This window comes from Alosa pseudoharengus, unplaced genomic scaffold (assembly GCF_046254945.1).
Source record: "Alosa pseudoharengus isolate Yale_2024_CS ecotype anadromous, Long Island Sound unplaced genomic scaffold, YU_APseudo_1.1 YU_APseudo_1.1_scf_16, whole genome shotgun sequence".
Taxonomy (NCBI): Eukaryota; Metazoa; Chordata; class Actinopteri; order Clupeiformes; family Clupeidae; genus Alosa; species Alosa pseudoharengus.
In genome coordinates this window covers 22,235,747-22,306,119 of record NW_027468630.1, presented here as the reverse complement: position 1 = coordinate 22,306,119, position 70,373 = coordinate 22,235,747, and the positions used below count along the sequence as shown (strand labels likewise).

The 70,373-nt window shown below is 44.2% G+C and overlaps 6 protein-coding genes across 8 annotated transcripts in view; 4 read left to right on the top strand and 2 right to left on the bottom strand.

The window, feature by feature from the left end:
- Positions 1–11,871: 11,871 nt before the first annotated feature.
- Positions 11,872–15,791, top strand: cplx3b (complexin 3b). The gene is made up of 3 exons (XM_076288158.1): positions 11,872–12,029; positions 15,133–15,220; positions 15,567–15,791. Exons 1-3 carry the CDS (start codon positions 11,872–11,874, stop codon positions 15,789–15,791), a joined length of 471 nt encoding a protein of 156 aa, XP_076144273.1.
- A 2,718-nt stretch (positions 15,792–18,509) lies between these two features.
- Positions 18,510–21,612, top strand: LOC143125745 (growth arrest-specific protein 1). The gene has a single exon (XM_076287474.1). It carries the CDS (start codon positions 18,999–19,001, stop codon positions 19,803–19,805), a length of 807 nt encoding a protein of 268 aa, XP_076143589.1. The 5' UTR covers positions 18,510–18,998; the 3' UTR covers positions 19,806–21,612.
- A 6,589-nt stretch (positions 21,613–28,201) lies between these two features.
- Positions 28,202–45,542, bottom strand: ulk3 (unc-51 like kinase 3). The gene is made up of 17 exons (XM_076287473.1): positions 45,483–45,542; positions 45,017–45,177; positions 44,774–44,914; positions 44,473–44,593; positions 44,257–44,352; positions 43,866–44,009; positions 43,481–43,563; positions 42,504–42,659; positions 40,811–40,916; positions 40,423–40,463; positions 39,302–39,404; positions 38,852–38,916; positions 38,604–38,682; positions 36,429–36,469; positions 34,117–34,164; positions 32,112–32,175; positions 28,202–29,584 (listed from the first exon to the last, which is right to left on the bottom strand). Exons 2-17 carry the CDS (start codon positions 45,113–45,115, stop codon positions 29,568–29,570), a joined length of 1,404 nt encoding a protein of 467 aa, XP_076143588.1. The 5' UTR covers positions 45,116–45,177; positions 45,483–45,542; the 3' UTR covers positions 28,202–29,567.
- A 431-nt stretch (positions 45,543–45,973) lies between these two features.
- Positions 45,974–56,943, top strand: tars3 (threonyl-tRNA synthetase 3). Of its 2 annotated transcripts, none has more exons than XM_076287472.1 (19): positions 45,974–46,251; positions 46,568–46,642; positions 46,775–46,962; positions 48,462–48,585; positions 49,969–50,093; positions 50,258–50,378; positions 51,307–51,371; positions 51,487–51,565; positions 51,765–51,911; positions 52,549–52,647; positions 52,985–53,151; positions 53,550–53,712; positions 54,029–54,166; positions 54,744–54,821; positions 54,970–55,070; positions 55,273–55,377; positions 55,677–55,749; positions 55,942–56,056; positions 56,254–56,943. In XM_076287472.1, exons 1-19 carry the CDS (start codon positions 45,976–45,978, stop codon positions 56,400–56,402), a joined length of 2,388 nt encoding a protein of 795 aa, XP_076143587.1. In that variant the 5' UTR covers positions 45,974–45,975; the 3' UTR covers positions 56,403–56,943. The 2 variants fall into 2 exon arrangements, with proteins under 2 accessions (XP_076143587.1, XP_076143586.1); XM_076287471.1 differs by having other exon boundaries at positions 45,974–46,302.
- Positions 56,944–60,783: 3,840 nt separating this feature from the next.
- tm2d3 (TM2 domain containing 3) lies at positions 60,784–65,827 on the top strand. Of its 2 annotated transcripts, none has more exons than XM_076287470.1 (6): positions 60,784–60,902; positions 61,819–61,917; positions 62,013–62,185; positions 62,328–62,502; positions 64,047–64,122; positions 64,518–65,827. In XM_076287470.1, the coding sequence occupies exons 1-6, from the start codon at positions 60,794–60,796 to the stop codon at positions 64,681–64,683; spliced, it is 798 nt and encodes a 265-aa protein (XP_076143585.1). In that variant the 5' UTR covers positions 60,784–60,793; the 3' UTR covers positions 64,684–65,827. The 2 variants fall into 2 exon arrangements, with proteins under 2 accessions (XP_076143585.1, XP_076143584.1); XM_076287469.1 differs by having other exon boundaries at positions 60,787–60,908.
- A 1,720-nt stretch (positions 65,828–67,547) lies between these two features.
- larp6a (La ribonucleoprotein 6, translational regulator a) overlaps positions 67,548–70,373 on the bottom strand; it is a 5,023-nt gene continuing 2,197 nt past the window's right edge. Inside the window, exons 2-3 of the mRNA XM_076287468.1 lie at positions 70,231–70,373; positions 67,548–69,686 (exon numbers count right to left, since the gene is read on the bottom strand). The exon at positions 70,231–70,373 is cut by the window's right edge and continues 56 nt beyond it. Of these exons, the coding sequence (XP_076143583.1) occupies positions 68,574–69,686; positions 70,231–70,373 (1,256 nt within the window). The 3' untranslated portion in view covers positions 67,548–68,573. The remainder of the gene's footprint in view (positions 69,687–70,230) is intronic.

The following is a 70,373-nucleotide window of genomic DNA, read 5'->3' as shown; positions in this document are numbered from 1 at the left end:
CAAACACACACACATGCATGTGCACAGGTGTCCACTCTCTCTCTCTCTCACACACACACATGCATGTGCACAGGTGTCCACTCTCTCTCTCTCTCACACACACACACACACACATGCTCACAGATAATAGATTTGTGTTTGTGCCTGCATCAGTGTATTTGTGTACAATGCAACACATTTTTTGTGTGTGTGTGTGTGTGTGTGTGTGTGTGTGTGTGTGTGTGTGTGTGTGTGTGTGTGTGTGTGTGTGTGTGTGTGTGTGTGTGTGTGTGTGTGTGTGTGTGTGTGTGTGTGTGTGTGTGTGTGTGTGTGTGTGTGTGTGTGTGTGTGTGTGTGAATGTACGTGTGTGTGCACTCATCCAAGCACATGTTTATATTTTGGTTAGACTCTCTCAGTGTATATGCGTGCATGCATTACGGGTTTTCATGAGTGAGTGAGTGAGTGAGTGAATGAGTGAGTGAGTGTGTGTATGTGTGGGGGTGGGTGTGTGAATGTCTGTGTCTGTCTGTCTGTCTGTCTGCACACACTGTGTCCACTGTCATTGGGCAGAGAGACACAGAGGGGAGAGGGGGGAGGGCCAGTGATGTAACCGCCTGCCTGCCTGCCTGCCTGCCGTACAGTGCGCTGGGATGACCCGGGGGCTCTGGGAGTGCATTCACATTCATTAGGGTGATGCGGCGTGGCAACTCACATGCAAAGACACATACATGAGCGCACAGCCCTGGAAAAGCAAGCTGTTCTGCAGAGCCAACATGAGGGAGAGCGCTTTCTGCTCTCCCATTTTTAACATCATGAGTGGCTGATTAGAGAGAGAGCGAGTGTGTGTGTGTGTGTGTGTGAGTGTGAGTGTGTGTGTGAGAGAGAGAGAGAGGAGCGATGGAAATTGTTGAGCATGAGTGTGTGTAACATGTTTGAGAGAAATATTATATATAAGCTGTGTGTGTGAAAGAGAGAAATAATTTCTGTAAAAGTCATCTAAAGGGTGTCTTTTTTTGTTCGCTATATGAATCAGTGAACAAGTCTGTGTGTGTGTATAACATCACATGTGATATTCCTCCCACTCCAGCTCTGTCTTTGTCGCTCTATCTCTCTTTCTCTTTCTCTGTATCTCTCTCTCTTTCTCTCTCCTCCTCCTCATCATCATACAACCCCATCTCTGATCCTTGCTCCCTCTCTCCTCGTCCCCCTGAGCTAAGCTGAAGATTGAAGCGGGTCAGTCTACGGTTTCCCCCTGGGCTAGAAGCCTCCATCAAGCACTGTGAGCTTCATCAGTGTCCCCATCAGTGCAGCTGAATCAAAAAGCACGGCCAGCCATCGCTTATCTCCCAGCACTGTCCGGCTGGGCTGCTGCAGATATATCATGAGGTGGTCAGCCTGTGGTCTGAACGATGGAACTGGAGCTGGACATACAAAGATGCACCTGCTATGAGACAAAGAGCAGATTAATTAAATTAAATACAAGATGTAGCTATATCACACTGATTTGAAGATTGTGTGTGTGTGTGCGTGTGCGTCGGTGTGTGTGTGCGTGTGTGTGCATGGTTCACACTTTAAACCTCTAAATAACAAGGCAATAGGATGTTTGTAATACCTGTGTGATGGAATTGGGGTGCGTGCGTGCGTGCGTGCGTGCGTGCGTGCGTGCGTGCGTGCGTGCATGCGTGCGTGTGTCTGAACTACATGGATCACGTGACAAAGATGACCTCACATAGACTGGGTCTGCAGAGGAGATTACTCACTATTGAACAATACTCCAGGGAGTCTTCTCAACCTCTCCCCTTCTCTGATTCTTGTTATTTCTCTATCTCTCTCTTTTATCTGCCTGCATTCCCTTTCTCTATTTGTCTCTTCCCACACACACACACACACACACACACACACACACACACACACACACACACACACACACACACACACACACAGACACATCCTCTAGCCTCTCTGTCTGTTTCATTCCATCTTTCTAATCCATCTCTTGCCCATTCCCCCTTCCACTCCTGCATTTTCTATCTGGTGTTTATCTGTAGGCTGCTTCTCACATGCATGTGTTCATGTACACATCTCCTGCCACACCCCCCACACCCCGCCACCCCCCTCCCCTCATTAACACCTACTGTTTTATGCATATTCTTTCTCTTCTCTGACTATTCCCCTCTCCTCCTCCATCTGGTCTTTCCACAAGCCTCACGTTTTTCTTTTCTTTATCATGCACAGTTCCACGCTCTCTCTATCATTCGTTTCATGTGTCTCTTTCTTTCTGTTCATCTCGGGCATCCGGTCTCCTCTCTGTGGGGAGAGACATTTTTCCAAGCACCAGACGTTTCCAAGCAGAAGTTCCTGACGTCGGTTTCATCCATTCTCATGCTGATACACAGCGCCTTCACTGACCGTCCTCTCAGTCCAGTTCTGGTTCATTCTGGTTCGTTCATTCCATCAGCCGGTTCTGCTATCACATAGGTGTTCCTCTCCAGGTTCCGCTTCAGGTGCGGCCCACTTATGTGGAAGTGAACGAGTGGTGGGGGCGACGAGGTGGCGTGCCAATCTACCAGCGGAAGAATGAGATTGGTTGTGATAGCTGTCAATCACCTGTGCCCTCGGCTACTCAACTGCCATTGTGGTGTCAGAGCAGTGCTCCAGGAGAGGCGTGGGCAGAAAGGGATTGTGGGAGATTGACACATTTCAACATCATTGCTCCCCCGGGGAAGGGGAGCACAGGGCAGACGTGTGTTACACACACACACATACACACACACACACTCACACGCACACACACACACACGCACACACACACACACACACACGCACACACACACACACACACACACACACACACACACACACACACACACACACACACACACACACACACACACACACACACGTCTTACATTCAGATCTTCACTGATGCGTATACTAAATAGACTCACACTAACACACACACTTTACACTGAAATCCCTACTGATGTGTCACAGTACTATGCTCATGCAAGCACATACGCACAGAATCCCTGACTTATACAGCACACACACACACACACACACACACACACATACTGTCACCTCAGGTCAGGCATGACATGTTCTCACTATGGTTCCTGTGCTGCCTCTCCACTCCAGTCAGGTGACATTGAGAAGCTGCCAGGAACCTCTGTGAGAAGTGTGTGGTGTGTGACAGGACACGTGTGTATGCAGGACAATGAAAATGATGTGGAGTGTGTGTTTGTGTGTGTGTGTATTTGTTTGTGGTTGTGAGTATATATACTGAATGTATATATATACGGGGGCAGCCGTGGCCTACTGGTTAGCACTTCGGACCTGTAACTGGAGGGTTGCCGGATCAAACCTCGACCAGTAGGCACGGCTGAAGTGCCCTTGAGCAAGGCACCTAACCCCTCATTGCTCCCCGAGCGCCGCTGTTGATGCAGGCAGCTCACTGCGCCGGGATTAGTGTGTGCTTCACCTCACTGTGTGTACACTGTGTGCTGTGTGTGTTTCACTAATTCACGGATTGGGATAAATGCAGAGACCAAATTTCTCTCACGGGATCAAAAGAGTATATATACTTGTATACTGTATGTATGTCTGTGTATATGGTTACACATTTGCTTCACTATAGCAGTAGTTGTTTTATGTAAGCGTGTGTGTGTGTGTGTGTGTGTGTGTGTGTGTGTAGGTGTGTGTGAAGGGATGTTATGGTTTTCCCCAGTGATCCGGACGTGTGAGTGACGCAGTGCTGACGAGCAGCCGTCCTCAGTGCACACAACCACAGACATGCGCACAAGCCCTCCTCCTCTTCCTCCTCTTCGTCCTGCTCCTCTTCAGCGCTGTCTCTGTGCAGGGCAACACTAACAATTCTCGGCAGCCTGTCATCTTAGTCCAAGGCCTCATACTGCTGTGGCAAAACCAGCCCAACGCTGACCTCTCTCTCTCACTCTCTCTCTCTCTTTCTCTTGTTCATTCTCTCGTTCACTCTCTCTCTCTTTCAATTGCATTTCAATTCAATTCAATTAAAGAAGCTTTATTGGCATGACCATTCATTAAGAAAGTGATGCCAAATCATACAATATATATCTAGAAAACATCAGAACATAAAATAACATAGAATTATGAAACAATATGTGTGATTATAACACACACACACACACACACACACACTTTCTCTTTCTCTCTCTCTCTCTCTCTCTGTGTTTATGTTTATGCACAAGCTCTCCTGTCAAAACATTATATCCATGCATCAGAGTTGGGGTGTACTGCATGTATACAGGTATGTATACAGTATATCGTTTTGTCTGCTCTCATGATGCCATGAGGAATACAAGCATGTCACTGGCCTGTGTGTGCTTGTGTGTGTGTGTGTGTGTGTGTGTGTGTGTGTGTGTGTGTGTGTGTGCCTGAGTGATTGTGTGTAAGTGATTGTGTGTGATTGTGAGTGATTGTGATTGTGACACCGCACCTGTCAGAGACCTGTTCCCCATCTCACCTTTGCCTCCCAGGTGATGTTAAATTACAACACCCAATAGCACAGTGACTTTGAGAGGCCATCGAATCAATTTTCTTTCACTCATTACTGCCAACATGCCAACGTGGTGATGAGGCAGGAGGTTTGACCAGGTCCCAGTGGTCAGTGGAGACTTCGGATGATGGGGCAAAATCCCTCTGCACTCTTTAAGCCTCCCTAGTGTGTGTGTGTGTGTGTGTGTGTGTGTGTGTGTGTGTGTGTGTGTGTGTGTGTGTGTGTGTGTGAGAGAGAGAGAGAGAGAGAATTAGAGAAGAGAGAACTAGGAGAACTAGGAAATGAGCGGGGGCTGTTCTCTGACACATTCAGCGGTTAAAGATTCTTGCTTTGCCTCGTGTCTTGTCAAATCTACAGATCTCATAAAAAGTAGAAATATTCACGCATATAAAAATGTGTCCCAGAATCACAAACAGTGCCATCTAACTGTGATGTTAAGACTTGAGAGCCCTCTTTTCTGAATGACCTACAACGAGAGCATCACTCCTACTGTGTACTCAAGTATGAAGCACAAATCATTATACCACTTCACTGACTTAAAGCAGGGCACTGGACTCTAGTAGTTAAGGCAAAGTGAGAAACACAGACACACACACACACACACAGACTCCCCCAGTGGGCAGGCTCTGATAGTCTGTGTCTGGCCTAAGCCAGTAGCTTTTGGGTCAGTATGGTGATGCCTCATTAGGGCAAGGGAGCAGCTTTGCGCTGCTTTTAAAATCAGACATCCCCCTTCTCCTCCACCCGTATCACCCTTATCCTCTTTTTTCTCTTTTCTCCTCTTTACTATCCACCTCTCTGGTCCTCCCCTCTCAACTCACCCAGCCATCCTCCATCTCTTGCCCTGTTCATCTTCTCTATCCTTCTCTCTGACCCCCCCATCAACTCTCTCCTCACATCCACCATCCTTTCTTCTTTTCCCCTCTCTTCCCTCCTTCCTATCCTCCCTTCTCCTCCCCTCTCAACCACCCTCTTTCTTTCACTCTTTTCCTCTCTTCCCTTTTCCTCTCTTCTCTCTCTTTCTCAACCCCTTAAGAGCAGTCCAGACCTCTTGGCTCTGGTCTAAAGCTCCGGCCCTCAATCCCCTCCTCCGGTAGTCTGTCTCTTTGAACCTCTGGAAAGCCGTCACACTGAGTGCTGGGCATCTGACGAGGACACTGTCCAGTCTTCAAGCCCAGGAAGGAGGGGGGTGGGGCAGCAGGGAGGGAGATGAGTCCAGCCTCTTGCTTCTCAGAGGAGCTGTCCGATGTCCTGAAGACGCACACACAGACGCACACGCAGGCATCGGCTCATCAGGAAACGCCCGAGGGCAGACCGTTGACGTAAAGGAGAAAGAGGAAGATGAGGAGGAATAAAGAATAGGAGAAGGAGGAGGAGAAGGAGGAGGAGGATGCAAGGACATGGTGCGTAGTGGCTCTAGCTCATGACTCAGGCCCACGTCACCGAGATTATTCCAGATGACTGCTCTGCGCCATGCAGCATCACGCCTGCTCAAGGATGTGTGTGTGTCCATGTATGTGTGTGTGTGTGTGTGTGTGTGTGTGTGTGTGCGTGTGTGTGTGTGTGCGTGTGTGTGTGCGTGTGTGTGTGCTTCTGCGTGTGCTTGTGCGCGTGTGTGTGTGCATGTGTGTTTGTGCGTGTGTGTGTGTGTGTGTGTGTGTGTGTATGTGTGTAGTTGTGTGTATGTGTGTGTGGTGTGATGTGCACGTTCCCACACAGAGCTTAATTCCCCAGACTCGGTTGTTGTGTGTCTGTGATGACTGAGGAGGTTTATGTAAGCCAGAGAGGGAGTGCGGGTGGGGGAGTGTGTGTGTGCGTGTGTGTGTGTCTGTTGGGGGGTGGGTTAGTTGGGAGGTGCAGAGGACAAAAATGCAACCTTAAGCCTAGGGCAAGGCCAGATGCCTGGCTCTTCAAGCAGTGTGTGTGTGTGTGTGTGTGTGTGTGTGTGTGTGTGTGTGTGTGCGTGTGAGCGTGTGTTTGATGTAGTGATGTCAGCCAAAGGGTGTTCATATTACTGTAAGTAATCTCATAATCGGTTAGCTACATTTTGTGTTCTTATAGTCATGTTACTAACATGTAATGACGTAATGAATAATGGTTTAATATATGTATTGAGGTATGAATAATGGTTTAATATATGTATTGAGGTACCATATATTAGAAGACCTGTAAAGTAAAGCTCTATGGCTTACAGTGCTGTAGAGACTCCCCTCCTGTTTCCCTGTCACATCAGCATCAGCATCTTTCACCAATCAACACATTCACCCTCTCCACCCAGCTGACCCCCACTCTCTATCCTCGTTTCACCCCCCTGTATTCTATGGTTCCCTCCCTCTTGCCCCCTCTGCCCCCCCCCCCCTCTCTCTTTCTCCGCTTCTCTCGCTCCTTTATGGCTGATTGTTTGCAAGAAGTGACTTGAAAGGAAATTTTCTGGCTATCGTATCCCATTTAGCTGCAGCCAGCACTAACCTATTGTGCTGTGCTGTTTCTCCCGGGCCTCTCCTCCCCTGTATCAGGCCACGACTGGGCAGGAGGAAGGGAGAATGAGAGAGAGGGGGGGGGGGAGAGACAGAAAAGAAAAAATGAAAATGAAAAGAGAGAGAAAGACAGGGAGAGAGATGGAGAGAGAACAGAAACAGACGAAATGACATAGATACACAGAGAGTAACTAAGAGAGAAGTCAGGGAGAGTGATAGAAGAGCAACATGAACAAAGCAAATGTGGACAGTGTGCAACAGTGAGAGAGAGGCGCTGGAGGAGAGAGAGTGAGCAATGCTGAGAAACTGTGGAGGTGCGGAGTAACAGTCAGCCAGACCAAGAGAGAGAGAGAGAGAGAGAGAGAGAGAGAGAGAATGTGAGAGTGAATGGAAAGAGAAGAGAGCAGGAGAGGGTGTAAACCATAAAAAAGAGGTAGGGAGGAGAGAGAGAGAAGAGAGAGATGGAGAGAGAGAGAAGACAAACAGAGAAGACAAACAGAGAAAGGAAGTGCGGTTCAGATCATCAGAGGCTGGTATGGACCAGTCCTGTGCTGAGTTATATAACACACCTTATGCTCAGATACTACATGATGAACACTCACACACACACATGCACATGCACATACATACACAGGTAATTAATATGAATCTCCACAGAGATGGCACTCTCATCTTTCCCCAGGCTGTCAAGAAGCCAATGATGTTTCTTGCATCCTCCTATATAGGTATTTATATATTTATTTCCATGCGTTGGAAGCTCACACGGAGTGCAAACACAATGAGGGAGGCAGATGGTGATTGTATTGGCCCGTGCAATATGCTGCCTGGCATCACTGGAGGAGCCATTCATCCCTGTCCAGCAGTCAGCTGCTAATAAGGCTGGATTAGCGCGCTCATCTCAAGCTGGCACAAGACAAAACAATCGCCACTGGTGTCATCCTCTCAATTAGCAGGAGCAACACAATGAGGAGGATGACAAGAACGACGTGTTCATTGCTGTCAGTTTGCCTACTTGCGTGCTACCTCAACATGGCAAACATCCTACGTATTAGCAATATCGCTGGCCTGCTAGTGTGAGACATGATGCTTTGCTGCATATGCCACAACTATAGTGTATCTCTTCCTTGAGTTGACGCTAATCGTAGTCAATATGACGCATCTTTTGCCATGATACCTCACAGCACACACAATAGTGGCATGGTGTATGTATGTTGTAGCTGGGCTTTGAGTTAATGAAGCGTCTGTTTAGATCGGCTCTGCCTTCTACTCCCGCTTGCCTTGGATGTGGCAGTGAGGAGGAGACTCAAGGTGAAGACGCCCCCGCTCCTACTCCTGTCCCTCAAGCTGTGCTGGATGTTTGGAAAGAAAGGTGTGTGTGTGTGTGTGTGTGTGTGTGTGTGTGTGTGTGTGTGTGTGTGTGTGTGTGTGTGTGTGTCTGAGTGCATGCTTGTGTGTGTCTGTCCCTGAGCAGTTGTCCCTTTCCCTCTCTCTCTCTCTCTCTCTCTCTCTCACACACACACACACAAACACACACATACACACACACACTCGGAGTGGCATGAAAACACACTATTGGGGCCTGGCTATGGCAAGGCCAGCTGTGGCAGCAGTCAGGAGCACTCTGTTGGGGTTTGTGTGTGAAGTAGGCAAGCGTGCACATTACATAAGAGGGTTTGTGTCAGGGATTTGCATGCATCCGTGAATCATGTACGTGTGTATGTGTGTGTGTGTGTGTGTGTGTGTATGTGTGTGTGTGTGTGTGTGTGTGTGTGTGTGTGGGTGGGTGGGTGGGTGGGTGGCTGAATGCTCATATCCTCTTCATGTTGTTCATTCATGTTTAATGTGTCATATTATGGAATTAGTGCCAGAGACTAATAAACCATAGCATATAGGACATCAGTAGAATGTGGCTGGCTGAGGTGGGTAATAAACGCAGTGAATATTGGCTAACTGTGTGAATTACTGTCAGGCATACTGGAGCCTGGATCTTGAGCCGGTCACCAATACATGCCCTATACTCACCTACGTCTGATATTGATCTTTCCATTTGATGGATCACTTCAGAGTTAGGTGTTCCACACACACACAAACACATGTGCACCTGTGTGTGTGTGTGTGTGTGTGTGTGTGTGTGTGTGTGTGTGTGTGTGTGTGTGTGTGTGTGTGTGTGTGGGTGGGTGGGTGAATGCTCATATCCTCTTCATGTTGTTCATTCATGTTTGTGTCACATTATGGAATTAGTGCCAGAGACTAATAAACCATAGCATATAGGACATCAGTGGAATGTGGCTGGTTGAGGTGGCTCATAAATGCAGTGAATATTGGCTAACTGTGTGAATTACTGTCAGGCATACTGGAGCCTGGATCTTGAGCCGGTCACCAATACATGCCCTATACTCACCTACGTCTGATATTGATCGATCACTTCAGAGTTAGGTGTTCCACACACACACAAACACATGTGCACCTGTGTGTGTGTGTGTGTGTGTGTGTGTGTGTGTGTGTGTGTGTGTGTGTGTGTGTGTGTGTGTGTGTGGGTGGGTGGGTGAATGCTCATATCCTCTTCATGTTGTTCATTCATGTTTGTGTCACATTATGGAATTAGTGCCAGAGACTAATAAACCATAGCATATAGGACATCAGTGGAATGTGGCTGGTTGAGGTGGCTCATAAATGCAGTGAATATTGGCTAACTGTGTGAATTACTGTCAGGCATACTGGAGCCTGGATCTTGAGCCGGTCACCAATACATGCCCTATACTCACCTACGTCTGATATTGATCTTTCCATTTGATAGATCATTTCAGAGTTAGGTGTTCCACACACACACAAACACCTGTGTGTGTGTGTGTGTGTGTGTGTGTGTGTGCATGTGTGTGTGTGTGTGTGTGTGTGTGTGTGTGTGTGTGTGTGTGTGTGTGTGTGTGTGTGTGTGTGTGTGTGTGCGTGTGTGTTATAGATGGAGAGAGCCAATTGGGAATGATTCAGTCCAGCAGGAGAGAGAAAAGGCAAGAGAGATGGGAGAAGGACGTGGCATAGAGAACTCTGATCCATGCCTCCACTGTCAGAGTCTCTTAGCCTAGCCACTGCCGTGCCTTAATTGCCTCCACCGTGCAAGTGTCAGCTCTAGATGTTAGACTAGTGAAGGAACAGGCCAGGCAGGAATATGTGATTTGCCTGATTAAGGTGGCGTCCCTTTATCACTTCACAAAAGAGGACCCATAGGGACAGGTCCTGGAATAGGCGCGTGAATAGATAGCCCACGTGCTGCCGACTAAAGTGGGGAGTGAGTACATCAGTTACGAGGCAAGGCCTTGATTAAATGAGTAACACCGCCTAAGGATACAATTCTGTTTTCAATTTTTCAGAGATTGCATTTCCTTTGCCCTTATTCTTAATATTGTAAATCAATTTGCTGGATGAAGCGAGACTTTGATGTTCTGAGGGGATTTTAAACTCCCTAGGTACCGAAGTCTGACCCACCTACCGCGCGCACTGGGATGTGGCCCGTCTGATCTAATCCCACTGAAGCAGTGAGCACCCAGAGTTTGACGTGGGGGTGTGTTCATTTGGATTTTTTAATTGCTATAATTTGGCACGCTTATTAACAGTTTATTGTATCCCCTGTTTTCCGGGGAAAGGCGGCAGACTGTGAAGGGGCAGACTGTGAAGTTGGATGGATTAGCCTTTGGTGCATGGGGACAGTCACTGGATAAGGTGTGTGTGTGTGTGTGTGTGTGTGTGTGTGTGTGTGTGTGTGTGATTTTTAAACAGAGCCAAGAAACTAGTCTTATAGCCATCCCATTAAATGGTCTTACACAATAGCAGTGGGTGCTTTTTGGAAAGTAACCCTAAATATCCATGGCAAATGTTGACATTGCATAGAGCACATAGGGAGGGGGCAGTACATAAATGGAGGGGTAGCTTGTTCCATAGACTAGAGGCTACAGCACATACATAGAGTAGCCTTGGTGTGTTTTTCAGCCACCTCTACCACACGGTTATCATTCAATCACTTGTGTCACTGAGTGTGTGTGTGTGTGTGTGTGTGTGTGTGTGCGCGCGCTGCTCTTATAACCATCCTATCAATGGTCACAGAGCGAGAGTGAGTCCTGTTTGGAGAGCAATCCTGAATATGGGCTGCCTAATTTGTAAAGCAATTTCATGATATTCTTCCTTAATCCCTTCATTGCCATTGTCAGGGTTCAAATATATGTCCATTTCTTGCCGTAATTTACTAAAATACGTGACATGACGAGATGTGTAGCCGAAGCTGTGGACATACACTAACAACTGTCCATAGCAATTAAGAGAAAAGTGGATACATGGAAGAAAATACAACTGCTACACACATTCCAACATGTCACGTGTGTTTCTCGCTTCTTGAGACAGACAGGCAACTATGTGAGGCAGAGGCGAGTTGCTCTCAGACGGCGAATCACAGTTAACCATGTGTGCCAAGCGCATCATACAAAAGAGCGCGTAATCCAGACACAGATTGGATTGGGCAATACGAGAGGGGGGATTGGGGTTAGGAAAACCAGGATTGGTTCGAATAGGCAGTCAAACTTGTTGACTCAGTCCTCGGCTGCTCTTCATAGACTAACCTTGCCGCGGCGGAGGAGCTGTCCGCTGACGTTAGTGCTGAAACGTTAATCGCTGCGATCCCACGGGGAGGACACATCTCAGGAAACTGTTTGGGGGTGACTTTGTTTATCTCCATCGTACGAATGAGTGTGATCGTCCACTGACCAGATCTGAAGTGCCTTTTGTTGGATTTACTCCGCGTTCCGCTGGACATCTCCAAGGCGACCTTTGCCACAACTCCTGTGTGAGGGGAAGGGTTTCACTGGCGCATAAAGGACTCCGTGAAACGCACGATGGCTTTTCTAGTGAAACAAATGGTGGGGGGTAAACTGAAAGACCTCAAAGGAGACCTGGGAGTGGACAAACCCGAAGGAGAGAAGTCAGAGGCGGCCGCCAAAGGAATGACCGAAGAGGAGTTCGAACAGTATCAGCAGCAGTTGCAGGAGGAAAAGTAAGCATAAGGTTTGATAATACGGGTTGGACATGAGTTTCATTCACTTGCCTGATTTCGATAGTGATCATGATAGGCTGCCGTAAAAAATGAGAGTTGATAGGAGAGGAATGAGATGTTGGAGCGTAGTGCTCGAGTAGTCCCCCCGTGCGCCACGCGCCGATTTGCGCGACAGCGCGATCCACTACTCTCTTGCACGCACAGCTGCTTCCCCTGCTCGAGGAGATTGCGCTCGCGATTGAGGCATGGTATTGCGCTCCATTTCCCCCGTTTCTTGGATTTCTCCTTCTAATTAAGGAACAGGAAATCATTTAATTCATTAGCAAAGCGCAGGTGCAGCAAGGTGTAACCAGAGATGATAATGAATGCCGTTAGACGGCCATATTTTACACGAAGGAGTGTGAGAAATCAGGCCGGATTGTCTCATGTATCCAGCAATCATGTTTTTGTGTTGTAAATGAGTTCAGGATTATTTAAATACATGCCAATTGATGTAGCCAAAATGATTTATCCCGCTTTCGTGAGCACTATGCAATATGATTTTTCTATTATAGTTTCTTACTCAATTTTATGTAAATGTTTTTAAATTAGTTAATCCATATATTTGTATATAGAGAAGAAATTGAAAAAGAAATTAAGTGATTTTTGTTATGTGATGTTTAGTTTATGGTTAGGCTTTGAAGGTGTCAGGGTATAAGTAACAGCTGTGCTTTCTGGGCAGAGAGCACCCCAAACAGAAAAGTGCAGATGCCTGGCTGGCCTCCCATTCCTTTGCACTGCATGTCTTTAGTTTGATGTGCCCTTGTGAACTGTCTGCTTCTCTCAGAGAGATTATAGATTATCATGTGAATGTAACTTTGATGTAAATCAAGTTTATAATTTGATGTGGCATAAGTAACCCACCGTATGATGTAACCTACATGAAGTCACGGGTTGTGGCGCTGTAATTATAAACATTTCAGTGTGGTTTGTGTACTTTGTCCAGTCTGCATTCTAATCAAATTAATTGTCATCGTGGATACAGGAGTAGAGGTATTGTCATACATCTGGCATCGTCGTTCAAAGAAAGCAAGCGCAGATAGGCTGATGAGATTGTTCACTGAGCTCTCCATATTGGTGGCATCGGCGCATCATCGTGGTGTATGGTATGACATGCCCACACGTGTGACATTTTCAAGCACAGTTGGCACTTCAGCTAGTGTAGTTATAACCCGAGGTGTAGCTCTCACACACAACCCCTCAGTACACGCAACCTTTGTGCGCAATGCCAACAGCTCTTAGCGCCAAATCAGCACCTTTCGTCTTATTAGCGAGTCCAGAGGTCACAAGTTAGCATGACATCACTGCACCAAGGTGATGCGACATGACTGGCTAACAACAGGTCCTTCCCCGCGTGCAACATCACCCCTGGCCTTGCTTATGCAACACGAAGAGGTCAAATTCCGCACACAAGCAATGATTTCTTTAAACAATTCTATTATCTAAATCTATGTCTCTGGTGTCATTGACCTCTCCCAAATGTCCAAAGTTTAAATACATTTAAAGGCTTTGTGCGTACGTGTCTTTAGAAAATCTACAACATTTTGGGTTCAAACCAACATTTTGGCGTTCCCTCTGAAAAGAACAGGCCCCGGCTCTCTCAACTGTCGCCCATCCCAAGTCTGCCCCCTACCGGAGATTCCAAGAGACACTTCGGGCACGACGTCTAATTACAATTCTGTCATCTTCCTCAGATATTTACTGAGTATTTATAGAATCCTGACAGAAGGCCACAACCACACATGCCTAGACTGTAAATGCGGTCTGATTAAGACATCATGTTGCCCCTTTTGAAAACATTTGACCCTGCAATCCACACGGACGTCAGAACCAAATAATATTACATAAAATATGTAAATTCTGCTCGGAATGACGTTCATCACTACAAAAGTGCAGTGGTGTGTGTGTAGTATCTAAAGTATATGTGAAGACAGCACAGTGGAGAGGGAGTGAGTTGGGGTTGGGATTGCCCTCTGCCCTTTGCTGCAGTAATCCATGAGCATCAGCGGGTCAGTCACTCTGAGTCAGTCAGTCTGTGTGAGTGAGTGTTGCTATGCGCCTCCCACCCCCACCCCCCAAAGGAGAGACATCTCTTTACAGGGAGCAGTGGACCGACAGCTAACCACATCTGAGGCTCAGCAGACAGAAAAGCCCCCCCCCCTTCTCTCTCTTTTCCTGTAACTCTTCTCTCTTTCTCTTTCTGTCTTTTCCTCTCAGCCTCCCAGTCACACACTCACACATGCACAAACAAACAAATAAACACATAGGCTTCCTGCTGGCTTGGCCTGCAGAGTTCCCCCTCCTCTCTGCGCCTGTTGTTACAAGATGATGTGTGTTATTGTGTGTGTGTGTGTGTGTGTGTGTGTGTGTGTGTGTGTGTGTGTGTGTGTGTATGAGGCTTGTTGTTGATAGGCTCTCGGGTGTGTTTGGGAAGCCATTGGGTATCTGGGCTTACACAGGGGCACTGCTCTTATCCTATTTAGGTCAGGCCATCCCACAGTTTTTTTTTTTATAGCTGAAGAAATGTACAAACTGTTATCTGCTGTTGGGGTACTGCATATGGGTTCATTTAGAGGGCATTATGCGGGATTGTTTTACTACATTTCACTGATTAGGCACATAATCTAGAGACGTGTCACATATTTGCTTTCTGTTTATTTTGAAATTCAAATTCAAAGTAAAGTTTTGTCGTGCATAAGCACAAATAACAGTGTAACAGTAGTAAAGCTTTATAAGTGGATAAGATAGGATGCTTGTTCTGAAACATGCCATTTCTGACACAAAATTGAATTGAGTGACTTGTATACATATAAACGCAGCTGACTGGAGAGGCATTCTGTGTAAGTAGGCCGAAGTGACAAGCAATTTCTTAAATACCATATAATTCTGAAGCATGACATGCCAAATTCCATTGATATGTGGGTGTTAAATCCATCAGTTTAGATATGGAGGAGGAAGGATGGTTTAGGGATGTCTTTACAGCTTATTAGGTAATTATGACACATTTTCAATACTGCGTGTGTGTGTTGTCACTGAAGTCTCTTTGGATTTATTTGTTTCCCAGGGAGGAGCGAGAGGCCGATGTTGCACAGAAGAAGGCCGAGCGAGCAACAGTGCGGACTCACTTTCGTGATAAGTACAGACTCCCAAAGGTGCCCCTACCATTATTGATCATTTATGACTTTGCCATTTCAGTCATTACCTTGAAACCACTGAGAATAAGGAATGTTGACAGTAGTCATTGAGAAACACTGACAAATTGATACAAGACATTTTTATCTCATGAATAACAACTTGTATTATTTGTTTTCCATTCCGCTACTCCCCTACATTTTTGTGCTGTTTCAACTCTCTCTCTCTCTCTCTCTCTCTCTCTCTCTCTCTCTCTCTTTCTCTCTTTCTTTCTCCAACCCCTGCCCTGTCTCTCCCACTCTACCTTTCCATCCCTTCATCTCTCTCTTTCCTCTCCCTCCCTCCATCTCTTTTTCTGTCCATCAGAACGAGCTGGACGCAGAGCAGATCCAGGCGGCACGAGATGACGTGGAACTCCCCGAGGAGCTGGCCAAGATGATTGCCGAGGACAACCAGGAGGAAGCGCAGAAGTCCTCTGTCCTCGGGCAGCTGTCCAGCATTCAGAACGTGGACATGGATCACCTGAAGAACAAGGCCCAGGCCACATTAGAGGACCTCAAGAACAACGCTGAGAAGTGTGCTCTCATGTAATCACTATTTTGCTCTCTCCCTCTGTCTCTCTCACTCTCTCTGACTCTCTCCCTCTGACTTTCATTCTCTTGCAATAACTAGATTATCTCTATCTATCTATCTATCTATCTATCTATCTATCTATCTATCTATCCATCCATCTATCTATTTGTCTACCAGAGGTACACTTTGCATAAATAGCTCTTATAGCAAAGTAAAATGCTACTGAGTTCTCCCTACACACACACACACACAGATTACACACACACATTTACACACACAGTCACAAACTTCCAGTCTCTAGCTGTGTATGTGCTGAGCACGAGACCATGTACTTTCCAATGATACACATTCCTGGTGACAAAGGCTGTTACATTTGTGTAACTGACACAGCCACTCTTCCAATTACTGCCAGTAGTTTAGGCACACCTCAGCTAACTCTGTCCAGGGTGGTGTTTGCAAACAAAATGCCGCCTACATGTATTAAAAGTTGCTGTTGTACTAAAGGGTATTCATGTAAATCACTGTTTGCCTGCATTTTTGACCTCCCGTGTCTGTGTCCTTGGCTCCAGCTACCCCCCCCCCCCCCCCAATAACCTCTGAACTTTCAACTTTGCCCTTTCAGCTGTTCCCCACCTATCTCCATGCAGTGAATTTCAGACATCCGGATAGCCCTGTAGAGCTCTCTGTCTCAGTGGTACAGTGTTGTGCTGGTGGTCTGGTGACTTTTAGCTGCTATTTTTGTTTTTTTGTTTGTTTGTTTTTCAAAATGTCACCCCTACTGGTTGAGAGTAATATTGTACTGTGACTCTGATACACACATGAATTCTGATCCATCCCTTGGAAACATGTCAGTATCTGCCTTCTTTCATCACTTTGTTCTAACTGTCTGCAAACTTCCCTCCATGAAGAAGCAGTCTGTGCTTTTGACACTAAGGGATAATCACTGGCCAAATGCATAATCTGCCAACAGGCCAACTGTAGCTGGTAGTTTCAGCCTCTTCATTGTAATTTGTGATACATTCCTAGGGCTTTTCCATAGCTTTACATGCTCCCAGTGTGGAAAATATATGTCTACTGCCCACTTATGCAGCAAAAATATTTTAATAAGACAGAGCAATAAGTTTGCAATATCAGTATCTTTCTATGGTTGCAGTTGTGTATAGACCACATACATTGATTCCTTTCTGCGCTGTAAGGACTTCATTTTGAAATGTAATATTCAGACCTCGTCCTTTTATGACTGTTCAAACTGTAATAAACTTGTTTTTGATGTATACATTAAGAGACGGGATGTTTCTCCTTTCCTGTATCTTGTAAAATCGTGGCCTTTGTTTGATGGAGATGTACACTTGCAGTAGCGGTTTCATTGATAACTCATATCCGTGGTTCCATTGTTGGACACCAGGTGGAGCCCACGCCTGTACGTCGCACAGGACCGCCAGGTGAGAGCGTTTTTAAGCAGGTAAATGTATTCCTGCGGTGCAGGTACTTCACATTATTAAACTATATTAAGTGTGCTGTTACATTGTTACACTGAAATGCATTGTCTCCCTTTACTTATAGTTTGTTATTGTATTCAGGTTGAGGTTGGTAGATCCACTTACCACTGGGCCTGTCGGTGTGTCTCATCAATGGACACTGCGCAGAAGAGTCAATAAGGGGTTGGGATTCCTTATAAGCTGCCCACTAACTATATGCTAAAACTTCCATGAGTTATTCAGTTTTGCTGTTATTTAGAACTATGACGAGGCAAACGTGTAGGTGCTAAAATTACTATGTTTTACTGTCATTTGAACATCGCCCCTGCCCGTTTCAACGACAGTTCTGCTGAAGGCACTTTTGTAAATGCTTTAAATGCTTTTAGACACACAAAAGTCGTTTACCGACGTTTTGACTAAGCGGCACTGTGAAGTCGACCATCTGGCGCAGTGCAAACGTGGACAGGTTCTCCACGAGGCGGTCTGAAACTTTGTTTTGTAAAAGAGCCAAACGGCCTGGGAGTCGCTGTATGCTCCCTCTTTTCGCATCAGGTTCGTTTCCATTTCAATGGCAGGAAAGACGTGGCTATTGGTAGTTTTCGAGTGCGTTGTGAATGGACTAAGCTGTAAAATATATTGATGCTGAAACCTTTCTCTATTGACTGCCCACAGGGCGTGAACAATCTTCAGCACAGAAAGACACAAGGCCACTGCATGGCCAATCTAACACAAAAGAGGTGAAACGGGCTAGAAAATACCATTCTCTTCCATTCTCTCCTATCAACCAGAGATTTAAAACCTTCGCCTGAAGCGGGAAAGGGTGGTCATTATTTGGGACTTTGAGCGTACACTTAGCAGGGAAACGGATTTCAAACATAGGTTTTTCTCCTTGGGTTATCGTTAAAGAGAAGTGATTTGTTTTCCTGGGCTCCAAATTAGAGAGGTGGGTTGCAGATGTGAGCTTCTGTCAGTGGAATGTATGAATCTGCCGTCTGCCTCTCTCGAGCGCCTCCAAACTTATTTCATAATCAAATGTATGGAACTACTTGAGGGGGACCACACGTCTCGCGAGTTTCATAAACGTTGTGCACATTTTATTTATCCTGAATTTTACGTGCGGATTGCCAAAAACCCAGTGTTGTCATGGAAATGAGTCCCACGGCGCACTCCTCAATAACGACCAATCCCAGGCGAGGGTTGTAAATTGAGAAAGGGGGGAAGGCAAACTTTCTTTTCTGCGGGTGGAGGAGGAGGGGTGTTGTGGAGAAATGCCTAACGAAGCGTGAAGCGTAACTGCAAGAGGGACAAAGACGCATAGCGGGAGAGTATGGCAGTAAGGACCAGGGACTTATCAAAATACTACGAAAAGGAAAAGACGGAGGAAGAAATGTTCAAACTCTGTGGAAACATTTCGACGAGTTGGAAGATTAGATGAAGGATACAGAGGGGAAAGTAATTATCTTGCTGTTTTCTGTTCTGAGCAACGACATACTTTGGAAGTTTACTTTTCCTAGGAAGCCTGCAGTGATTAGCCACCAAAACTAACCACGCGGTTTGTACGCTCCCGATTTGCTATACACTTTATCTGGAATACAACATATGGGTGAAATTTTGTGCCGAGATATTAGGCTACTTCTTGGTCGTTTGGAAGAGTAGTTTGAGTTTGCAGCCTGCGCTCCTACATGCATGAACTGGCTTTTTGGTTCATTCTAACTCTATGTTTTTATTTACAAGAAGGCCTACATGAATGTCCAGACACAATCGCAGGAAAAGTGCGCATTGGTTAACCAGACGTGTACCAAGAATGAAATTTTGTTATAGCGCTCTGGCGCTTTTCTTTTCGTTCGTGGTGTTGGATGCGCAGTTAGTTTGCTGGCAAGCGCTACTCCGGTGTCACGACGAGCCAGAGTGTGATCTCGCCTACAGCCAGTACCTGTCCGCTTGCGAGGGGAACATCCGCGGGAACAGGCGACAGTGTCCGAGCCACTGCATCAGCGCCTTGGTGAGGCTGAACCAGACCGTCAGCGGCCCTGGCCTGGAGACGTGCGACTGTGGACAGGACGCACTGTGCCGGAAGTTGAAACAGGCCATCGAGCCATGCCTTCCCCGGACACAGCCGGGAGGCATCGGATGCACTGCGGCGCGTCAACGTTGCGAGGAGGATGCCAGCTGCCAGTCCTCCCTGACGGCCTATTTGACTTACTGTGGTCAGCTGTTTAACGGTCGGAAATGCTCGTCAAGATGCAAAAGCACAATTCAGCAAATGCTCTTTATCCCTAACGGCATGCTGCTCAACCAGTGCGTGTGCGACGGCGTGGAGAGACCGTTTTGCGAGGTGGTCAAGGAGAACATGAGCAAACTCTGCAACATCGGGGACGGCGGTGTGCCGTCAGACCACGCCGAGGTGGATTACGTGTATGAGGACGAGGACTACGAGTTTAAAACGGAGCGCGAGATGCTGGACCCTGACACAGTGGTTTCGTATTCAGGCTCGCCTGGGCTGCCCTGCCACATGGTGGTGTTGTTGTTGATGGTTCTCACACTAACCCTGTAGGGAATCGACTTAGCCCCCTGGCTAAGCGCCATGGGTCACCTCTGAAATGTTACTGATTGGATACAGCCTGCCATAGCAAAGACAGAGTTGGGGGTGGTTGAAAATGAAATACAGTCCACAGGCATTGACTTGTATTTCCTAGTAAGAATGGATGCAAACTCAAGGGTTGAGTAGGCCTCGCCTCAGCCTGGACACTGAATGGACTTTAAACGAGGAGATTATCATCTCACACTCGTGTCTGGGTAGGATGCTGTTACACAAATGATTATTTGAGGAGGAAGTGAACCTAGTCTGATCCCCCTCTCCGAATGACAAGAGTATCAACACTGAGGCTGCTGGCCTGCTCCCTCTCCTGGTGTCCCCCTTGAACTTTTTTTCTTCCTGTTTGTTTTGTTTCCTCTCAATAGCCCTTGAAGTATGCCTTTATTAAGACTGAAGGTAAACAGTGGGCCGTGTTTGCTCAGCACTGCACTTCGCGCCAGGCCCTTTTGTTGCAGCCATCACCCTTCAAATATTTGTGGTGTGTCGCAGGGAAACAGACAAGGCTTTTTGGATCAAGACGCTAAATTAAGTGGAGAGGCTCTTCAGCAGTCACCCCACCCCCACCCCTCCCCTCCCCTTGCTACCCCATTCCCCCCATTTTGCCCTTTTTTTTAAAAAAACTCATGTTCTTCCACCCCCCCCCCCCCTTCCACTCAGCTCTGCAGACCCCTTTTCTCTCCTCCTGGCAGTCAGAGGACACCCCAAAACACAATAATTGTGCTGTTATTCGGCCTGATTTTTCAAACACGGGATTGCAAGCCATGTTGTGTAACTTTTGTACATGGTGAAAGAATGAAAGTTGATCTGTTCACTAGAATTCCACACAGTGTGGGTTTTTTTTTTGTTGTTGTTCCCTCGTACTGACCACAATTTTGAAGGATTTTTTTGTTTTGTTTTTGTTTAATGTACTGTATGTGTGTTTCTTGGAGATGAAGAAAACTTTTTAGAGTGGAAAGTTTTTGCCAGTTTTCTCCTTCCTTCTGCTGTTTTGTTTTCTGTTCTCCTCTGTCTGTTTTTTTGTCTTCTAATGACTCTGACCTAAAGCTCTCTTTTTGACCCCAACTGGACGACTTCTCCATAGGGAATATGAATTTAGTGCGAGGAGAGGAGGGGGCAAGCTAAATTACGAAGCTCCAGTTCTGGCTAATGTGTTTTCTTTCTGGAAAACAAAATATATTGCCTGAACCTCAGCTATATGGACGGTTGGGCTCTACTATTACATTTGCTGCCTGAGGAAGTGTGTAACTAGTGTGGAATGTGGGCTGATATTAGACTCTGGAGCTGAGAAACAGTCCTTTAAGTGGGCCTGCAATGAAGAAAAGCCCTCCTGGGTTTTGGCAGATGAATTGGGACTGACTGGGTTGCTGTGGAGGGGGAGGTTGTGTGGGGTGGATGAAGCACACTTTCCTGGTCTCTTCACCTTCAGTGACCTAGTTCTGTCAAGTGTCTCCTTTTAGTTCATTTTTTCTCTTCACATATCTGCACTCATGTACATACACAAAACTAAGGTTGGGTAAATAACAGTATTTTTTCTTTATAGTGTAAAATGTGTGTTTATTTTTGTTCAATATATAGGACTGGCTTCCTGGATGAGGACTTAAGAGTTGTCCCAGAATAAAACACACTTTTGTTAACGCTAAATCCTAATCTGAGAGAAGTGAGCTCTGATATTTCATCGCTGTTTACACAAAGTGTTTTTTTCTGTACAGAGAGTGAACAAATATTTATATGTTGAAAATTTAAGGTAATAAAATATGAATGACAAAGCAAACTATGTCGCAAGTATATTTTACTCAACACATGTTATTTTGTGCTTGTTTGTGTGGATCAGTACCTAACAACCTATAACCATATGCGGAGGCTAATGAGAACCAGAGGAAGCTTCCTCATTGTGATTCAAACCCACATCTCAGTTCAGTGTGTGTGTGTGTGTTGGGGGGGGGGGGGGGCAGTTTTAAACAGAAGGCTGATCTTTGACAATGCTTTAGACTCTGTAACCCTATAGCATAAATCCAGGCCCAGTGCTGGGATGCAAACGTGGAGAGGAGGAAGGCTGTGAGTACTTTTGTTGGCCCAATGCAGGGCCACTCATAAAGCCTCCATTGTTTTCGTGAGCTGAGCTGGCGAGGCCACTGTCACTGGAGCCCCTGAGAGAGAGAAAGAGGAGAGAGAGAGAGGGCTGCAAATGTCTGGTCCTGCAAAGTAACCCTTCAGTCACTGAGACAAAGCAGGAGCCCGATGTCACCATCACTGCGCCACAAGGGTCCGATTGGTGCTTTCGGTTGGTCAGTGTGAGTGATAGCCGGGCTGCATGAGAGAGAGGAAGCACTTGAGAACGGTTTACCAACAACCTTCCCTCAGCCAGGAATGTTTGTGTGTGTGAGTGCTATTTGCTTGGCAGAACGATAGGCAGACATGACAAGGTAGCCTGTGTGTTGGTGGGTGGGGGCAGTAGGAATGGGTTTGTGTTTGGGGAGTTTTGACTTTTTGGGGTTCTAGAGAGCAGTCCTCCCCCTTTTTCTCCACCTCCTCCTTGTAGAAGGCTTGGCTCACGTTAAGCACGCATCTCGTAAGTGTTCCAAGCAGCCCGACATCCTCCCTTCAACCCCCCCTCCCCACTCAGCTTCTGGGAACAAAATCAAAACAAATAGGAGGCTGGAGGGCCTACTGGCTGGGGGTGAGAGGTGGAAACGCTCACAGAGGCCGCAGTGTTGCTGGAACCATTTTCAAATTTGGCTTTATTCAGGCCTTCTTGGAGACAAACCCTTACCCCGCCCACCTAAAAACGCTACCCCCTTTCTCTCTACCCCACAACAGAGGGGTGACAGAAGGATTTAGGGGGCAGCCCAAGCAGTCTCCCATCTGTACAATGTACCATTCATGGCAGCCAGGCCCACTGGGCGTGGGTGTGTGCGTGCGTGCGTGCGTGCGTGCGTGCATGCTTGTGTGTGTGCATGTGTGTGTGTGTGTGTGTTTAGGATGTCTTTGAGCGTTTCCCTGTCTCCTTGTCTCCCAGAACTCTCTCTCTCTCTCTCATTCTCTCCCCCTCTCTCTTACACACACACACACACACACACACACACACACACACACACACACACACACACAAATACACTAAATATACAGTCATTTTCTGACTTGGCTGATGACAGTGCTTACCATTGTAGTCCCATTAACAGTATCAGCAGCAAGCTGAGAGTGAGCTAGCCGTAGGGGATAGCTTACAAGAGGCCCCGATCTGGCAGCTCCAAAATGGAGGCCAATTAATCCCAGAATGCAATGGGGTGAAGGGTAAAGTATGTTGTCTCTTTACACCATGTCAAAGTCGTGAGAAAGTACAATCACACTCTATACTAACCCCCTCCTGCCAGTAATACTGTCACATGATCTGATTATGGGCCCTTATCATGGGATTTGGGGGAGAACATAAGAACACATCACCACCGAACCCCCCTAAAAAATGGGGAGGAATGCAATTCCCCACCACTACAATTACTACAATCACAACAGTGTGGTCTGACTGAGACTAAATCTTCACATTTACTTCCAGAGTTGCGAGTTAAAGTGGGAGTCAGGGGGCCCTCTAGACGGAGCCCCCATTCTGTCTTAAAAGAGAGATCGGGGGAATGAGAGATGACGTTTGGGGCGGCAGGACGCAGAGAGAGGCCATCTCAGATCAGCGGAAGCAAGGGAGCCTGGGGTCTCCATCTGCGAAAGCTCACGTGTCCTCCACAAAGAGACCTCCGAGGAGCCTTATTCATGTTCGACCATCAGCACATTGCACTGTTTACTTAAGCTGCAGGAGATGGGCTGATATGTTTGAAGCTAACAACATGAGACACTGCACATACATGCATCCGAAGCCCCAAAAGCAAACACTACCAAAAGGAAAACCAGATTTTAAAATATTATCAGAAGATTCTCTGGAGTGATGTCTTATTTCTTAGTGAATGGTTATTTTATTTTGTGTATAAAAGTATAAATTGCACCAGAGAGAGATGGAAACAGAGAAACGAATAAAAATAGAGACTATTTTTTCCCCATAAGCTACATTATGTGCTGGAAAGTTCCATAGAGTCTTGTTTGCCTCATTAGTATGTTCAAAGTTAATTAGACTAGAATGCCATTGATGGAACAGCACGTTATGCACCAGTGCATGACAAAAACGAGTCCGCAGCAGCACTGCTGAATGCTATTCCTGCTTCCTGCTTTGGCAGCGGACACCAACAGGCTGGATCACGTTTCTTCCAACTGGCCGACTCTGACATGTAACTGGAACAAGAAGAGCAAGTAACGGAAAACTGAGATTAGCTCAAGAAAGATTTGTGTCATGCAAAGAAAACATTTAGCTGTTACAGGCCACTGAAATGGCAGTGCTGTTTTGCATCCCAAACAGACGTTTTGATGAGTACGACTGCACAACACACAAGCTCCCAACTCAATCATCCCAATTTGTGAAGCCTCTGGGATCTGAGGATGTTTATCACTATGGTGGGCTGTTTGTTCCTGTGACATTTTTGCACGATGTGTCGCAATGGTGGTCTCTAGTTATGTCTGCATTGTATTTTGCGTGTCTCAACAGAGGAATGTGCAGCATACTGGGAGATCCTCTGGTAAAGAATGTGTTGAAGAAACCAACAGGAACACTCAAGGCCATCACTGGCTGGAGTTTTTTAGAGTTTAGAACCTTTTGTACGGTGGCATACAGGAGCAATTTGGTCGCAAAATAATCATATCTATTAGGACACATTCATTATGGCCTAAATTTGGGCCATACCCCTTTACATTCTATGAAATTGGGCACAAACCACTCAACAGAAACAGCTAACTGTTTCCTCTTTGAAAGCGTAAAGTCCAAATTAGATGAAAGTGGCGGAGTAGGTGCAGTGTTTTTGAACCTTAAGAAGGCTTTTGATACCAGACACTACTGTGAATCACCAGGCACTTTTGTGAATCACCAGACACTTTTAGCAAAATGATCTTATTTTACTAACAGGAAACAAAGTGTACACATTGGTAATTCTTACTCTTCATACCTCAGCTTGGTGTACCCCAGGGGTCAGTATTGGGCCCATTCTTGTTAAGCCTGTACATTAACGGCTTGCCATCAGTCTGTCCATCTGTCAATGTATGCCGACGATACAGTTCTCTACGTGCATGCAAAAAAAAAAAAATCATGTCTACACTTAACAAAACAGTCTGTATGTTCTTCCAGAGACTTTCTAATGAGGAGATACAGCACTCAAAAAATCCTCCATAGAAATACATGGGGTTAGTTTGTAACGCCAATATGACAGTTGTCTACACATATCCCGCCCCTTCTGTGGCAAAAAAGTTGACATGTGAATACATTGTGCCAATCATGTGGTGTGTTGTGAATACATCGTGCCAATCATGTGTTGTGATCTCGCCGCTGGAGCAAGGTTGGTGTTGTGAAGCAAGCCTTGCGCACACACTTTTCTGCCGAAATAGATGCCTGATAAGTGCCCAAAATGCGGACTTTGGTTCTTCTCTCTGAAATCCACAAGTGCACAGCAACCTTGTTTTTATTGAAGGAGAAAAGCTCATGGTTGTTGATTTGAAATACCTAGATTCTAATTTAACTTTTCAAAAAACATGTTAAAAAGGTGGCTAATACCATTACATTTAATCTGGCTAACTTTAAACACATATGGCCATATTTAACAGAGGCAGCCAAACTTTTAAAAAGAGGCAGCCAAACTTGTTATGCATGCCACACAGCTGTTTCACAAGCTGGTCTCAAGCAAACATGACAACTCTGAAACCAATAGAAACCCTTTATAAACAGACCTTAAAAACACTAGACCAAAAACCTATAAACGATCACCACTGCCATATCATAACTAAGTAAAACTTATTTAATTCTGAGTTATTTGCACTTTCTAGATGTCTGTCTCATTTCAAAAATGTTACTTACATTGGGCTTATGGGCTTACACCTCCCCCACTGGGTGAGTTCATAAAGCAGAACAGCAGTGGCAGAGCAACTAGGGTAACCACCAGGGGAGACTGTGGCATACAGTATAGACACATAAGTTTGGACAAACAGTTTTCTCAGTGCGGGCCTCAAATTATTGGAACAGCCTTCCTAATGATCTAAGACAGTGGTTCTCAACCTTTTTTCAGTGATGTACCCCCTGTGAAATATTTTTTCAGCCAAGTACCCCCTAACCAGCGCAAAGCATTTTTAGTTGAGAAAAAGCCACTTGTCCCTCCGTGTTTTCATAAGAATTACTGCTACGCTTCAACCACGACCAGGGATGGGCACAAATACATCAAAATGTATTTCCAAATAAAATACCAAATACCCACCTTAAAAATGTATCAAAATAAACTACAAAATACAGCAGCCAAAAAATTTATTAAAATAAAATACTGTATTTTTGTATTTTCAAAATACGACAAAATACTTTTTTCTAAAAGCCTTTTTCGTCCATCCCTTCCATAAGTCAACAGATTAGATATGCTGACCCCTCATGTTAATATCCCAATATAAACCTCTGCCAGGGTCGGTGTCACCGGGTGGGGGTGGGGCATGAGCACTGACCGGGGTGGTGCACCTCACCTCACTTTTATTAGTTATTTTTCCAAAATTGCCATATAAGAGCATCCTTCGAGCCTTTTGGATAACTGAAACAATATGATCATGGGGCTCACACAGCGTTAAATAGAATAGTTGCATAGGCTACAATACAAGCAAATAGGCTATAACAGACTCACCACTATCAGGCCTAGGCTACAGCTGAGTGCAAAATCTCCATCATCACTGTGTCTTTCCATTCATTTTGAAATGTTCTTATAAGATCCTGCTCAAAAGCCAATTGTACATAGGGCCTTCTGATAATGCAACATTGAACGTAGGCTATGTGATCACTCAAAATGTTCTTTAAAGTATATAACTCTAACACATTTATGATTGGATTCCATGGACCCGATTTTCACCTCAACAAAGGAACCAATCACAGAACTGAGGGGGGACAGCAAGACAATGATGACACACTGAAGCGGTTATGAGCTATGTACAGACGCATTTGATAGACATTCGTAGCACCCAATAAATGGCTCTGAGCATTCGTAAACCACGTCTCAAATACGAGAAAATGAATGTGTAGTTCCCAGACCCAAACTCAATGAGATGAGGTCTGGCGTTAGCCAGGCTATGTGGCTAGGCAGAGGCACCAAATGTGATGGAAAGTTTAGCGAACAGGACACTCGGCATGGCTTTTAGTATCTGCTCTGACAGTCCACTTTTATTGACTGTTAGTCTACTGTTTGAGTTTAGAGATGTACTGTTTTACAGCAACAGGAATGCCGACTCAACAACTGTTGCACTTCCCAGCCAGTTGGCGTAATAGATTGCCCACTATGAATCAGTGACAATAATTCAAAGACAAACAATCCAAATGGATGACTTATTTAGAAATTTAAGCTAGGTAGCATTTCATCACAGATGAATAATTTTGTATACACCTGAAACTGATGTGTGCACAACCTCTATCAATGTAAAAAAAAAAAGTTAAAAAAACAGGTTGTCACATTAATACCATCCAATCAGTTAAGCCAATTAGAAGCCAATTATTATGACATTATCAATAATTTCTTATTTAAAATGTGCAAAATTGGAAATGTCCTCGTTTGAGGTATCTTGTCAAGTTACCATAGCACTGAAATATTTCACAGGTCAGAGAACATAGACAAATTTAGTCTAGAAAAATCAGTCCAGCAAAGGAAAATAAACTCTCTACTGAAGCAGAGGGGCTTGACCATGCAAGGGACCACAGACAGACAGAGACAGAGATTTTGTGCTTTATAGATAGTTAGATACAGTAGATGTCATCACAGTGTTTCACAGAAAGTATTTTACAGTATTTTGAAAATACAAAAATACACAACACTTAAGTATTTTGATACAAAATACAAAGGCATTTTCATTATCTCAATAAAATACAAATTACAAAATAGTATTTTGTATTTGAAATACATGTATTAGAAATACTGCCCATACCATAAGAGATGGATTACAAACCAAAGCTGTAATCATGAATATCTAGTCTATCTAATCCTTGGTACTGCCCTTAGATTATAATTCTATAATCATTTTTTCACCTCTTTGCAATGTTCTTATTTTTTATTTCTTCTCTATTAGCATAATGTGGTGATGTACTGATCTGCCAAGGGACTGCAGATGCAAATTAGCTTATTTGTTAACTCTGGCATTTTGAGTGTAATTGAAATGACAATTAATCTGCATTGTCCCTTTTAAATAAATAATCAAATACATAAATTAATAACACCTTTCATTCAAAATAATTGCAAGGGACAGGAGGATATTTTCCATGAATTTAATAGCAGACAAGCAATTCAATAAATAAATTACAAATCCATATAAAATGATCAAGTACAGCAATTAAGGATAACTACCTTGGAAAGTGCTCTTGTTAAAACTCAAAGCACTAAAATATGAGGCATTTGCAACTTCTCACAACCTGCTCACTCATCCTCATTATATCTCCCATCAATCACTGTTGTTTTATCACATCATAAACGCTGAAAATTCCCTTCCGGTTCAACACTATAGGAGACTGAAAAGAAAAAGTGACAGTCATTCCAAGTAATTAAAACACTTATTTCTCTCTCTTGCACACATACACACCTTTTTACCCTCTTTTTATTTCAAAGAAATTTTTTCTCTCCCACTCTTACTTCTATACGAATACTCTCTCCGACACACACACACACACAACTCTGACCAGTGACTAAGGACCACCGCTTGTAAACTCTCCACAAAATGTCTGGGCTTTGTGTGTGTGAGCAAGGCCGTAAACAAGCTGAGTGAACTCACACACTTCCCTGTGGGTCCGCTGGCGTGCTTGATGTGTGCCAGCCCAAAGCAAACCCCAGCGCGGTGGGAACGCGGGCCAAAGCCGCAGCCCTGCGCTTTTCCATCCGCAGCGGGGGAGCACCAGCATTCTGTGGAGAGTGTGTGGCCACGGCCTGCGGTGAGGGCCGCAGCTGAGTGTGTGTGTGTGTGTGAGAGAGAGTTGTTTGTTTCTGTGTATGTGTGTGTGTGTGTGAGTGAGAGAGAGAGCAAGAGAGAGGGAGAGAGAGGTAGGGAGAGAGGGAGTATGCAACTGAAGGGGGAGAGAAGTTTATGTGTGCATGTATGTGTACAGTATACAGTATAATGATTGAGAGACCTAATGGATGGGTGTGTGTGTGTGTGTACACGTGTGTGTGTGTGTGTGTGTGTGTGTGTGTGTGTGTGTGTGTGTGTGTATGTGTGTAAGATCCAACCATCTCTAAACATTCATTAAATCTACTGAAGTAGTTTCCCTTTCTGTTTAGATGCGTTGCACCCTTAAGCAGGACTCCCACCCTGTTGCTTAACTTACAGTAAAAAAGCCTCGTTAAACAGCAGACAGCATGTTTACAAGACAGTTTGAGTTTGCGCTCATCAAGATACCGGAGCGTAATACTAAACCATGGACATCAATCCAGCCTAAGTCCTAAACTAAACCAAATCTGGTCCACAGTTATTCATAGTAAGTGCTTCCCGAACAAGAGAGAACCCCAGTGGGTCGGAGAGGCAGGCCTGGTGGTGTCCAAAAACCAGACTGAGATCCAGGATAGGTTGAGGAGTGAGGTGATGTCACTTCCGTCCGTCCCGAGTGTTCCCGTCACCATGGCGAAGAGGCTTTGTTCACTGGAGACAGCAGGCTGCGGGGGAGAGCGGATGGGTTAGAGCCCCAGGAAGGTGTGAAGGCAGCAGCCAGAGTGCTGACAGGTCACAGACGGATGCAGGAGAAACAAGCTCAGAGAAGGCTCAGACACATTTTCTGTGCACCACAGGGTGCTTTTTAAAGAGGGGCCGTATTAGGGAGCTTTCCCGGTCTCACACTCCCGCCTGACTAACACCGTATCATGCCATGTTGTCACAGTAACAGGAAAGGATTGATGGGATGTTGATAACACAATCCATCATTTTTATTTTTCACTCCCCTACCAGCGAACAATCCCACACATATTTTTCTGCATATTATATGATAGCTATTACTGCTCTGTGTCAATGCAGTGGTCATGGAACAACATATTATTATATTCACATAATACACCTTGTGAACAATCTGCTCTTAAAGTCCTTGTACACCGATGTTACTACAGAGATGATACTAATGGGAGTCTTCAGGGCTGTCTCAGCAGGAGGTGTATCAGCCACCCATACAAGCATTTCTAACATCTATATAGTCTATTGGAGATGCACTCAAATCACCCAGAGGTGAGATATTAGGGTTCCTTTCAGACCTTCTCTGAGCACCCAAACCCAAACACCTTTGTTTGTGCATATCTTGTGTCAGTCTGAGTTTTCTGGATTTGTAGAAATGTACTGGACATAAAGCTTAAACATATCAAACCAAACATACAAAACAAAAAGCCTGAATTGTCCTTTAATAGAGTTTTTGGAAATGCTGCTGTTTGTGACAGACTTTGTGAATGACTGGTGGACTGACTGTCGCGGTGGGGGGGGGGGGATCTCTGCCATAAGCCTTTTGGTCCACCAACGGCTGCTCACACCACTTGTGTCTGAGGAAACGACCCCAACACACTATTTATGAGTCCACTGACAATGCTGACACGTCTACAATGCTCAGAGCGACACAAACACACACAGTTTAAGTGGCCAGTAGTGGACAACTGACTAGTGTTTGTTTGTGTGTGTGTGAGATGGCAAAGGGTGTGTATTACTACGCAGGTTAAAAAGTGCCTGTAGAATGTTGCAGGATCTGTGTGTCTCCAGGATGAATTGAAACAAGCACTTGATATGTATGTGAACTAAGAGAAGACATTTATTTTAAAGTTTAAAATTATTTATCTATTTCAAACTCATTTATGAGTCTTTGTTAGATATGTTTTCTTTCTCCTAAGAGTGAAGCCTTAAATCAACTTAACTCGCTCTCTCTCTTTCTAACTCTCCCTCCCCCTTTCTCTCTTACACACACACACACACACACACACACACACACACAGATTTCTGCTCCTGATGGCCGAGTGTGGATGTTTTTTGCAGGAAGTGGCATGAGTCCAGATCTGAGCTAAAGGTTAGAGGCCTTCTCTACTCTCAGGCTGACTGCCAGAAGCATGTGTGTGTGTTTGTTTTATAGCATAAGTATGAGTGTAACGGGGTATCTCTCCCTCTCTGTGTGTCTGTTAGTTTTATAGCATATGTATAAGAGTGTAACAGGGGTATTACACTCTTTCTTTCTCTCTGTGTTTGTGTGTGTGTGTGTGCATGTGTGTGTGTGTGTCTGTGTCAGAGTGTTTGTTTCATAGCATAAGTATGAGTGTAACAGGGGTATCTCTCTGTGTGTGTGTGTGTGTGTGTGTGTGTGTGTTAAGCATGTGTGTGAGTGTGGGACTGAGTTGAGCAGACACTTTCACCAGGTGGCTTTTCACTGGCTGACAGCGTTGCCCTCTCGGCACAGAGCTGAAACCAAAGAGCCAGATGCTCCCTCTGGGAGGCCGCTACGGCAAGAGAGGAGGCTCACATTTAACAAGCCGGAGAAAAACAAGACCTCGGAAAGTCAGAGTGAAACTCACACCAGCCCTTAGACAGAACTCATCTGTAACCGATCTCAAGGTCTGTAGCAGGTACAGATGTTTCAGAGGTACTTTACTATAAAGCAGATCTGCAGCTCTGTTTTAGTCTAGGTCACTTCATTGCCCGGCTCACCTCTCCACATAAACTTTTGTATACACAGATTGCCCAAAGCAAGTTGTGAATGAAGCTAGGGGCAATAGACTCTTAAGAGAGTCCCATTAACTAGCATGTTAATAGCCTGTGAAAGATTAGGATGTCGTTTATTGCTCTGAGATGAGATCATGTTTTTATTTCAAAGAATAACCACAAAACTACTCCTGGTAAATCTTTTAGGAAGAAATACGCTACCCCCAAAAACCAGAGGACTGACCAAAGATGACATCATCTAAATGCGGGCAAGATAAGCAGGATAAGCATTCCTTGGCCAACTCTGGAGCCTCTTAACTGCTTCCAGATATTTATCTATTGCCAATTAGTTAGTAACCAACAACACAGAGGAGGTAAACACAGACAGACAGGAACCAAGGCACAGAAATAAATAGGCAACACACGAGCAGAAGGGAAATGTCATTGTGGGTGCTGTTGCAGACGTGTGCAGATCATTATTTTGTGACTTTGCTGCTCTCGTGGGAGCTGCTGTGTACTTACATGTTCTAACAGACTCAGACAGCGGCTCTCTGTCCAATGACACATCAGTCTTCGTCTCGCGCATCTGAGAGCACACGCACACGCACACGCACACGCACACGCACACGCACACGCACACGCACACGCACACACACACACACACACACACACACACTGATTAAAGCATTCTTAGGGATAAACTGCCAGAGTTATTACTGTACGTATAACCAACTCCAATGTACATCCTGTTCATACTGTACAAACAACCCTTTATTTGCACTCTCTATAATTATCCACTTCTCCCCTGTATACCTCCTGAAAATATCTACATGTTATATATAATATTTGTATAACTCTTACCTCTTACCTATAAATATAAATAAATATAGTATAAAATACTGTATTTTGTACTTCTGATTAGATGATAACTGCATTTCAATGACTTAATTTAATCTAATACTATAAAATCTTAATCTAGCTGCTAATATAAAAGTGTGCATCTTTTTCCATATTAACATTTCCTCTGTCTGTACCATAGTTCTTTATGGCTTTTGACTTATGGTTAGTCTGGGGAAAATATGAATAGCACAAATGCTGCACTATTTGCTCTGAGTGCAATGGTGTTACTAGAGAGGTGTTGTGGAGCTCAGCAGGGTCATGTTGTAGTAACTATCATAATCATTTGTAAATATGTAAATATTTACATATACGGTACTGTAATGGTAAATACTGTTATAATTATAACAACCAAGTGTGTAAGTAAAGGCCTTTAATAGGACTTTAGCAAGCTTGTAATATTTGGTACCCTGTCAGTACATCCTGAGTAAATCCTGAGTGACCCCTGAGTGACCCCTCTGGGCCAGTGTGAGCTACGTGTTTGGGGATAAAACCATCACCTAAACAGCAATGTAAAAGCGCCACACAGGATAGATCACTTTATTCATACTGACAGGGTCATAAACACTACAGCTGCCCTAATGTCAGCAGACAGGAAGGGGTGTGTGTGTGTGTGTGTGTCCGTGTGTTTGTGTGTGTGTGGGTCCGTGTGTGTGTGAGTGTGTGTGTGTGTGTGTGTCCGTGTGCGTGTGTCCGTGTGTGTGTTTGTGTGTCCGTGTGTGTGTGTGCGTGTCTGTGAGTGTGTGTGTGTGTGTGTGTCTGTGTTTGTGTCTGTGTGTGTGTCCGTGTGCGTGTGTGTGTTTGTCCGTGTGCGTGTGCGTGTGATAGCAATAAAATGTATGGTTAAAATTGATAATAATTTAACTTCAAGACTACTTTTAGTTAGCCATGTAACCCATCTTGGTTTTAAACAAAGACACTATCCCCTCCCCCAATGGAATGCTAATGTGCTGGTTTAAGGCCTATCACTTACACAAGACAAAGGATGCTACCTTGATATAATGTATCCATGTATCATGAAATGTAAATGTATTCATGTCTGGTATCATTTTGATAGTCTCATTACAAGGATTGTAATGATGTGATTGTGAGAATGTTTGGAACATTCTATAAGTGATATTTCTGATATATAAGATATCTCTCCTCATGCTATTCTGACAAGAATGCATAGGTGTGAAGTGGGTGTGAATAGGTGTGTCTGATACCAACTGTAGAACCAATCAAGTGGGCTTGTTCTTGGCGCCACTTTGTTCTTTGTTTAAACCATTTAAAAGTAACTAAACTGCAATGTTTGTGAGATCAGATTTTCAAGATTAGAGCATGGAGAACTGAGAGAGAGAGGGTGATCCTACAGAGGCCATGGCCTTGTGCCATGGCCTGGGCTAGGCCTACATAGACCTTTTTTTGTACTCTCTCTGCTTGTAACAGAATAAACCTGATTCCTGAGTTTTTCCTGAAGTTCGCCAGTCTAAGATTAATATTAAGTAATTATTCACCTACAATTACTTTCACGTGTGTGTGTTTGTGTGTCTGTATGCTTGTGTCCGTGTGTGTCTGTGTGTTTGTGTGTCCGTGTGTCCGTGTGTGTGTCCGTGTGTGTGTGTGTGTGTGTGTGTGTGTGCGTGCTAACCTTCATGTTCTCCTTCAGGCACTCCGCTCTGGTCATGAGACTTTTAATCTGGAAGGAAAAAAGGACGGCGATCAATTCCCCCACTCCATCTCAATCCCCTGGCCTAATGGCCACACAGCCCTGTGCGTCCACACCCTCATATTTCAGCTGGCCCTCCCATCTCTGGACTGAGTGTCCAGCATGACAGGCGAGGCTGCAGGGATGAGTAAGGTGCACACACGATGATTTAGCCACCGAACGACTCGATTGTCAGGCTGACCCCACCACAACCTGGAGTGCATACGTACGTGTTCACACACACACACACACACACACACACACACACACACACACACACACACACACACACACACACACACACACACACACACACACACACACACACACACACACACACACACACAGAGACCTTGAGTGGACAGCAAAGCCTTGATGTGGCTTATTTACGTGCAATCTGGTCAGCAGGACTGAGCACCAATCACACATGAGGAAAGCAGACTGAAAGGTAAAGGTGGCAGGAAGGTCAGGGCTCCTGTGAGCAGAGAATAAGGAAGGAGCGGAGAGGAGAGGAGAAGAATGCAAAAGTGTGATCAGAGCCGTACTGCTGACAACAACCTCTCTCTCTCTCTCTCTCTGTTTTTTTTTCCGTTCACTATCCCCAATTTCCTCTCCCCTTCACTGGCCCGTGTTTTTCTTCTTCCTTCCCGCTCAAGGCTTGAGGCATTACCCTCAGCGTGCATACACAGATATTTCACATTTGCATTCTTCTGCGCTGCAGTATTGGTTTAGCATGGGAGTTCAGTCAGGCGGCTGACTGGAGAGCCTCAGTCCTGGCTCCACTGCTCCGCTGTGCTGCTCTGCTCTGCTCTGCTCGTCTGATACTTGGTGCCTGGCTTTAATCTCCCTCTGATGCTGGCAAAGCCTCCCAGCACAGGCCTCAGCACATCACAGCTCACACACTCACACAGACATACTTAAATACATACGCATTAACACACACAGACACAGACACACACACACACACACACTTAAATACATACGCTTTCACACACACACACACACACACACACACACACACACACACACACACACACACACACACACACACACACACACACACACACACACACACACACACACACACACACACACACACACACACACACACACACACACACACACACACACACACACACACACACACACACACGACTACAGAAAAAAATCTTGGAACATATATTAAGAACTGCCAGCTGAGCTCACTCACACATTAGTGTGTACGCCATGTGTAGGAACAGAATTTAAAACTCCGGCTGGCCCGTAAGGCTATGTACGTAAAGCTCTAGGCAGATGACTCATATGGAGAGTGTATGGATCTGTATTTTATAGGAAATAATCCGTCCTGGGCTGTGCACAGTTTAAGTCTGAACATTCAGCAGACTGCAAGCACAGACAATGAGAATGAGAGAGACAGCACTTTACTTAGAACCTATCCAATCTGAGTTGGATCCAATCACCGTATATACACAGCCTGATGTTCATAACCACTGTATAATACATTTACACATTTCATGTCCAAGATTGAATGAAACTATTAAAGATGCCTTCCAAAGAGCCAAATAATTCTAAATCATCATACCCATAATCATTCTTTTTTCCTATCAAGATAATGCAGCACTTCAGTTTCTGTGCTGTTTTTCAGATCACAGAAACATCTAGAATGAGCCTTCAAGTAGAGTTTCTACTTGAAGACCCAAATGAACTGATGTGGAGCACTTACTCTACGTCTCCTAATTTAGCCATTAAACGAACACTACACCATGATGTCTTCACTCAGTTGTGTTTAAGCTCCATAATAAGATGCGGCCGGAGTCGGAGCCCTGGCTCTGCCCGCCCTTCCCCCGCCCCCGCTCCGTCCCTGTCTGGGCCTCTTTTCCCATGATGCCCCTCTGCCAGCTGTGCGGTTGTGGCGAGGCCTCTCCCCGGGCCGCCCTGGTGATTTATCTGCGCTTAAGTGCCCTGGCAGTGATGTATGGCATTATTAGCTCCTATTCAGGACTCCCCCTGCCCTGCGCTCCCAGGTGGGTGTCAGTCAGCGATGTGTGTGTGTGTGTGTGTGTGTGTGTGTGTGTGTGTGTCTGTAAGATCTGGGGCATGGGGTGAGAGAGATATATGTGTTTATAGTGGTAGAGGTCAGTGGGACAGATTTACATGCCCCCAGGTGCAGGGTTAGAGGTGCTCTCTCCCACTCTTGCACTCTCTCTTTCTCTCTTCTCTCTTCCACACACACACACACACACACACACACTTACCTCACTGTGCAGCAGCTCTCTCTTGCGGCCCTGGGGTTCAGCTACAGAGAAGGGAGGATGAGGGAGAGAGGGGAAGAGGAGAGATGGGGATGGGTTTAAATAGAGACATACATCACTATGTTATTCTATAAATGGCACTATTATAAACACATCCATCACGGCAGAGGCATGTCAGAGACAAATCTTTTATCAAGCAGGGGAAATAAAAACAAATAAGTCTCAAATTTGTTTTGTATTTCTTTCCTGCAAAATCTTTAGGGAGAGAAAATAAACTGCAAATGGAGGCCTCACGTGAAGTGAAGTAAGGCTTCAGTGAAAACAAGACTTTTTAAACCCAACTGACATAACACCTCTTCAGCTTACTATAACGGTCTATACATGTAACTATATATGTACCATATGGTTAACTCTACATGAAACTATACACCATACGACTAAGCCTGCGTCTCTTGCTCCCTGCTTTTTGCTTACTAATTCCTTCTGTTTCTCATTCTTGGCGCTCTCCCTCTCCCGCCTTCCCTTATTTTGGGTATCATTCTGTAATTCCTTCTCTCTTTCTCTCTCTCTCTCCTTTCATGCCTCCCACTATGCTAACGTGCCACAGTCCAGAGCCGTCTTGATCCCAGCAGGACAGTCCGGGCCCCTGTGCCTCTCTGAGAGATAATAGTTTTTATTTGTTTCCAGAAGTGTAATAACATTGAGAAGCGGACTGAGCGCGCTCGATGGGAACCAGATGGCAGTGGCTGAATACCACACACGCAGAGTTGGCACCCAGGGCCTGAGCACAGCATAGCCCTCTCTCTCACTCTCTCTCTCTCTCTCTCCATCAGTCCTTATTACACAAAAAGGCTTACATACACATGCATGCTCTCTCTCAGTCACACACACACACACATTCTCTATGTCCCTAAATGACACACACTATACATAAACACACACACACACACACAGACACACACACACACACACATTCTCTATGTCCCTAAATGACACACACTATACATAAACACACACACACACACATCTGGCTCCTTAGCCAACATTCTCTGTGCCATTAGGCCCATCCCCCGTGTGAGGTCGTATAGAGCCGGGGCTAATAAAGGCCAGGCCATGGAGAGAGGGAGGAAAAAGAAAGAGAAGAAGAAAAACAGAGGGAGCGAGAAAAAGAGAGAGATACCAGAAGAGAGAAAGCGAGAGAGAGCACACAAGAAGAAAAAGGAGAGAGGGAGGACCAGAGGAGGAGAGTGGAGGAACTGTGCCTGGCCCGCAGTGTGATGGCTGCAGACCCTGGAGTGCTGTCCAACAGCACTATGACTCACCGCCTCTGCAGCTGCCAGCAGGACACACACCGCGCAACAACAACTCCCCCAAAACACACAGCTGACTCCAACCCTCATCTGAGCCTGACGTGCCTCTGTTATGGTACTGATCTGGCCTCCATGTGTCCCTGATCTGGCTCTGACACGGCCCTGATCTGATCTGATTTGATTTGGCCCTGATCTACACCCAATTTGGCTTTGATTTGGCCCTGATCTACACCCAATCTGGTCCCGATATGGCCTTGATTTGGCCCTGATCTGTTTCAGAGTCAGCTGACGTGCGGGTAGCTGCTCCGTTCCCTGCTGGCGATGACCACCGAGGCTTGAGGCCTGTTCAGAGAGACATGTGACGTCCATCAAATCAGACAGCCCAAGAGCACTAATCGCTCCCAGATATTTACCTATTAGCAAATAGCTGGTGATTGATACACAGCTTTATAGAGGTAAACACAGACACACGGGACTCTACTCCAAAGCCTTCCTCGTGGGTGGCATGGAAAACTAACGTCTCTCTTCCCATTGACTAAACAGTAGTAACTACAAAGCAGGTGGTTAAAAAGTAACACTCTCCTGTCTAACACTCAACAAGACACCATTCACTCAGTGAGAGCTGGCAGAGAGAATGTATGCACAGCACACACATGTTAGTAATAATCAGAGGGAAGAATTCGCAGAAATCTTGCAAGCAGGGACTAGACCAGACTCAGGCAAGGACTCTGGGAATGATGCTGGTTTGAAAAAAAACAGACTACAGTGATCAAACGAGAGATACAGACAGATTATATTTCTGTGTCTAATGCTGAAAGAGAGAGAGAAAGCTGTGTGTGTGTGTGTGTGTGTGTGTGTGTGTGTTCACCTGCAAGTGCCAACAGCATCTCTCCCAGGCTTTGTTGGTACAAGTCCAGTGTGTCATAGTCCTCCTCACCTATCTCCTCCTATGGCAGAGTAGAGGGAACACATATACTTATACCATATACACCCAGTGTGTTGATGAATGTAATGTATTATACTGTATATATGTATACACAGACACATTTTCCATCCCAGAATCAAACATGCTCAACTCCCTTTAACCCGTCTCTGAGAGCTGGAGACCTTACTCACTCTAGCTATGGCCGCAGAGGCAAGATCCAGCGCTGCCAGCAGACGGGGCTGGTCCCGTGACATCTCTACACACACACACACACACACACACACACACACACACACACACACACACACACACACACACACACACACACACACACACACACACACACACACACACACACACACACACACACACACACACACACACACACACACACAGAAGATCACACCATCAGCTGAATCGATCACTGCACACACTCAACATCTTTACTAGCATCCAGAGGAATGGCACTAAAAAAAGTGGTGTTGTTATATCTCATTTTTGATTTCTACTTGGCTTTCACTTTCCATTTATTACAACAAAATTGCCCCTTACATAAACATGCAAGATCATCTTCAAATTAGACCCAAATCATATAATCCAAACACGTGACGTATAACATTGCAAATGCTAGGCGTGTTTACCTCTGAGTATGTCTCTTGCAGAGCTGCCCTCCTCAAAGCTGATTTTGTTATCAGAGGCCACCAGGGCTTTCAGCTCCTCCGCACGGGAGACATACTGCTTCACCTGCAGGGAGATTCCACCAGGGCCAGGTCATTCCCCTGCGGAGGGTCTTAGGGCGAGAGTCCAGGCTGGCTGGACTGGCTTAAGGTAAATAAGCCCTCTCTAATACTTCAGGGTTTTAAACAGCTCATCTAGAGAGTGCCAATTCTGTGCTGATGAGCACATTACACAGATTGTGTCTGTGAGGACTGTGTGTAAGTCGAGTATGTGTGTGTGTGTGTGTGTGTGTGTGTTTGAGAGAGAGAGAGTCAGAGACAGAGCAGTCAAACAGATGTGTTCTCTCACTCTCTCTCTCACACACACATACACACACCAGTGGATTCTTGGCCAGTGACAGGCTTGAAATTCCTGCTCATGCAAATTGCCCAGCATTTCACATATTTCATATTACAGTCTACAAATCATGTGTTATAATTTAACCCAACCATGTACTAAAATGTAATAGACATTTAAGACAATACATGGATTTTAGTTTTGAAAAGTATTTTTCTTGTCAGCAGGTAACTTATTTTCCCATGAATTTTAATAGTGTATGGTCAAGAACTGTGATTTCCACTAGTCGCCCAGTCCAAATAACTGAATTAAGTGGGAAAAACCCACAGACATGTAGGCTTTCAGAGCAGGATGTCTCCAAATATGTGACCAGAACATTGTAATGTCTCTTTAGTAGCTGCCTAGCTGTACACAATCACTTCCTCCAATGTAATTAACTGTAACCCTACTCGATCCATTCTTCAGACCATCGACTGCCAGGACTTCAAATGGTGATGATGTATGGTTCTAAAATAACAGGCCAAGCAAACTGGAAACCCTCAAACTGGACAGCAGCTAAAACAAACTGCTGGAAACGAGTGTGATTTCATTTGCAGTACGACAGGGACCTCACACCGAGACATTCACACATCTTTTCATGCTTGTCTTAGGGTTCAGAGACTTTCCATTCCTTGAGTTCATCTTCTACCAAGTCAAGTATGCTCCTTTCCAGTGATTTTAAGCTGCATGCTGATAAGTTCCCTCTCACCTTTTGCCTCAGTGCCTCCTTCCTCTGTCTGTCGGCTTCATCTGGGAACAAACACAGGACACACTTCAGACGGGACCTACAGCTCATCATAGCTCCCACACACGTCTAGCCTAGTGCAGTGTGTGCATCTGATGCTCTTAACTGGGGGAACAGTTTTCAGTTTTTACTTGATAGCTGCAAATAGTGAGGTGAATTCTAATACTGTGTTTGTGTGTGTGTGTGTGTGTATGTGAGAATGTGCAAACTGTTCTGAGTTGTATTTTTACTAATATGTCTTTAGCTATTGTGATACATGCGTGTCTTTAAGTGTGTGTGTGTGTGTGTGTGTGTGTGTGTGTGTTTTATATTCATGTGTGTGTGTGCAAGTGTAAAGAGCTTTGTAACTTACAGTGGATGGCGGGGACAAAATGCTCAAGTGCACTGCAGTAGAGGGACAGAGCAGCCGCTCGCTCACCCTCCTGGTCTTTCTGCACCGCCTGAAGCACCAGCGCTTTCTAAACACAGAGGAGTGACCGTGAGCAAGTGAGTCTGTGTTTGACAGTGGGTTGGAGTGTGTGTGTGTGTGTGTCAGAGAGAGAGGGGGGGGCATAAGAAAATAGTAGAGTATTGTTGATATGTGTACATACAGTATGTGTGTATCACATTAGAGAGGGAGAAATGTCTAGCTTATTATATATGTGTGTGTGTGTGTGTGTGTGTGTGTGTGTGTGTGTGTGTGTGTGTGTGTGTGTGTGTGTGAGAGAGAGAGAGAGAGAGAGGACATGATAAAAGAATAAAGTGAGTGCCAGATAGTTTGAGTGTGGATGAGAGAGCAAGATTGTGTCATAGAATTAGTTTGGACATTTGTTTTAAATTTTGTTTTAAAACTCATTACTCACACCCATTAATCAAAAATGCATTGAAGTCAAACACACCCACACATATAGCCCACCAAGACCACCGCAGATTTCTTCTTACAGTTTATAACATCCTCACTCTGTCAAATGAAATCTAACAAACTTCACACAATCCATCAACAAGACTATCCCTGGCTGTCAAATGATGAGACCTCCCCTTATCCTCTCCTTATAGTACACCCCAACACCCCCACCACACACACACACACACATGCACACACACACATGCACACACACACAAACACCACCCATCTCTGAACTCAACCATATGGGGAGCAAACGAATGAAGTGTGAACACTCAAGAAAGATCAAACGAGTGTCAGAGTCCTGCGTGTTGCCAAATATGACATCAAGTTTGGCAAAGCAACAAATGCTGAAAATTCATGCTCAGAGTAGAAATGGATTGTTGGTAAAAAAGAAATATTTTACTAGACTCAGTTGCAGTCGAGTGTAGTCAGCAACTGCGCAACAAATTGCGTTTGTTTATGTTTATCTTTACATTTATTAGCAGACGCTTTTGTCCAAAACAACGTACATTATATTTTAACCAAGGACCAAACTAAACACACCAGAGAGGTAGTTCACTCTTCCCTTCAGTATTCCCACAGAAACTCCACGCATGGTTTTTTTTTGTTTGTTTCCAGTTTTCGGGGCCTACAGAGATCGTTTTGTTTTACAGTGTACTCACGGAATGGGCACCTAGCGGTCATGAGGAGATGACTGCTGAATGTAACAAAAAATTTTATGGGCTTGAAATCACGTACAATCACTGACTGCACCTTTAAGCATATATATTATGTGGGTCTATTATAGGGTAATTAACAGTACTATGTGTATATGTACTTCTCATGTAAAAGCATAAATAATAGATGTTCCTCGTCTGTATCTTGTAACAGAATGTACTAATAATAAGTTACACTGATTTTACAACAGCTAAGGGGCGTTGTTAGGCACGAATGTGGTCAGGCTTCAAACACGATTCAGCCAATCATAATCAAGGACCGGAACTATCCAATTTAGAAAGTACATTTTAGTCACTGAAATATTAGCCATTATAGAGGGCATATAATATGAATCACAATTCTTAACCTCCCTAACCTCCTAAAGTCCCATCTTACACCCAACACCAGAGTGCTTTCCCTGGGGACTCATCCCAACCCTCTCCCCTCAGTTCATGGTTCTCACCGCCTTCCCCAAGCTCTCGTTGCTGGGCATGTGCTCCAGGTCCACGAAGGGGTGGCTAAAGAACTGAGCAAAGGACATGCGAGTGGCCGGGTCTCTCTCCAGCAGCCTCAGCAACAGGTCTCTGCAGTCTCTGGATACACGAGCACCAACAGGTAGCTGAGGAGGGAAGACACACACGCGCGCACACACACACACACACACACACGCACACACACACACACACGCACACACACACACACTCACACACTCACACAGACAGAGACAGAGAGAGAGAGAGAGAGAGAGAGCGAGAGAGCGAGAGAGCGAGAGAGAGAGAGAGAGAGAGAGAGAGAGAGAGAGAGAGAGAGAGAGAGAGAGAGAGGCAGATAAACGCAATTCATATTTACAAGAAACAATAGTTTTAAGAGTTTCTGTGATGCATCAGTGATGTGATGCATCACTTGCTCTGGGATCTTCATACAGTATGAGTATGATCAAATTGTTAAGAAAATAAGAAGAGGTCACAAAACAGCTGAAAACCTTATTGTGAACATACACACCATCTAGTGGTTGTTTTAAGACTCACATTTTTTGTTAGTCAGTTTTGCCTTAACCTTTACCTCTGATGATGCGCAAACACACACCAGGATCTTTGCAGATGCTGATACCGGCAACAGGATTAAATTTGACCAACCAACTTTAAAAAAAAAAAAAAATGTTTTTTAAAATAATTCTTTTTGGGCTTTTTTTCTTTGATTGAGAGAGGACAGGAAGCAAGTGGTAGAGAAAGACGGGGTGGGATCGGGAAATTACCCAGGTGAGACTCGAGCCGAGGTCCCTGTGGACACCTGGACCCAAGCTGGTATGGATACTGTAGCCAGTTGCGCCACAGCACCCCCCTGGTTTATTAAATATTATTTGGAGCTACAATCAGTGTGCAGAACATCCCACTTTTAAGTATAGCTTTTACCACTACCATAGTTACTAAAACATCTTACCTCTATAGGTTTGTCACTGCGAATTTTGTCTTCCAGCTCAGCATATGAGCGGGACGCAAACGGTGCTCGCCCAAACAAGGCCTCTGCCACAAAAACAACAGACTTAGAAAGGGTTTGAGGACCAAGCCTTTTACTGAAAGAAACAGTAACAGAGTTACTAACTAGGCCATTTTTATTTTGTAAATTAAAGTAATAAATTTAAAAGTAACACTGGCTTGATTACTGAATTATTAAAACCCATGGTCTGTAGCCTCTCCATTAAAGAAGGGCAGACTAATGACTACCAAAACAATCTAATTTATTTAAATAACTCCTTAAGATATTCCCCTGCTGCTGTGTCAATATTGTATATATAAAAGGACTTTTATAGGGGGCAGATTCTCACCGTATAAAATGACCCCCACTGACCAGAGGTCTACGCGAGCGTCGTATTGCCTCCTGCATACCATTTCTGGAGCCATGTAGAGTGGAGAGCCACGCAGAGCACTCTGCTCATCCCATGGAGACATGTACTGGGCAAAGCCAAAATCTGCAAAAAAGCATCACACACATGCAAACACACACACATACATACAAACACACACACACACGCATGCATCACACACATACAAACACATACACACATGCATCACACACATACAAACACACACACTGTGTGTCTGTGTGTCAGTGTGTGTGTGTGTGTGTGTGTATGTGTATGTGTGGGTCTGTCTGTCTCTGTCTCTCTCTCTCTCTGTGTCTCTCTCTCTCTCTCTCTCCTCTAGAACAAGGCCTACCTGCCAGTTTTAGCACATTGCCACTCAGTAGGATGTTCTGAGGCTTGAGGTCCAGGTGAGAGATATTTCGCTCATTCAGAAACTGCAGGGCACATGCTAAACACACAACAGTCAATCAATTTGAGATGACTCATCAGTCATGTTGGCATAACAAGTGTTATAATGATAAAGTTTATAGAGGCTTATAGGGGTTTCCTCATACAAGCTACTCCCTACCTATTTGTTGTAGGAACCGACGTGCCACTCTTTCTGGTAAGATGCGTCGGCTGCGGATGAAACGTGATAGGTCTCCGCCAGAACACCACTCCAGAATCAAGTAGATGTTCTCGCTGTCCCACTGTGCAGACAGACAGACAGACAGACAGACAGACAGATAGACAGATAGATAGATACCGGTAAGATACTTTATTGATCCCCGAGGGAAAATTCAAGAATGCTGAACAACACCAGCCAAGTTTGCCAATCATGCAAAAAAGTAGACGTAGGTACTGAAGTGGTTTATGACAATATATCTAACCTGAAAATCTTTCAATTGGACAATGTGGGGATGGCGAACGGTTTTCAGGATCTCAATCTCAGTGAGTAGATTCTCCATTGAGGTCCTGTTCAGACTCTTCTTCGAGACCACCTTTACGGCCACCACCTCGCGACTGTCCACCTGTACACAATGGAGATTCTATGAATCAATTCTAATGCATGTGGTGTAATAGCCTAGGCCTACTAGTACAAACACATAAAATGATATGTTAACGACACCAACCTTCCGGTATGCTTTATAAACAGTCGCGTAGGTACCACTCCCGAGTTTCTCGGTGAGGATAAAGTCAGCGAGCTTCGGCGGTGCGAAACTCGAAGCCATACCGTCGAGCGCATTCAGCAACAGCAAGCTTTTATCCCAAGTGTTATTATTAGTGGAAGAATCTGAAGCAGGGGTTTAGAAATGTACGTTATTAAATATAGGCCTACGTCTAAATGTCACATGCTACTCCCAGTATGTGAAGGCACCAACAGCAACACCCTCTTTCTCTTTCTTTAACCAGTTAGTTAGTTAATATGTGACATGACATGTCCACTGAATTCGAAAGTGTTCCATATGAACTCAAGTAGCCTAGCCTACACCAGAAATATCAGGACTTTGAATGGTAAGCTGAATATTCATAACATTACACTGCCTCCCCACCTAACACAACACCAGATAAAATATAACACAGCGGTAACGATGATACCTAATGCTTTAAACAGCACGGTTGCTGAATGGCTCGCTTGTTTACATTTCCTTCTTCTGTGTACGCGTGCTGTCAGCTGAGGATCCAAATCTACCTCAAATCGACTATTGCCCACTAGTGATTGGATGTAGTACTGCATATCCACTAGTAGCAAAAAGGAAAATAAGCAACGACACCAATTTTTCGTCACTTTGTCAAGCAGATTTGAATGCAAATACATTTCTCTATTAATGTATGTAAATAAATGCTCCGCTCGCTTTTTATTTTTTTATTTTTGTTATTTTAAATAACTTAATTGCTCGTGTAATTAATTAGACCAACATGACATTTAAATGCTACATTATTTCTACATTATTGCTGGCTCCAGTATTCCACAGTATTTACTATATTGACCTGCAGTGTAAGAAATTGACCATAGGATGTCGCTGTGACCCTGGTTTCCATTGACCAGCTGTCCCTATCCCCTCCTCCTTCCCCTGGTTGGGATTTAAACATGGCGGAGCGCATGGCAGCACGTTTGGCTGCTCAGGAAGAACAAATAGAACTGTTAAGCAATGAAATTACATGCCTCCGTGATGGAATCTGTGGCGGACAGGACGTATTCAAGGCCCTGGCCAGCAGCCCGGAGCTGGAGGAGCTTCGGACCGAGAACGAGAAACTGAAGTACCGGCTGATCCACCTCCGGCGGGGTCTGCGGGAGGAGCTAGCTTCAGAAGCGCAGCAAGGCCAGGCACCGGCTAAGAAAGGCCAAGACAAAAAGGAGAAAGCAGTGAGGGAAAATAAAAAAAACAATATTCAACAGAACCACACCCATCACAAGGTTTTTACTGTTTTTACATACTGATGTAGCTGTTCTGTCCCACTCCTTGAACAGGTTCAGAATACAACCTACGTCAGTGCAGCCTATTGCAACGGCATGCAGCAATGTCAGTCTCAAAATAACTCGAGTATGATTTGTCACTGCTGTCGAGTATTAGATGATGAGCATATCTTTACTTTGGAAAGTCATAACTGAAACGACACGCATGCAGACGTTTTGCCATTCTTTACACACTGAATTTTTCCCATTCGATTGTCTTTTTAAGCCTGCATCTTCTGAGGCCAAACCAGCTGATAAAAGCAAAAAGGAGAAAGCAGGAGGACAGAAAGGAGCTGTGGAGGTTTGTTATGTTATGATTATTAATCACCATCATGGCCCATCAACACAAAACATATTTGACTTGTTCAATCACCTTTGGCCCAGACTCAGTAAAGGCCCATAACTCTGGCTGGCTTCCTCTCCTCTCCCTCAGTTAAGCCCCTGGCCCAGCTACATACCAGAGCGTCTGACACTCTATGAGGAGCTGAAGAAGGAGAATGATGCCCTGCTGGCAAAGCGTGCTGCGGAGAGCCTTCCCATCTCAGTGGTGCTGCCAGATGGGCAGAAAGTGGAGACACAGGCCTGGGTGTCCAGCCCCTACCAGATAGCCTGTGGGATCAGGTGAGGGCTGAAGCTGACATGGGTCTCTTTGGTAGCCGGGTGATTCTCCAACTATGGTACTTTTTGGACCTGAACATTTTCAGAAAATGAAACATTTTTAATTAAAATATTACTGGCATAATTTGTTTCCCCAGTATGCCTAGATACCTGCCCTGAAGTTGGCTGTGCTGATTTTTATGGAATAATATGTATTTTTTGACATTTTTCCAGACAATGGCAAAAGCAATGGTCATTTCCACAACCGAACAAAAACAAGCCAACCTGTCTACCTATCACTACCATGGAGACAGATGTGGAAAAGACGGTCGTGGAAATGACATTTTCCCACTTTCCCTCTAATATCTCATGTTTGACTAGCCTGTTAGTGTTAGTTTTAGAGTTAGCATTAAATAATCTCAAATTACACCTAATGAAATGGTAAAAATCCAGAATTTTTCCCATCGGAATGAATTATGAGCGGTTCAGAAATGACGTACAATAAACATACTCGCGGTATTTCTCATATTTACCTTGATATATCTCCTATGTATTAACCTCTGCTGGGATCATTCTTTCATTCAGCCATGTGGATCCCTCTGGAGTGTCAGTTGCTATGGTTAATGAGTATACAAATCTAGAATACTGAGCCTGGGATTGCATTTTATGCAGAGGTGTGGAAATGACGGTGAACCCAAGGGACAAGTGTTTAACATGTTTAAAATATGCCAAATCGAAAAGAAATATAAAAACAAATAGTAGATTTTAATGAATTGGGTTATAATGCATACTTTCTGTTTGAATTTAAAATTATATCAGTATTAGATTTTAAGTGAGATAAGGTCGAAGACCCAAAGTCTGGCCTAGGGACAGAGGCAAAATAGTAAAAAAGGCATATAAAATGTCTTATATTTTATAAAAAACAACATAATTGAACAATGATTTTTTATATATAGGTTCCCCTAAATATGTAGTAAGTGTGAAAAAAATAAAAAAGTAGAAATGTTTTTTATTTTTTTAAATATATGTCAAGGACAGAAAAAGTACCATAGTTGGAGAATCACCCAGCCACTGTGTGTTTGTTTTTTCCTGGCCGAGTGACAGACACTGTTAATCTACTTACAATTTGTGCTCATGTCTTCGCCTTTATTTTGTTTTTGTGGAACTATCATTTCAGCACCACTCTGCTGTCCATTACACTGTCCACTGTGTTCCTTCTGTGATTCATCAAAATTCCACTGGCCATAACACTATTGTTTTGGGACAAAAACAAAACAGACAGCAATGTATTCAGTGGTCCACCATGATGTCATAGTTGTAAAACAAAGATATTTAGCTAATCTGAACGCCACCATTTTTACAGTCGCAGAATCATTGCATTTCAAACTGATACGGGAAAGAATGTGCAGTACAAATTAACTAGTGCATATACCCCCATAAAAAATGCCTTTTGATGCTAGTACCAGACATAGAGCATGTTTATTTTTTTATAACTGGTTTAAATGACCTTGTTCTTCATTTAGCCAAGGTCTTGCGGACAACTCTGTGATTGCCCGTGTGGACGGAGAGCTCTGGGACCTAGACCGGCCTCTGGAGAAGGACTGCTCTCTGGAGCTGCTGCGCTTTGACAATGATGACGCCCAAGCTGTGAGTGGTTTGCCCTAATGCTTTGCAAAATCTTTTATTTTGCTCACAATTTTTATTCTGAATCCTGAATTCCTTAACTTCATTACATGGATCGTAGGGCTATCCTATACTATATCGAGCTTTTTGCTCTCATCAGCCGTAAGTTCACAGACCAAAAAATCAAGGTGTCCAAGAAACAACACCATACCTATTTTGCAAAAATGGAGTAGGCTCAGTTATGTTTTGGTGTTGCTTTGCTGTGTCTGGGCCAAGGTGCCTTAAAAAGCTAATGGCACTAAATCAGAGACTCTCTAATCAGGAGACACAGCACCTAAAGAATCCTCCTTAGAAATGTATGGGGTTAGGTCATAACTATAGTTGTAACCCCAATATGGCAGTTGTCTATACATATCCAGCAACTTCCTGTTCCCTTCCCCTTCCGGTCACAACTGTAATAGCATTACACTAACCAGGCGCCTCTTTCACTTCTCCTGGGCCAGTCACAACTGTACCGTTTTACTGCTTTAACCGTTTTTATGCTAATAAAAAAAAAAAAAACGAAACCATGTATTAACCGCACCTGTGTATTAACCACACTGCCCAATAGCCCAATGAATCAGAATCAGACCGTGCTTTAATGATAAGAAAGAAAGAAGAAAAAGAAATGCATTCCCATTGTTGGATTCTCTGGTTGTTGCGTTGTGTTTTAGTTCTAATGTCTGTATTGAAGATGGTCAATAAAGCTTGACGGCGGAACCAGGATCGGCGATTAGATGATGATTTATTGTAGATGGTACAACAATGAATAACAGAAAACGGGCTAAGTCTCAAACAGTAAAACTGTGCAGAGTCTAACAGTTGTGGTTGTTATTAGAAGCGGCTGCTGAGCCTTCCGACAGAAGTTGCTCCTCGGGTCGCTTCCTCGATCCGTCTCCGTGTCAAAACCTAAGACAAAGTCTGTTATACTAAAACATACAAACGTCAATCATGCCAACGTGGCAGGTGCCAACCAGTGTACAAAAAACGGCTCTGGACAGATGGAGATACTAGCCCGAATAGGCAGACATGCTGTCTCCCTCGGCCCATGTTATCACTGATGTTCCTCGGATGTTCCTAAATATCGGCCTGTATGACCTTCCTGCTGGTACACAGGCCTAAAGCACAGTTATGTAGAATAATATGGACCTCTCCCTGTTGTATACTACACACAGAAGTAACATATGAACACATCAGAATACAGTGAGAATACCCCAGAATTCTACACCATGTATAGCTCGTCCCCATGTATTAACCTCATAGCTGAAGAAATTGAGCAAGATCAATGTATAAACCTCGGTTAATAGTCAGGAAATTACGGTAATAGCACTACACTAACCAGGCACCTCTGTCCCTTCTCCTGGGCAGGTCTATTGGCATTCCAGTGCCCATATCCTGGGGGAAGCCATGGAGAGGTTCTATGGGGGCTGCCTCTGCTATGGACCTCCGATAGAGAATGGTTTCTACTATGACATGTTTCTGGATGGACAGAGGTAAGTGGTTATCATTGTTATGGAGAAAGTGTGATGATGTTCCAATGTTTGTGAAAAGCCTAATTTATAAGGAAAGCCACAGATGTATTCTTTGTGTGTCCTGAATAAATCCTAATGTCTCTCTCTCTCTCTCTCTCTCTCTCCTTCTCCCTCTGCCTCTGTAGTGGTGGTGTGTCGAGCTCAGAGTTTGGGGATCTGGAGTCCATCTGTAAAGGCATAATGAAGGACAAGCAGCCCTTTGAGAGGCTGGAGATCAGCAAGGAGACCCTGTTGCGCATGTTTAAGGTTGAGCACATAAGAAGCAGTTGTTTATTATTGTGAGGTTGTTCCAATACACAATACACCCACTCTCTTACACCAATTTAAGGTTTCTTGAGAACTGTAACCATCAGTTTCTTGAGAACTTTAATCATCATTTTCTTAAGAACTTTAATCATCGTAACACATAGAACCCATTACAGTATGTGGTTTCCTGCAACACTGCTGTTGCCTCAAGTTTCCTTGTCTATGCCCCTTGGCGTTAATATAGCCCCGTTTAGCGCTTACACAGTACCCAGTTAGTTAAAAACCAACTAAAAGGGTCATGATCCTACCTGATCAACAGCTTGACACAGTATCATTGATCATGCATTGACAATGTCAGAGACTTCATTCTCCATATTATATGTCAGTGTACCATGAGTTTGAAGCTGTTATTTTAAGGTAATAGAACTGCATTGAGTTGCTTTAAGCCCACATTCTGTGGCTCTCAATAGGTTCGGTGGTTAGATTGTACCACTTGACAAGTTCAGTTGTGACTTCTTGAGTACCTCTCTGATACAGCAGGCTATGAGATGTTACATGCAGGTCAGCATAGTTGATCTGTTGACTGTTTGCAGATGTTTGCAGATGTATGGCATATCACGTAGGCAGAGAAAAGCTCCCAAACCACTGCCCACTTTATCAAATATCCTTTGTGATCAAGGAATAGATTAGATTAGAATAGATTTATAGATTAAATGCTCCCTTTGAAGAGTATTTTTAGTATTTTCAAAATACAAAACTACAGTATTTTACTTTAATACATGGCGTGGCTACTGAATTTTGTAGTTTATTTGGATACACTTAAAATGAGGGTATTTGATATTTTATTTGAAAATACATTTTGTTGTATTTTTGCCCATCCCATGATCCAACTCAACTAGCATGTTATGTGTTCTTTTGTGGTTATTAGTACAACAAGTTCAAATGCCGCATCCTAAATGAGAAGGTTACCACCCCCACCACAACAGTTTACAGGTAAAGTGGTGCCATGTTTGTCCTTGTCCATTGTGTGTCATTTGCACACACAATTTATCTAAAGCAGAAAACATCTCTTGGATCTGTTATAAAATGATCGTGGATGCTTTCACAGATGCGGGCCATTGATTGACCTGTGTCGAGGACCCCACGTTAGACACACTGGGAAGATTAAAGCCTTAAAGATCTACAAGGTTGGAGACTGAAGCATCCATTTTGATAAGAGCATGAATATGCTAGTGAATAGATGCATACATGGTGCTTTTTAAATATATTGAAAGCACTTTACGCCTAATTTCACCTTCAAGAATGTGTACACTCTCATCTCTTTGGATCCCTTTTGGGGAGATGAGGGGACAGGCAATTCACCATTGCATGTGTCTTTGTCCGCAGAATTCCTCCACATATTGGGAAGGACGCTCTGACATGGAGACCTTACAGCGTATCTATGGAATCTCCTTCCCAGACTCCAAAATGCTGAAGGAATGGGAGCGCTTCCAAGAGGAAGCCCGGAACCGAGACCATCGCAAGATCGGAAAAGTACGGGATAAATGTCTAGATAAATGTCCAGATAAATGTCCATGTGGACAACTGTGTGGTGCTGGAGAGCCTTTCATGGACACATATTCTAGTGGTGTAAAGGTGAAAAAAAGTCTCTTTAGGCGTAGCATGCTGTGTCACCATTACCTCTCAAAGAACAATCTTTATTAACAGTTGGTGGCAAGATATTTTTTGCCAAATGGTTTAGGTGGGTGGAATCTTAATGCCCACTGGCTGATGCGTCTGACTTGTTTCCCCTGTCGGCCTAATCTGATTGGTGTTCCCTTCAATCAGATATCACTTTAGCCGGTGTTATTGGCCCCCATGGTGGAAATCTGCCAGGCAACCTCACGTACACAGTTATGAGGGGAAATTAATGTTTCTCGCTTGTGTCAATAGTCCCCTTTATTGGAGAGCTTCTGGAAAAAATATATAAAGTATATGGGGAAAGAAATAACTTCTTGATTGGCTCATTCCGTGTGACAGGTTCATGAATTTAATGTTGTGCAAATGGTTTAGCAGGAGCAGTTGGCCATGAATTCATGAGCAGATTTGCCTCCATGTGTTTGAATAGTCCCCCGCAGAGCTGACAAGTCGCTGCAATTTTCTCCTAATGTGTCTTGCTTCTCGATCACAGGAACAGGAACTCTTCTTCTTCCATGACCTCAGTCCAGGCAGTTGCTTCTTCCTCCCCCGAGGGGCCTACCTCTATAACACCCTCACAGAATTCATCAGGGTAAAAACGCCATACTCTTTCTCACAACTCACATGTTTGAGTCCCTACAGTGGTCTAACAGATGCTCATTATGCATAGAACGATGACGTAAAACACTTTTGAGAAACTGTTTTTCTCATTTAATTATAGTTTGTGAGTCAATCCACTTTCCATTGTAATTGTGTATAATGTCCTTGTTTACTTATATGGGTCACAGAATGGAGTGTAGAATTGCAGGTAATTGCTAGGAGTACAGGGTGCATGTGGGTGCTATGTAAAATATCTAAAAAAATCTAAAATAAATGCTCCGTCTTGCTTTCCTCCCTCTGCTGTCCTTTGCTGTAAAATATCTTTCCAGGAGGAGTACTGCAGACGAGGCTTCCAGGAAGTGGCCTCACCTAACATCTACAACAGCAAGCTGTGGGAGACCTCTGGCCACTGGCAGCACTACAGTGAGAACATGTTCTCCTTCCCCGTGGAGCAGGATATCTTTGCTCTGAAGCCCATGAACTGCCCTGGTCACTGGTAAAGCCTCAGCATCTGATAGCCTGGGTTAAACACTCGTCATCTCAGTATTTCTTTCAGACATATGTTAAATGTCATATAATTTACTGTATTTATGCATGTTACTATATCTATGCAGGTTACTGTATTTATGCTTGTTTATTCATTTTCTTGTGTTTGTAGGCAAGACTTGACTTTATTCAATAGTTGTATTTGCATATATGTGTCTTCTTCTTTATATTTTAGTAAACAGTCCAAGAAATATTATTAGATAATACCTTAGACGTCCCTTTGTATATCTGAGATATGTATGTTGTAGAGGGACTTTAAATATGTAGAGCATTTTCTTCTTCTTCTTCTTGATTAACCATCTACTCCTTTCTCCTCTTCATCACTCTGATCTCTGGTGCCTGGCCCAGTTTGATGTTTAGCCATCGGCCCCGGTCATGGCGAGAGCTCCCTCTCAGGCTGGCTGACTTCGGGGTCCTCCATCGTAACGAGCTGTCGGGGACACTCACTGGGCTCACCAGGGTGCGACGCTTCCAGCAGGACGACGCCCACATCTTCTGCACCATGGAACAGGTAGTGAGCCGAAAGAGTAGGTCATATTATGTAAGGGCTTTTTGAACAGTAGACTGAGCAATATTACAGAGGATGACATGTAATAGCTTTGGGTCTTTTGGGAGTGTTGAATGATTTGTTGCTTTTCGCTTTGTTATTTCTTTCTAACCTCAATTTTTTGTTGCTCTCAATCAATTTTCATGTAATTTCCTTTCATTTCTCCTTTTTTCAGTCGCTCGTGTTCTCTCTACCCCCCCCCCTCACACCTTCCCACCCCACCCCCACTGTTCTCTTTTGTGAGAGTGTTCTCGGGCTCATGCTGTTCCCTCCCCTACAGATTGGGTCCGAGATGAAAGGTTGTCTGGACTTCCTGCGCTGTGTCTATGACGTCTTCGGCTTCTCCTTCCAACTCAACCTCTCCACACGTCCAGAGAAGTATCTGGGTGACATTGCTGTGTGGAACCAAGCTGAAAAGGTTCAGTACTGTGCACAAGTGTTAGGCACCCATTAGATTTGTTGTTTTAGCAATGTTATGATGACCATACATACATTATTTCTCATTGCCTTTTTTCAACCAGAAGATAGAGGAAATATATATATATATATTAAAAAAAACATGTGCATTTCTGGTTCAGGTTCTAGTCGTTGTTAGGTCTAGTTGGTTGTTTTTGCAGTGTTATAATGACCAAACCTTGGGTGATTGGTCATTATAACACTGCTAAAACAACAAATCTAATGCTATCTTGAGACTGAAATTGAACTGGTATCAGAACAAAAACTACATTTTATGTGTATTTAAATGACCTACTGTGTACATATTTCCTGTGTTCATATTCCTCGTCATATTCTAATTAAGAAATAAGGGTCCTTAATAAAACAAAACATGAAAGGTGCCTGAGACACAGAACTGAGAAGAAGCTAGTGTTCCTGACATACAGCCTGTTTGTACTCTATAAAATGAAATGACTATTTTTGGTCTTTTCAATATTTGATCTGAATTTGAAATACTTATTTTTTTATTGCTATGCTGAGCTTTCATTATTCTCTCAAAGCAACTGGAGGATAGTCTAAATGAGTTTGGGGAACCGTGGAAACTGAACCCAGGCGATGGAGCTTTTTACGGACCCAAGGTAATGCACTGATAACATTTATTGTAATTGTACAATGTATACGGTCAGAAAATTGATGTAGGGCCCTCTGACACACCTAGAAACAGTGTGTGTGTGTGGGTGTCTGTGTGTGTATAAAATGACTGAATGCCATGTTCTATGACCACAGATCGATATTAAGATTAAAGATGCTATTGGGCGCTACCACCAGTGTGCCACCATCCAGCTTGACTTCCAGCTTCCGATCCGCTTCAACCTGACCTTTGTAGGGTGAGTCATCGCCCGCCCTTTTGAACTTCATCAGCCTTTGAAGGACACAGTGCTGCTGACTTAGAATCTAATTTTAAAAGAAGCAGCATTTACCCAGCGTGGGAGTTAGAATTAGAGAAAAAGAGAACTGATATCTAAAAGTAAATATGAAATGAAGTGATTTTCTTTTCCCCCCACTTTTTCTTCCTTCTTTTATTTCCAGGAAAGATGGAGATGACAAAGCTCGACCTGTCATTATTCACCGGGCCATCTTAGGCTCAGTGGAGAGGATGATTGCCATTCTCACTGAGAACTATGCTGGGAAGTGGTACGATCAATCACAATCAGACCAAATCAAAAAGCTATGGAAAAGACTTTAATGGTCTTAGTTGTATTTCTGTCTAAATATGTGTTATGGCTTTTCCTTCCACATAAAATGTCTCAATGGGAAGGCTCTGGATTTGATCAGTCATCTGTCACTCTAAATTCATGTATTCCTTAATTATGAGTCATTCTGTGGACATTGACACATAGTGATGTTGCAGCTAAAGGCAGAGGCTTTTGTCAGATTGTGTTTTGACAAGTGTGATTTTGTTGATGGCGGCTGATTTCCTCCTCGTCTTGCAGGCCGCTGTGGCTCTCCCCACGGCAGGTGATGTTCGTGCCTGTCAATCCTTCCCTGGAGGACTATGCCAAAGAGGTACCCTTTCATTTCCTCGAATGTGTTTTTTAGTCCCCTGGTTATTAGTTGTCACACATTCATTTTATTCATATATTGATTATAGATGTTCGTTCATCATTTCTCCTTTAATTCAGTGGTTGCTGTATCTCATGTTTGGAAATGTTGGGGAGGCAGCACTGGTTAGCTCTGACTATTTTTTCCCTACTTCAGTTATGTAAGCGGTTTGTGGAAGCAGGCTTCATGGCAGATGCCGATCTTGACTCAGGCTGTCTCTTGAACAAGAAGATCCGCAACGCCCAGCTTGCGCAGTACAATTTCATTTTAGGTGAGAAATTATTCAAGTGTGCAGAAATAAACATAAAAACATAGCTTATTAGTATGCTGCGGTCAGTCAGTCCGATTTTCTTCCTCCCAGCTCCCACCAGATGAGCTTGTGCTGTGGTGGTAGTGTGAGGGTGTTGGGAAAACTGTTTTGCTTGGCTGTGTCTTGAGCATCTTTCTTTCCCCCTGGTGTTTTGGCAGTGGTTGGCGAGAAGGAGAAGATGACTAACACCGTGAATGTGCGCACCAGAGACAACAAAGTGCACGGAGAGCTCTCTGTCGAGGAGGTTCTGGCACGGTTGACCCTGCTGAAGCAGTCGCGTTGTCGGAACGCAGAGGAGGTGTTCTGAACTGGAGCCGGACCAGTGCCTCGTTAGACACCATGTGTGCCGTTGAGTCACCACACGAGTTTACCAGTGACAGTAGACAGGGAGACATCTTAATCTAAAATAGGAATAGGTGCGATTTTCTTTTTGTCTTTTTTTTTGTAAACACAGAAGGAAGCGAGGTGGGCAAAAGGTCTAGTGAGGTCATTTTTTGAGAAAGGAGACACAAAGGATACCTTTGACTGTAAGGTCATTGTACTTTCTCTGTAGAGAAGAAATTGTGTCCATTTGACTGACTAGCCATTGTGTTGTCAGATTGCTTTGGAGAAATACTTAAGCTTAACTGGGACACTGAAACACAATGGCTATCAGATCAACTGGGCAATATCAATCATGAAGGGAATGGCACGGAGTCAGTAAGATAAAATCATGTGTTCAAAGACAGATGCACATTTACATTGAATTAATTTTGTGTATGTCAATGAAGGATTTGTATTTAAGCTCTGTCTCCATGTAATTGTTGTGCTTCTGGACCTTTGAAATAAACCTTTGACCATTATGCTCACATGTATTTTACTTGTTTGTTCAAGTAAGTAAGGTTTACCAGTGCAAGGTGGTTGCGTTTTAATTTTTTAACTTAATGTATTAAATTAACGCTAGATCGCTGAACTCGTTGCATTTGTAATCCATGTTCAAAACTGTCTAATGTAGGCCTACCAGTGTTGGGCAAGTTACTGAAAATTAGTAATTAGTTACAGTTACTAGTTACTTCTTTCAAAAGTAATTCAATTACGTTACCAATTACTGTATATTAAAAGTAATTAGTTACTAGAGAAAGTAACTTTTGAGTTACTTTTAAGTCTGCTTTTAAAATGTCAATATGAACAGTACTGAACAGTCACACACACAATAAACCTAATTTTTGGACCTATTTATTGTAGTTTCAACGGGCCTTCAAATCAATAGCCTTGTGCATGAGTTCTCAAACTTTTTCCGACCCCAAAACATTCTACAATGCATTAAGGCCTCCCTGACCTTGTTTTGCGCCACCCTCACCATCTAGGTGGTTTGATAGATATGTACAGTACACTGCCTACTGCTTGCCTTCTACTACGTAGTAGTAGTAGTAGTAGTAGAATGCATGGTGGTGCACTGACACTGAATTCTGCAATATAGTAATAAGTTATTTTTATCATTATTATTGCAATCCTTCTGTAGGCTACATGGAATGAGTTCAATGGGATGTAATGTGAAACAATGTTAAATGGCCTATTTTCAAAGCAGTTATTGTCTGCTCACACACACATACAACCGGTTATCCTCATCCTGCTTTGAACACAGTTGTATTATATAGCATTTTAAGCACCAGCAGTTTGGGAAAAGCCTGCGCTGCACAAGTGCTGACCTACCGAAATAAGTTCTAATGCATCTGAGAGTTTGGGATTGTCGTGCACTATGCAGAAGGTTACTCTTCAGATGATAAGGTGTTCCAGAGAGAAGTTGCATGTTCCGTCGCAGACAAATGAATCCATAACACCATGGACGTCAATTCCGATGTAAACATACTGTGCAAATAACTCAAGTCGCTTACGTACGGTAGGCTATTTGGAGGTTTCTTTATCTGGTAAGTGAAATCTGCATTTTCCTCTCGAGTTAAACGTGTGCTCAACCGTGTTGGGAGTAATGCGTTACAAAAGTAATGTAATTACTGTAATATATTGCTGTTTGCGGTAACGCGGTAATGTAAGGCATTACAAAAAAAAATTGGGTAATATTTACTCGGTACAAACTTCAGTAACGCGCGTTACAATGCAGTTTAACCCAAAATTAAGCGCTTGTTTTGTTTTGATACATATTCGCAAACACCACGCGAGAACAACAGAGGAGAAAAAATCCGCGCAAAATAGTAGAACGTTATCTCCTGATACTGGTTGAATATGACTGTGGCTGCAGCAGACTCGCAGGCGGACTCTATTTGCGGGATGGACATAAGCCTACGCTCATTATTTTCAGCTTGTCAGAGACAAGGCTATGAAGAACATAATAGTTAGTGCACTTTGTGTGCGAAACCGAAAGATCTCTCAGCTCGCGAAATAGCACAAGTAAATTAATGAAACATCTAAATAGTGCCACGCTAATCTTTTTGATTCTTGATAAAACACAAACTATGCTGTTGTGCATGTCAGCTTTGTGCTGTGAACTTGAATTGAAGAGAAAAGGGATAGAAATGCAGAAAAGGATTGTGTAGCCTGGCAGTGCCACCGCTCCCACCACGCGCATCACGCACTTTGCGTTGGGCACCAAAGGACAGAGGGGGCACCCAAATGTAACCAATGAATAGTAGCTTTACTGCAGCTTTCACTCTTCATCAATAACGTTTACAATGTCAAAATGCACTAACACGATGTTACATGCAAGTTTGATACCTTTTGGGTTCTCTCAATCACCACGTAGTACTAGAATTGGTGGGTCTTCAATCATTCGTTTTCCAAGCATTTAGGCTACATGAAGCACATGATATGCTGAGTCGACTGAAACGCATTCCATTCAGATAGCTAGGTGGATACCAGGCTCATAATTCACTTGTATTCGCAAAACGAAATGTGAAGCAACATGTCATTGCATACTTCCATTTCCAAAGCAATGAAGGTTGCTTAAAACAACTTAACATTGTACATATAATATTGTGCTATCAATGTAACTCAAACAAATAAGGCTTGTAAACAAGAGCTGGCAAAAGGGCATTATGACAACGTAAAGATCAATGCTCTTAAAGTGACAGTCCACCATTTATAAGTAAAACAGCATTTCTTCAGAAATGAATGTTTAAAAATACACAGTAATGGTCTGTAAATAATAGGCCTTTTATTTTACTTTAGGTGTTTGAGTTATCATTTAAATGTCACTCACTCAAAGCCACTCACTTAGGGCACCGAAATGGCCAGCAGGCCACCATCTTGACATGTCTTTATTAAAGGAACCGTATGTAAAAAATGTATTTCAATTAATCATAAAATTGCCCTGATATGTCACTAGACATTAAGAAATCTTGTTCATTTCAAATACTTATATCACTGACAACAGTAGTCTGGCCAGGATATTGTCATTTAAAAAGTGAAGTTGCAGCCCTCAACTGATGTTGATGTTGTCATGTTGTGTTTTGGCCTAATGCGCCACCCTCCACCTATCTACTAATCACAAAGTCAGTAGTGTTTCGTCATCCGGTTGCCAACTCTGCCAGTCAGAGGGGAGGGGAAGGGGATACACCGCTCTACAGTAATTTGAAAGTGATTGTAGTACCCGTTTTGGCCACAATCTTACATACGGTTCCTTTAAGCTTTGATTTACAATATAGTAGGCTCTCTATTGATTTTAATGAGTAGGCCTAGGCCTTAAAGTTACAGTATTTCTATCACAATTTACCAGACTTTGACCTTTTGTCGGTTTTTAACAAAAGTCTGACTATGATTGTTCCTTGTATTGCATTATGAGCACTGTGCCTATTGCATTCTACTGTTGCCTTAAGCCTAGCTCAGTCATTATGCTATACCACATCTCCCTCCATTGGAAGAGCAAGCTGCATTGAGCATAATAAACTGCATTTAGAATGGCAAATCCATATTTCTAGATATTTTGGTGAAAGTAACTTAAAAGTAATGCAATAGTAGTGTAATGCCTTACAATTCAGAGACAGTAATATTATAATGTAACAAATTACTTTGAAATGACAGTAATAAGTAATGCATAGTACATTACGATTTTGAAGTAACTTGCCCAACACTGGTGCTCAAGGCTATATATAGGCTACTGTAGCCTATTGGTGTTGTGGCGTGGCTATGTTGTAAGAATGAGAAATTGATATAACGAGGCTTTTGCGCAATACGTGGAAAAAAGCGGAGATAAACAACAAATGCGCTTTTACTGCAGTGGAGCTTACCAGATGGAAACGAAAGGGAAAAGGCTTTTAAGATGCCCATTTAAATTGTAGCCTAATGCACTCTTGTGTGTTTTAGCATAAATCCGAAATAAGGAGGAATGTGAGGAGGCTATTAACTGTAAAGAATGCATCTGCAATCTAAACATGAAACACAATCGCTGGAAACACAGCTAAGGTCGGGAGACAAGCAGCAAATATGCATCTTGTCTGCAGTCGTTCATTCAAGATCAACAGAGTAACGCAAGTAACGAACTCTTTGAAATTTCAGTAATTGTAATTGCGTTACTGAATTTACAAAAATACTTCGTTACATGCTCGTTACCACTAAAAGTAGTGGAATTACAGTAACGCGTTACTTTGTAACGCATTACTCCCAACACTGAGGCCTACTAACTTTTATACAGTCTATGGGATAAACAGACAAGGACAATGGGATAGTTTGGGGGCGGAGCGTTTGGCTGCTGAGGAAGAGGCTGGCATGGCTGCCCTGCGCTACCTCTGGTGTGTTTGGAAGGGCTACAGCATCATGAAAGCCTATGGAATAGTTTTACTATTAATCTCAGATATTTGCCTGAAATCTGTTCACGGTAAGGGTAAGGTCATATGTCTTATATTTCTATTTAAGAGCTGATGACACGCATTCCGTTTGCCAAGCCAGCGTTATGCTAACGAATCAAGCTGGATAGGTAGCTAACGTTAACTGTTAGCTAACTTTAACTAACGTTACTAACTGGCTGTCTCGTGTTATACTGAGAATTGGGAATGAAGACAAATGTCGTTACTCCCTGATCTTTTCAACACTTAGCAGCCAAGGTTACAAGTGAGATTCATCTTTCTGAGGAGCCACGGGCTTCTCTAGCATTCCTGTACAACGTTAGCCATCTCTGTTGATATGAAATGCTAACAGTTAACTTGTCTTTGCGATAGCTAACGTTAACTAGCTAACACATCAGCAATTTAGCCAGCTTGCCGTGAGCATAACATGTTCTAACGTTAACGTTATGCCTCTAATATAACATTACAATGACAGTAGGTATGCAGTTGTTGGGCCTTTAAACAAGCAGATGTGTAAATGCATATAATCATAGAAAGCTCACAGCAGCATTGGTGTTGACGTCTTTTAAGTTGAACGTTGTTTTCCATCACGGGGCAATGTGACTTAACGTCATTTAGGCACACATTTCTATCCTGAGATTATTCACTGTGTCAGTGTGACAAGTCAGCAGCCTAACTTTGTCGCAACACCCATTTTAGTGTAGTCTATAGACGTCACTATAGGCGTTTTTATCCGTTTTTAAACTGCATGTTTACCTTAACCCTATCACCTTAACGTGGTTTCTCGTGGATCAACAATGCCAACAATGTAGTTTATCAGCATTCCCAGACATATATATCGTATGTTTAGTAGTTCAGTGACATGTCATGCTTGCCTTGTACGTACTGTACAAATCCGTTTAGACACATGATTTTGAACAACTCGACACACGATGTTTTATGTTGCAGGGTACTTGAGCTCACCGCATGTGGGCCAGGAGGCCTTCAGTAGAGACGCGCAGTATAGTCCTGTCATCACTAGTCCAGTGGTACCCGCCGTCTCCTCCGGTAAGACTAATACTTACACAATATCTGAATTCCACACATGGTCTGTGCTGTATGTTGTATGGGGAGGAAAATCTGTTGTTTCATCTCACCCACAGCTTCTCCTGTTCAACCAAATGGTGATACCTCCAAGTGTCCCAGTGGTGGGCTATGCAGCAAACTTCCTGCAGACTGTGTTACATGCAGTTACCAAGAGTACAAACTGTCCAACTGTAGCTATGGAAAACCTGCATCTTTTTCTTGCAAGTCCAACAAGGGTGTCCATTGCACAGTCAGTTTTTCTTTAATCCATAATTCTTTATAATCCTTTAATTTTCTTCATGGAACAATGCCTGTGTGTGTGTGTGACAAATCAGTGCATCTGAGGTGCAGCCAATTGACCTTCTGTTTGCGGTGCTTGTGTTTACTCTCAGGATGAATCGGGTAAACAGCAGACAGAATTTAACCAGACCATAGCATGTCAATTCTGCTGGCAACTGGACCCATCTCAGTACCGCTGCAAGAACGAAACCAACTGCATGACAGTGGCTTGCCCACGCAGGCGATACAACACCACCTGCAAAGTGTTGGATCACGTCCACTGCTTGGGTAGGTCCAAGATACATGTGATGGATGTTTCTTAAATGTGATGGGATTTGGGGAAATCCATCACAGGCTTGAAAGTGCAAAGGTATCTCAGTTTGTATACCACTGCTAAAAGAAGAACAAAGTTGTACTTTTGAGTTCACCTCACTGTGGGTCATATCACTGCATAAGATTAGGAGAGTTTCAATTGCACGGGAGCAACAAGGGAGGGAAGGTGAGGAAGTAGCGAGCTAGCGCTCTATTTTGTTTGAAAGTCAACAGAAGTGACGTTACCCAGCATCCCTTAGAGCACCTTTAAAAATGTAATCTATAATAAAATGGTTTATTGTGTGTTTAGCCACTCTTGGCATTTACACCCTAACATACAAGCTTTATTTTATCTTCTATTAGTGTGGCCATAGTAGTGGTGGAAGTGATGTGTATTATGATCACAATCAGATTATCAGACAGTTATGATTGGGTTTATGACTTGACTTGGAATTTGGGGAACTAGAGGGGTATTTCACAAAACCTAGATAAGGGATTAAGCTGGGATTTTTAGGTTATCCTGGATGAATTTAGCCTTGACTTGGTATAACAAAAGAGATGGCACATAAGTTACCATGGGGATTTATTCTCTGCACCTAGCCTGGTCCCGACCAGGCTAACAGCCAAGCTAAGTTAATTCTGGTAATTATGTCGTCTTATTGGTTCTGCTAGCTGTCATTCACATCAGACCTCCATGCTAATTTTTAAGGAGCTTTATTCCATTTATAAACTATTTGCTAAATGTATTTGCTTGCAAAACAAAACAGATTGTCTGCCTACTACCATATGGTTATTATTTTAATTGTGATAGCCTTATAATTATTAACATAGGTTATAGGTACTCATTGTTTGCTTATTTTATTGATAGACGTTTGATGAATAGCCTAGGGCCTACTGTAGTTGATTGGGAGTGGAGGGGCAAGTTTTCGAAGGTATTTTCAACTACAATATTAATATTGGTATATCATATATGTGCATATTTGCAGTGGCAAGCGCTTACTTATTGACGTTGCGTTCCGAGACAAGGAAGCACTCACACGTGGGTGCATACGTAAATTTGCATTCAGTTGGTCTACCACGCCTACTCCTGCTGTTTTACAGAAATAGCCATGATTCCCCATTCCAAAAAGGACAACTTTACTTAATTGTTAGTCTATGTCAAAAGCCGTTGTTCACTTTGTGTGAATGACGCTATTTTCCGCGTCTTTTTTATTCCAACCGTGGGCACTTTGGAGCAGAAACGAGAACGCGCACACATCCTGAATTACTTACACCTGGCTTGACATAGTCGCTCCTACTCATCCTGGATTGGCATTAGTGAAACGAGTTGAGCTAGGATGACCAGACAACGCTATGTCAAACCTCGCTTTATCACTTATCTTGGATGTCTTAATTCTGCCTTTGTGAAATACCCCTTAGGCCTTGATTGATGACTGTTTTTTTTTTGTGTTGTTTCAGAGAGAGGGAGTAGCTGGCTTGTTGCTATGTAAATACGTTAACCATTGCCTTTATCTCCCCAGGGAAAAGAGAGTTCAAGAAGCGTTTGTTCTGCAACTGGACCGGGGGATACAAGTGGTCTACAGCACTGGCATTAAGGTAGTAATCCCATGATTCATTGTTATTGACAGCCTGGATATCTGGGCTCTGCAGCTACAGTTTTACACATTATGATTTTAGCTCTAAACACACACGTTTTATTGTCTTATTTGGAGTTGCTTTGAGAGTCATATTGGATTGAGAAAAGCTTGCCATAGTTTTTTATCCATTAGCATCAGAGACTATCTATTACAAGCTATGAAGTCCTTGTCAAACACGGCACTGGAAGTCACTTAACTAATGAGGGAACCAATGACACCTTTTCATTCAATATTCAACACATGCATTAATGCAGTGTGCCTTGTGTTGCTCATGGCCATTACTCTCTTTTGGACTGTAACATTTATCCTGTGATAAATGAGCCCAGCTCATGCCTTGCCTGTGTTCCTACGCAGCATCACCCTGGGTGGTTTCGGTGCCGATCGGTTCTACCTAGGCCAGTGGCGCGAGGGCCTGGGCAAGCTCTTCAGCTTCGGCGGCCTGGGTATCTGGACGCTGATAGACGTGCTCCTGATCGGAGTGGGCTACGTGGGGCCGGCAGACGGCTCCCTCTACATCTGATTGGCTGGCCCAGCGCGAGGTGGACTGGTTGCAGGAGGTGGTGAGGAATGCGGTGGGTGGGGGACAGTGGAACGACAGCGCGCCAGGTCTTTGGATCTCTTGTCCAGTCCCCCCAGGTCACTTTAGACTCCTCTCTCTCTCTCTCTCTCTCTCTCTCTCTCTCTCTCTCTCGCTCTCGCTCTCTTTTTTTATCTGTATCTCTTTCTTCCTCTCTGTATGGACTCTCTCTCTCTATGCGCAAGAGATCAAATGAGATCCCTGTTAGCACATGTCTGGCCAGCCAAGCTCCCACCGCAACAGCCTCCTGCTCCCATCTGCCCTCTGAGAGGACTCGGAGCTCCGCTTGTCTCCACTGCGGCCCACGCGTGTCAAAACAGCTCCCCCTCCACTTCACGTCACCCTTCCCCTCCCCCTCCCCAAGCTCTGTGGTGGGTCCCTCACTCACGGAGAACTGCTCCAGGATGGGGCCTGTGCGTGCAATGAGTCTTTTAAGTAATTGGTTATATGCATTATACATTCCCGTCAGGGGAATGCCATTGAGGATTTACACTGATGGGGGTGCCATAGTGTTTGCACATCAGAGTTTGTGAAGCGACTGCCACACGGTTGAACCTGAATGTGAGTTGCCCGCTGAGAACTCAAGTGATAGTTGGTTGTTAATGTTTTAATTTATTCGTTGTGGGCTGTGTGACTGGAATGACTTTTCCATGGCAGTATGAAGGACGTGGAAGCACCATATATGGTTTATGTTAAATACTCACGGAAGACAAACTCCAAATGCATGACCGGTCAGAGATGATAAATGGAACAGATGTTATGGATGCTCTCCTTTATTCTGGTGCACTGATACTTAACACAGATCTGCCAAGGCATGCTGTAGTGTTCCTCCAGTGTCTTTTTGTGTTGTTGTTTTCTACTTCTAAGGAAATTGAATGTTTTCTGTTGAACTGTTAAAATGCTCTTATGTTTTTCTGCATACAAAAATCGAGTTAAGACGTGATTCAATTAATGGTTATGATCCATTGCGCTTGTGTGCATGGTTAAGTACATAACTGATCAAAAAATAATTACTGTCAGGCATCACATGGTATCACATCTTGTCACAACAAGTTTTAAGATTAAATAAACTCTTGGCTATGTTTCATGCTAGTGTATTTCTTTGAAAGTTGACCTGAAAACTAGTCTGCCCAAGTAGATACACGAACTTAGACTTTTAAATGCCATTAACACACCATGGAAGACAGCGAAAAAAGACAGAAACATTCATTTGTGCCCTCCAGCAATGGTGTATATCTACTCATAATGGTTAATTATTCCAGAGTTGTTTATTGACCTTGAGGTTTTTCCATACCTTCTGTATGATACATGAGTCACCTAAAAGGTCACTCCACCCTACCAGTCCCCTAAAGCTGTGTTAACACAAATGTGCTATTTTTCACAGTCACCACGACTTTGTTGCATCGCACTATTGACAAAGTATTACAAATTATGACCAGAGAGAGCAAAGATCCTCACTTTCCCTCTCTGCTGTTGCATAACAATACCACGCCAGGCACGAGTCTCCGTCGTCCACAATACCACGCCAGGCACGAGTCTCCATCGTCCATGGTGGGACAGATTTTTCTCCTGAGGAAATGAGGCAGCGTAGTGTAGTCAGACACCATACACTGCATTGCCCTTGCTTCCTACCATCGGTGCCTTTGCTTAAACTTACTCCCCCTCACACAAAACCTCCTACACAACAACAGCAGTGTATGTGTGTGTGTGTGGTGTTGACAGAGATCCAGCTGGCTGCCTCTGCACTGTTACTGGAGTGTGTGTATGTGCGTGTTGGTGTGGGAGTCTGTGGTGGGCCTCCTAATAACCAGCTGTGACCTCTGCCCCTTATGAGTCATCACCATGCTGTGAACTGTTTTGTCTTGTAAGTGGAGGTTCCATAGTAGATGCCTGTTCCAGTGAAGGCTAAGATCAGACTTTACATGAAGTTAGTTTCTTTGTCTCGCTGTAGAGAGAGGTTGGTAATGATGGTCATTACAGGCTCGCAAGTAGCCTAGTTGTTGGAGGGGTAATAAAGAAAGCACCACGTGGAACAATCATTCAGACCAATGATCAGGTGTAATTTTATGCTAACGACACAAGCCAGCCATTCCTAGTCCTGATTCAATAACACTATAAAGACTAACGTCATAGCCTAAGCCATTTAATAAAGATGACGTTCCCCCAGACATGCTATTATTTTGAATTGCAGATGCCGAATGCAGGGCACAGGGGAGCAGACCCGCAGTGACTGGATAATGGGTTGTTCAATTAGTGTTACATAAAAACAATGAGCATGGAGACGGCATTCAACTTCTCAGTTAGGCCTACTCTTCTTCAGCACCCTTTTGTCAGAGTTCCGTGCCCAGGTTCAGCGCTGCCTAATTGCAGCACATTTCCATGTCGATTTCGGCAAGAGTTGCGCTTCCATAGATGTGGCTGGTTGCTAAGAAACATCTGAATGTCATGCGCTTACTAATTGTATCCTAGAATGTAATGGAGCTGAAATACCGGCGCCTCATTTCCGACGACCCCTTCGTACACCGTGCCGCTTTTATACTTTCTGCCGATTTCCGCACTGTGCCGTTTCCGACGTGCCCCAATCACACTCCGCCAGTCGCTCGAGAGTCCATCTGTGCAGAGATTCACACCAGCAAAGCTCACACGCTCGAGACGCGGCTGTGCGCCTTGGCAGACCATCGCAGCTGTGTTTGGGGATGCAAATCCATGTGCCATTCCCATTTGCCATGCCCAGGCCTTGTAGTTAAGTAATTTGCTGAGGTGGGAATGATGCCAAATGTAATGGAACATATCAAACTAGGTATAGCTTACAGAACAAAGCCTGAAGAAAAACAACCACTGAGATGCCATTTCGGTGATTTATTTATATCATAGCAAATACACGCTGTACATTGCCCCAGTTCATGAGTAAAGGCAAGTGTTGGAGAGAAGGTTTGCTATGTTGTGGACGTCCCTTCGCGTATCCCTTTACTCAACATGCTACAAATGGACAGGAAGCAGCAAAACCTCGAGCCAAGGAAGAGAACCCTGCCATGACATACTGTCTTTGATTAACAATAGGCCTAGTAACCACTAAAATAAAAAGCATTCTCCAAAAGGCAAAAAATGGAAAGGGGGAAATAATAAGTTAAACCTAAAAACTTTAAATTAAAAGAAACAAATAATAATAAAAAACAAACAATTACCATTGAAACTGTATGGCAAAGGGAAAGGTTATGGCCACAGATGAGTGCAATTGCCACTTTTCCTTTTTTAACAAAATACAGGAAGTGCTATGGTGATACTTCATACACCACACACCCCTAAACCACACTATAAACATAGACAACATTCAAAAGACTGTCGTTTGTGTAACATTACACACACATACATTAACACGCATACACAAGAGGACAGCGATGTAAAGGAAATAGAAAAACTGAAAGTGCTTCTGAAGTTCATCCCTAATTAGAACTTCAGACACCTGTGGAGGTGGCAACTCAAATACTGAGGAGCTTGCTTTGTAAGTTCTACATATATAAATTACTTTACCATCAATTTCTTCTCTAGCAATACTTTTTTTACAATATCAATTGGAAAAAAAAAAAAAAAAAAATCCAAAATAAATGATCACAATGCATGTTATTAACCAAAGTGTGTATAAAAAGTATTACAAAGACAAAAAGACCAGACTTCAAAACGACTCAAACTAAATGTTTTGGTGGCCACTTCAGTGTTTGGAGGGTAAAGAGGTGAGGGTTTGGGTAAAGGGATTGATTGGCTGAGGATTTGGGGATGGGAGAGTCTTGTAACTGGCTGAGAAGGGGGTAACTATTGGGTGGTCCTGGGATGCATCAAGTTTGCGTGGTGACAGTCTTTACCCGGTCGCTCATGGCGGGAGGGTGGAAGCCTCGGGTCCCGTCAGGCCCGCGAGGCAGGCGCACCACCCCAGGAGGAAGGCCGTCGGCATTCTGGATCTTTCGACCCAGCATAGGGCTCCCCACGGGGCTGCTCTCCTGGGAGGCCACCTGCTTACGCCGCTGCACCCAGGGGCTCCCCGAGGGCGTCAGGCTGCTGTCCGAGGAGTAGTCGGCCCAGCGCCTGCCCGGCTCCGGGCTGAGTCGACCCTCGCTGGCCAGTGGAGACTTGTGGGGGGCTTTGCGCTGTGAGCAGGGGCTGGCACGCGGGCTGGACCAAGGGCTGGAGCGCGGGGACACCGCCGGGCTCAGGTGATTGTTCTGGAAGCCAGCACCGCCACCGGACGTGGGGCTGAGCTTGTTCAGAGAGCGCGTCTTACGGGCCAGTCGTGGCGACGTGGGGTTGCTCTCCGTCTCTGAGGAGCTGCACGCCGAGTCGTCGCCGAACTGCAGCTCCCGCACGCGGCTGTTGAGTGAGCGACTCTTGCGCATGCCCATGCCCCCCTCCTCCCGCTGTAGCCGCTCCTTGGACACCTTCTTCTTGGGTGGCTTGGTGCCGATCAGCACCACCTTCAGGCCCAGCGGGCTGGCGCCCTCCTTCTCACCCCCGACCACCTCGTGGGCCTTCACGGCTGCCTCAACCTCCTCGAACTCCACGATGGCACACTCCTCCTTTCCCAGCTGCAGGTAGCGCCCGCTCAGCTTCTTCAGATCTGCAGGCAAGTCCTTCCCGGGCTTGAGCACCCGCACCGAAGCGATTGGCCCGTACGTACCGAAAGCCTTTAGCAACAGCTCCATCAGGCGCTCCTGCTGTGTCGACCCACCCCCATTGGCCCCCGCGTCCAATGCCCCTCCCTGCAGTGCCACACCCAGCTCGGGCCAGCGGTTGAGCTCACTCAGTAGAAGCATGCGACTGGGCAGGGATTCACTGGCAAACACAGGGACTGTGGTCCTGCGGCGCACCTTGCGCCCTTCGTCGTTCAGCTCCAACAGCGTAGACTGGCGCAGGGCATAGGCTGTGGTTCTCCAGTCCCGGGTCAGATGCTTCACCTGCAGGGAGAAAGGCGGGTGAGAGCAGGAAAACCATCACACACAGCGCAAGAAAAAGGATGTGGTTGATGCAACTTCCTCTCATGAGTCATGACTGACAGTTTGAAAAAAAAAAAAAAGAGGATGCTACGCTGATGAGCCGATTAACACTTTATGGTCATAGTGGATTTCTGTGACGCTATGTGATTACAACGTGTTCACAATTTATTGTGACATAACCGTCTTTGCTGATGCTAGCATGTGCCTCTCAGCACAGTGCTTTGTGAAAAACAGAGCAATGGCAGCAATAACAGAAACAGAGCTATTACACTATAAGCAGGGTAATCATGCTGGAGCCTCTAGCCGGCTGTTGTGATCAGTTAAAGGATTGTACATCTTAGAAAGCCTGGAGCATGCCATGTTGAGAGACCATCACAGTGCTGTTGCACAAGTCTCTTCACTGAAAAGGAAGAGGGTTCATTTTTCTATTTCATCCTTGCGTGGATCAGTGCATTCTATTCCATATGCATGGAGTGTGTCTGTGTGTGTGTGTCTGAGAAAATACCTTTTTGAAGGAGGTGAGCAGCTTGACGCTGACGAAACCAAGCTTGTTGCGTCTGACATGTTTGAGCAGGAAGGCGTCATGTTCCAGATTCTCATCTGACAGGTAATACTCAATCTGGGCCACCAGCTTCTGTGTAAGGTCTG

Excerpts from the sequence above, each read along its gene's own strand:
- cplx3b (XM_076288158.1), top strand. The coding sequence starts at position 11,872 with ATGGCTTTTCTAGTGAAACAAATGGTGGGGGGTAAACTGAAAGACCTC. Across the intron at positions 12,030-15,132 it reads CAGCAGTTGCAGGAGGAAAA|GGAGGAGCGAGAGGCCGATG; the intron begins GTAAGCATAAGG and ends TTTGTTTCCCAG. Across the intron at positions 15,221-15,566 it reads ATAAGTACAGACTCCCAAAG|AACGAGCTGGACGCAGAGCA; the intron begins GTGCCCCTACCA and ends TCTGTCCATCAG.
- LOC143125745 (XM_076287474.1), top strand. The coding sequence starts at position 18,999 with ATGTCCAGACACAATCGCAGGAAAAGTGCGCATTGGTTAACCAGACGT.
- ulk3 (XM_076287473.1), bottom strand. The coding sequence starts at position 45,115 with ATGGCTTCGAGTTTCGCACCGCCGAAGCTCGCTGACTTTATCCTCACC. Across the intron at positions 44,594-44,773 it reads TCCAATTGAAAGATTTTCAG|TGGGACAGCGAGAACATCTA; the intron begins GTTAGATATATT and ends CTGTCTGCACAG. Across the intron at positions 38,683-38,851 it reads CCTCTGCGGCCATAGCTAGA|GAGGAGATAGGTGAGGAGGA; the intron begins GTGAGTAAGGTC and ends ACTCTGCCATAG.
- tars3 (XM_076287471.1), top strand. The coding sequence starts at position 45,976 with ATGGCGGAGCGCATGGCAGCACGTTTGGCTGCTCAGGAAGAACAAATA. Across the intron at positions 50,379-51,306 it reads CCCTGTTGCGCATGTTTAAG|TACAACAAGTTCAAATGCCG; the intron begins GTTGAGCACATA and ends TGTGGTTATTAG. Across the intron at positions 54,167-54,743 it reads TGTGGAACCAAGCTGAAAAG|CAACTGGAGGATAGTCTAAA; the intron begins GTTCAGTACTGT and ends ATTCTCTCAAAG.
- tm2d3 (XM_076287469.1), top strand. The coding sequence starts at position 60,794 with ATGGCTGCCCTGCGCTACCTCTGGTGTGTTTGGAAGGGCTACAGCATC. Across the intron at positions 60,909-61,818 it reads GAAATCTGTTCACGGTAAGG|GGTACTTGAGCTCACCGCAT; the intron begins GTAAGGTCATAT and ends TTTATGTTGCAG. Across the intron at positions 62,186-62,327 it reads ACAAGGGTGTCCATTGCACA|GATGAATCGGGTAAACAGCA; the intron begins GTCAGTTTTTCT and ends GTTTACTCTCAG.